Source organism: Mytilus trossulus, chromosome 8 (genome assembly GCF_036588685.1).
Source record: "Mytilus trossulus isolate FHL-02 chromosome 8, PNRI_Mtr1.1.1.hap1, whole genome shotgun sequence".
Lineage (NCBI taxonomy): Eukaryota > Metazoa > Mollusca > Bivalvia > Mytilida > Mytilidae > Mytilus > Mytilus trossulus.
In genome coordinates, this window is record NC_086380.1 from 42,550,227 (window position 1) to 42,611,174 (window position 60,948).

A 60,948-nucleotide genomic window follows, 5' to 3' on the forward strand; every position below is an offset into this window, starting at 1 on the left:
CCTTTGTATGACAGTCGCATTAAATTCCATGATCTTGACAACGATGAATAAATAAAACAAACAGACACAATAGGTAGCCTCATCATTACGTTCCAAATTGATTAATCAATGACACTGAATTGCATATTATCATCTATTTAATCATTAAAGTTTATATATCAATAGCTATAACCTGAGGCCGAAGTGCTGAATTATTTCAAATGAATTGCATTTGTTCTAAAATCTGTTGATATTTCGGGAATTTCGCTTGTACTCTTTGACTTTGTTTTCATTTCCTTATCAGATAATATAGAAGAATTAGTGTCGGAGCAATGAAACACATCTAGTTGTGTATCGTATGGCAGATTGGAGGAGATTCGTCTTTCTTTGATAATTTAGGGAGAAAAATGTCTTGTTCATCCTTTACTATTTGAGACTCATTACTTTCCGTTCCTTTGGGCTCACTATCCGTCAGGAAAGGTAATGTTTTACTTTTTTGACATTGATGAACCGTCACAGGAGCTTCGTAACTGTGTGAAAAGTGTTTCCATCCATCTTTTAGAGGTTGATATGGATGTAAGTATCCATCAGATATCATTTGCGTACTAGAATCAGATGAATCGTCACTTTCCTTGCACTGAACATGTGCTACTTCATATTGGTGAGTTTTCTCTTTCCAATCTTCATCAATTGTATGATAAGGATGAAGATAACTAGTTGTGTCGTCATCACATTGAGACTGATCAGAGTGGCTGAGTTGGTCCGATTCATGTAAAGATAAATAGCTGTTACTTACACTTTTGACTGAAACAGACGTGTTGCTGTTTTTGTCCTCTGAATGAATAGGATGCAGATAGCTTGTGTTGTCAGTATCTTTTTGTGTCTCATCATCATTACTTCTATCATTGATATGCACCATATTTATATTTAAATTTTCTACAATCATATTATCGTCAATTTCGTCGTATATACTTTGGTTGAAATTGTTCAAAGAATTTCTTCTATTTGAATGTATGTTCTGCGTGGTATTTGAAATATCCAACTTTATTTTAGTCTTAAGTCTGTATTTAAAAACCAAATAAGACAGCCCTAATATAATTAGAATGCAGGCAGCAACCACTGAATAAATAACTATTTCCCTGTCTAATAACCCTGAAAACATATCATAAATGAAATAAAAAGTAAAACAGGCGAATAACAATTATCATGATTATGGTGTATCAATGGTTTACAAAAATTAACAGTGTTCGATTACAATGACGGTACAAACATAAAAGCATCAGACTCATATTATCAGTGATACTCGGGACATAATCATTTTAATATCCGAAACCTATTACAGACATTGAAGAGCTGTTTCAACCGATTAGTATCAAAGATAAAGCATAACCCCTCCACAAATCAGAGTCTTGCATGAAGTAGATGTATTCTTTGACTATAAAAATGTCCCAGCTTTATAATGAGTATGCATTGCCATTGATATTGTTATAAAAACATTTAAACTGTTTCATCAGTGTTTTCTACACTAGTTACATACTAATGTTGTTCCTCTCAATGAATAGATTGCCTTCGTTTGATTTGAAAAAAACAACTTGCAAAATTGTGTGTCCTCAATGCTCCTCATCTTCGTATTTTTTTTCCATTGTATTTGTATTTATTCGAGCGTCTTTTTGGAAACGACACTGCTGATAACAGTTAAAAATTAAAAAGATATCCCCTAAATCATGAATATATCGTATAATATGTTGTTCCTTTGCAAAAATGAAATATATAAGCATGGTATCACATTATTTATATAACTTCGTTATCAAAAGAAACACATGATCTTAACCTTAAAAAAGAAAGCTAGCCAATAAAAAAACGTTGTCTTGAAAAGTCAAATAGTTTTAGCTTTGTAGTTACTATAAAGCCTCTTTTACATTATTTAAAGTTACAAGAGTTATCATTGTTGAGACATGGTGTGCTGTTGCACAGAAAAGACACGTTCAAAATGATGCGTTTCTAGATGTGTATAGCCAGTCAAGGTCGTTAAAAACTTCCATTCGTTGCGTTTCTAGATACAAACCATATTTGTCATTTCTCGTCGTAGTTGGGTTTGTAAATTTCTGTTCGTCTACAGTTTCGAGTAGTGTAATTCTTGTTTGTGTTACATCTTCTGCAATAAGAAAACATTTATATTATGCTCCAATTTCAATGCGTCACTTCTATAGTCGATGTGTTTCACCTAGTGTAAGCTTGTGTATTGTCCCTGAATGCACGATTAGTGAGACGTAAACTGTCTAGAGCTGTGGTTAAAAATGTCAGGCTTCTATCACCAAACACTACATTCGAACAGTTGTCTCATCTGTTTATCATGAAGATATCATTTAACTGTTACCAAAACTTTGAAATTTTGAAAAACTAAGGCTTTTCTACATCAGGAATAGATTACCTTAGCTGTATTTGGCAAAACCTTTTATAAACTTTTGGTCGTCAATGCTCTTCAACTTCGTTCTTTATTTTGCATTTTAAACATTTTTTTATTCGAGCGTCACTGATGAGACTTTTGTAGATGAAACACGCGTCTGGCATTATAGGAAATTTTTAATCCTTGTATCTATAATGAGTATATTTTTACTCTAACCAATAAACAATTTTGAGACAAATAGCTTCATCTTTAGGACTTACAGCGTCAATGTACTATATAAAGATATCCTCATTACCCTCTTAAAAATATGTAATTTTTATATTTGTAATTTTATCTGAAATACGTATCAATGTATCACGATTTCTTTTTTGGAAATTTTACTGACATAATATAAATATTGTTTTACTGGTATTCGTTACCACTACATGAACATGATGAACGGATATCCATGATTGTCATTGTTATACCTTAAATTTAATATTTGAAATTAAACCATCATATTCTTTTACCTGTGCTGCTATTTGTAGATTGCGTAGAAGCATTTATACATCCTGAAACATGATGACACCTTATGCAAAAGGAAAAAAATGCATTATCAATTCTTTAACTATATACGTATCACATATTTTTTTAGTCAAAGCAGAAATCAATTTAGTAACAGTTGGACAAAAAGCAGCTAAGTTGGCACTTGCTATTGTACAATTGCAAATATTAAGCCTTCTTTTCATCACTGTAAGGTTTAAATATGGCAAAACCTTCAGAGAATGGCGGTCTTTAATGCTCTTTAACTTCGTTCTATATTTGGCCTTTTCAACTTTTTTCAACTATAAAAATAATAATTGAAACTGACTATCATATCTTTGAATTGGCAAAAACATTTTCCGACCAAAATAATGGATTAAATCTGATTTTATAGCTACTTATTCTCCTATTGATTGAAACACCTTGAGTAAGCAACACATCAGACATAAAAGGTTTATGCTACAAAAATTGGGACCCAGTAGCCAAAATTGCGTAAACATACATCTCATACGTTAGTGAATAAAAATGTTGTATAGTTAATTTGCCGCAGATGGCAATTAAAAATGTTTGATTTTGATAATAAATTTGAGAAAGAATGAATTCGATAGTACATGTAGAAAAAAGTGCACACTGGTTCGGTAAAGTACACACATGAATACAAGCTTAAGGCGAACAAATTGAAAATTCAAACTGTAAAAGCCTCTAGCGTCTTATTACATCTCTGAACCCATCTGCCCCAAGAAAACAAAAATGCCGAGTCACATGACCGAAAGATACAGTACAGAGTCAAATAATAATGAAAACTGTATAGTTAGTACAAAGTAACACAACCTCAGAACATATAAACTTGAACTCAAGACCATTTAGTAGTAATAGTGAAACAGATACTGAACATTTATCTGTAAATGTTGGATTCGTCCGATGATCGAATTTTTCGAGGAAAAAACTTTTACCGTTTTAATACTCACAGAAGAATGCATATACCAAGATACCACATTATTATGGGATCTTTCAAAACCTGTTTATCGTTAAGGTCAAGATGTTGTTTTTAAATAAAATCTATAGTTTTGGAATTGATATTTGTAAATAATCGAACACAATTGGTCCTGTTCATTCACTTAATTGAATGAGAGTTTCCACTATCTTTAACACTCCCAGTAATTGTGTTTGAATGAAGAATAGTCAGCATCGCAATCATAAGTAAATTAAATGATATCTGGAAGTTTAACAAGGGAGAACCTAGTAAATTCTTAGTCTCCCTGCAATAACATCATTCAATAACACACACATAAATGTTTATTTTTCCATGTTGTCAAAGGCAAAGTTTGTGCAATTAAATTTAACGTAAATTTCGCTCAACACATTGTTTTCTATGATATCTTCACTAAATCCGTTGCATATGTTCGGAATACAGTATGACGGATAATTTTCGCGGGGTGCAAGTTTTCGCGGATAGCACAAAATCGCCAAAATAAATTCCGCAAGATAAAAAGTGTACATACAAAGGTATTATTAAAATTTAAGTTTTTAATCCGCCACAATAATAACCGCCAAAATATTTCGTATACCTTATTTAGTGAAAATTATACACCCGCGAAAATAACCCGCTATACGGTAATATGTTCGTCTAAAAGACCATCAAAGAACATGATTAGATTGTTGGTTTTCCCGTTTGGATGGGTTTACACTAGTACTTGTGGGGCCTTTTATAGCTTTTTGTTCGGTGTGAGCCAAGGCTCCGTGTTGAAAGCCGTATTTTGACTCATAATGGTTTACTTTTGTAAATTGTTATTTGGATGGAGAGTTGTCTCATTGGCACTCATATCACATCTTCCTATATCTATGATTATTTATCAGGTCTTTATGTTAAGTAATTAATGTGCTACAAGATATTCTAGCTAGTGAGTCAAATCATTTGCTGAATAATTATGTACAGTATGCTTTTATCTGTGCTATTAAACCGGTGTCTAAAGTAAGGGAAGGATAAAGCGCATACAAACACGTATAACTCCGCCGTCTGTCATGTGTCATTTTGGTTTATTGTGCAGTCATCAATCAGGTCGGTTTTTTTTGTATGAATTGTTCCTCATTTCATCATGACGGCCAGGGATGGGGTCAATTACTTTAAAATGTAATCGATTAAATTACAATTACTTTGCTAATAAAATGTAATCAATTACATTACAATTACACTCTTTTTCATATGTAATCCATTACATTAGATTACTTTTCTTTAAAGTAATCGTGATTACTTTAGATTACTTATGATTATATTGTATATTGTATATTATTTATCCTCACAAAAAAGCTAATTTTGGTGATTTTTTTTTAAAAGTTTTAATTTATCTTATTTAAAAGAATGTATAGACAAGTACAGTGTAACATGTGTAATTTGATTAAATATCTATAGACAAGTGTCCTTTCTCCATGTCATGTATATAAAAGATATAACTTTATTTTTTCTATAAATTTTAACCAACTGCCTTATTAACAAAAAACTGGAATGAATAAGGAAAAATCAATTAAGTATATATAGTTTAATTGTCTGTTGGGACATAATTGATACATTCAATAATGTTTTTCCAGGTATTAATCACTACTTCCATTTTATAAACAAACAATAGGTGAGATTGGGAATTAAAATGTTATTGTCTTAATTACAATATCTATAAAGTTAAAAGTGGTTGATCATGTTGATTTTCACTATTTCTTTAGAAGTTTTTAATACTTGATCTTATCAATTAATAATTAATAATTAATAAAACAGATAAAAACACAAAACAGCTTTGTAACTTGGAAAGTATAAACATTTCTCTATATTAAGTTTAGAAACAGTTTATTGTTATAAAATATATTTGTATTGATGAAACTTCTGACATCACATATTGTTCACTATGCATATTGTTTGTAATATATTGCCACATGTATACACTGTACATGTAATTGTGTATACTGATGAGCCGTATTTAAAGGCTCAAAGTTAATAAAAAATAAAAAATAGTATCCACATATTATGTTCAAATTTATGGAAAACTAAATTTATTCAATTTATCAATAAATGAAATCTGGTTTTAACTTCCTTTTTGAATTCAGTGAGCTCATATATTTATGTCGTCCATTAAAGTCAAATTGGATCTAAACGTTTACTGCATTTGACTTTCAATGTAGTTATGTAAAAATATTGGGTAAACTTATATGAAATTGTAGTTAATATCAGAGTTTTTCAATCAAGGAAAAAAATGCTTTCAACGCATATTCTTATCATAAGAGCTCAATCTCACAACAAAATATTGGAGAGACAATTTCCTTTAGTAAACTGTTAACAAAATAAAATACTTTGTATACATGTTATACAAATTTGTTATATAGATGATAAAATTTATCACATTAAACAAGGTTGTGAATACTAGTTTTATGATTTTTCATTCAAACTTTACATTTTCTTATTTTTATCTTGTCTATCAAAAACTATTTTTATATAATTATATACAAGATTTGTAATCAGAAAGTAATCATATGAATGTAATCTTAAAGTAATCTAAAAGTAATCATGATTCATTTACACCTGTTTTTTACTAAGTAATCGATTACATTGCGATTACTTGTAATCAGAAATGACATGATTACTGATTACATAGGATTACACTGCAAAATATAATCGATTACAGCTGATTACGATTACTGATTACGATTACCCCATGCCTGATGACGGCATCCCTAACAGCTATATATAAGGAGTTTTGCTCATTGTAGAAGATCATAAAATGAGCTATATTTGCTTAAATCCGCTACATTTGAACAGTTGTCTCATTTGCTATTATACCACATTGCGTTATCATTATTTCTAATTATTCACATTTGGCATTATTAAGTGTAACTGAATATTAATAGTATATTAATTTTCTTCCTGTATGTGATTTCGCCGAAGTCTAGTTTTCACTGAGTGTTTGTGCTGACATGTGTTACATGTGAAGCAAAATATGCCTAAATCTGACAAGTTTCTGGTAGGATTTGTTTTGCTCAGTGTTTTTTTTTTCTATGTTGTGTTTTCTATAATGGTGTTTGTCCTTTGGTCAGTATCTTGACTTACATCTAGAAATTGACAATGAGGGTCGGTTGAAGACAAAACTTTACGACACAAGAGATGATTTCAGCTTTCCAATTGTGAACTTTCCATTTCTAAGTAGCAACATTCCAGCAGCACCTGCATACGGGGTATATATCTCCCAATTGATACGATATTCCCGTGCTTGCATTTCCTATCATGATTTTCTTGATAGAGGGTTACTGCTCACAAGGAAGCTATTAAACCAAGAGTTCCAAATGGTGAAGTTGAAATCATCCCTTCGTAAATTTTACGGACGCCATCACGAGTTGGTTGACCGTTATGGAGTAACCGTTTCACAAATGATATCGGATATGTTCCTTACGTCGTAACTACAATCCCCTTCCCTTTCATGAATTTGACCTACCGAATTAGACTATTTACCGGATTTGTAATCACATAAGCAACACGACGGGTGCCGCATGTGGAGCAGGATCTGCTTACCCTTCCGGAGCACCTGAGATCACCCCTAGTTTTTGGTGGGGTTCGTGTTGTTTATTCTTTAGTTTTCTATGTTGTGTCATGTGTACTATTGTTTTTCTGTTTGTTTTTTTCATTTTTAGCCATGGCGTTGTCAGTTTGTTTTAGATTTACGAGTTTGACTGTCCCTTTGGTGTCTTTCGTCCCTCTTTTATGTTTGATTTGCCACATGAGCCATGCATTCTAATCAACCTGGTAAAAAAAACAGGTTGCATCTGTCAATGCATATACTTGGAAAGGACCAAACAAGCATATCACAACTTCTCCATTTCAGATATTTAAAAAACCGGAATAATAATTATTTTCAATTGATGATTCCAGACTTATTTTCATATTTACCTGGAGATATTTGCTTTTGGCTTTATGTACTTTTTTTAACATACGGCCTTATTACATGTTACATGTACATGTGGTAAAATATAACTTATATCATACTTCTAATTATAAAAGATTTTCCTCGTTGTATTATAATAATACAATAATGATAAATTTACAAGTCATGGCTGGACCGAAAATATACGCCTTTATAACAATAAGATCGCTTAGCTTTATCATGTATATATAAAGGTAACAATTTATGTTCAATGTTATCATCCTAGGTTCATCACATAATACTGTTATTGGAATTCGATGAAATACTAAACTCACTTAATTGATACATGTATAACGACAACTTATGTGTCGTACATGTATTATCCAGTGAAAGAAATTTTCATGTTAGTTACTGACATGTAGATAATATACTAATTTAAAACAAAAGACCAACACAAAAATAACATATATCTAATAATTAAAATATTCAATTAATTTACCTTTGATATATAATACAGGTACACCTCAATAGACATTGATCGCCGTATGTATCCAAATTACAAGGCACACACATGTCGTCTACCACTTTATACCCAATAGAGCATGCTGTTAAACGATATCAGTTGAATGATAAGTAACATAAAGACTTAATTTGGTTTAACTGAAAAAAATCGTAGTTTCGTGTAAACTGACCTGCTTTATAATTATTTTAAGTAATATTATTTTTGTAGCGTTTAGTTTCATTTTGAGCGAATGTATTGATAGTGGAAAATAAACGTCATAAACTGTACCCAATTGGGATATAATAGTATATAGATATAGGAAGATGTGGTATGAGTGGCAATGCGACAACTCACAATGCAGGTCACAATTTATAAATTGGAAGTTATTCATAACTGAGTAAGGTACGGTCTCAACACGGAGCCTAGGCTCAGTATATTTCTATATATAATTATTTATTTGTTTTTATGATGATAAATAATTTATTCTTGCTTAAGGAAAATATTTCTTACCTTCGGCATAAACAGATCAAAGGATTGAAACACATTGGTTTCCACAAAGTCATTTTGCTTTTCGTTTCAAACGTATTTGCACATAATTCTGTTATAAATATGAAAAGGAGCTTTACAAAGGATACTGCAAATAGACATGAACAATTACCTAAAATTCATGTCAAATTTATAATCTTTTAATTCTAGGGACACAATTTATATATAAGTACAGTTTAGAAATACTGAGGTAAAGATGCCAATTCATACATTTGAACTGCTAAACGGTTATTACTTACATTTTGTTCTATATCAGATAATTGAAATACTTTGGTTTTTTTTCATTTTATCTGTTGAAATTATGAACAATATGTTAAACTTTAGATATGAACATGATACATACCAACGCAGTTATCATTATGTAGCCTATAGTTAAAGCAACATGAAAGTTTTCTGAAAAATATAACGTTGAAAGTATAAAAAAAGTACACATATTTATTAAAGTATGTATATTTCAAAGAATATTGAACAAATGTATATCAACATAATTCTCGGATCACTTTAAGTATACTCACTCATTACTCAAAGATGTAACTATAGACAATAATCGAACTTAACGGTTTCATAATGCTGATCCACCGGTTGTTATCATATTGATCTAATATCCCACAATATCTAAAATGGCCCCATAACAAATTGGTTATGAAATACCTAAACGTATAAGATGTCTGCATGTTGAATTATATTTACGAATGATGTCAAAATACTGATGATAAAATATAGTAAATGTTTTGACTAGTTTGCGATATCGAAAACCCTGGTGTAATTATTTCTCTTGATATAAATACTGAAGTCGTCAGTATTGAGAGCCAATATCTCATCCAAGTATCTAAAAGTAATGTCAAATTTTGTATCATATGTTGTTTGGATGTGTCTTTGCTGATTTTAGTCATAAATTGTAACTCATAGTAATACGGAAACAGTTCCGCAATGAGTGGTGCACAGTAAGTCCCCATTGGAATTCCGATAACTTGACAATAAACGGAATCTCCAAAGCGAACAAAAATGTTATCTAAAAAAAATCAAGGGCAGTTATAGTATCATAGCATATCCAATTGATATAGTTTTTTTTATGTTACTTAAAATAACATAAAAGAGTTTGAACATGTATATTCGCATTCTGATTTTTTTTTATGCCCATTTAATCAGGTATTCGATTTTTTCTTTAAAAATCCTCCGTTAGTATTCTCGTTGTTTATAGGGTAGAAAAATCAAACTTTGAACAGATTCAAAATCACCAATATAAGCAAAACCAAATATTTTTTGACACTCTAAAAGTAATTAATTCACGTGTTTTCAAGACCATATTTGAACAATTTATTATTAGGATTTTGATTATACCAAGTGTACTAGTAAGTAGAATAGACATTTTAGTAGTATAACAATGGCTTGAAGACAAAATGAATGTATATTTGTAAGATGTGTAGCTTCGGAAGCTAGCCATAGTTGGAACTTTGATTGTAGTTGGTTCTGCTTGTAAAGAAGACGCTAAAAGTTTATGTTTGTTTCAGATGTTGTTTTTCCGAAAATGAAGTCAATTTGAATGTTGGTAGATTCGTATTTTCCTTTTGCAAAACCTCAACGTAAAATTTACGTCAAACAATAACGTTTATATTAGCAGCTTTATAAGCAGGGACAAAAACAGTTCCTTTGCGAATTCTTTAAGTTTATATTTGATACGAGAAAAAGGTTTTTGTGGTTGTTTTTACAGATTAAGTGTTCTTTAAAATGCTGTACATGTATATCAACTATGTTCATTACTGAATTGAAAAAAAAATACAAAGATTTCTTATCAGATTTTTCTCATTTTGTCCACTTCGAACAGTATGTACGGAGTGAGTAGTGGATGATATTACGACACTCATTATCATATCGGGGAACGATATTTAGGTCCTTTACTGAGACATGGTTTCAACTCTCGGTCACGAATGATGTTATTCGCGTGATTCGTCTAGATAAGACAGTGACTTATAACCTACACTCCATTATTACATATTAGATGTCCTAATCAAACTTGAAGTTGAAATGCATTACAGGTTTAAAACTCTGAAAACCTTAGTGTCATGTAAGCTTAGTCAATAATGCTAACCAGTGATAATTTACACATATTCTTTTATAAAAGTGAATAAATCACGTATATTATACTGCCTGTTAAATGATTGACCACACATTTAAAATAACCCGCACAAAAAAAACCGTGTAATGGATCACAAAATTGTGGTAGCCTGATTTTTGAAATGCAACATCTGTTAAAATCTTGACTCTCCATGAATGTCAAAACGAACACATTGTGTAAAATGTTGTCCGTATAGGCAGCATATACTACTAGTAGTAGTTTGTTTGTTGTCTTTAAAACAGTTAGAAGATCTGGTATAATTGCCAATTACACAACACTCAGTTACCAAATGTCACAGATCGTATCAACTAAAGGTCACCTTACGGCATTCAACAATGAACAAAACCTCTACAACAGTCAGTTATAAAAGGGCTCGAAATGACAAATGTAAACAATCAAAACGAGAATACTAACGGAGGATTTATATAGAAAAAACAAAGAACGAACTACAAAATATGATATACTGGTACAGCAAAAAACGACAACCACTAAACTACAGGCTCCTGACTTGGGACATGCAGCTACATTACTTTGTATAGATGTGCTAGGTGTCTATAGAACACAAAATTTGACAAACTTATTTCCATAAATAAAACCAATTGCATTACATATCATATGTGAATAATTTTTTATAGAATAAAAATTACAATAACAATGGTTAAACATTATCAATAATACTGTGTAATGCTACAGATTAAAAGAAGTAAAACTCATCCAAAGATTCCATGAAAGTATGATTCGCCACATCAATATATAAAAATATCTTATTACATACTTGTTATCATCTGCACAAACACCATCATCATGAAGTTGTAAGGTCATTATGATGCTACAAATGTGACACAAAATAGTACCAAAAAAAATACATTTTGACATTTTGAATTTACACTGTTTAGTTTATCAGGAAATATTTGATATGATATTTATTTTATATTTAAAAAAAAAAAACCGGATAGAATACAGGATAGCGTTCAATTTGATAAGGAAGTTTAGTATAGTGGACCTATACGTAGCATTGTTCAATACATACATTGTTTTGTTTATTACAGTCTAACAAATACAAGAAATATGTCAACAATTTGTAAACATATTGAAAGATAAAAAGATAAAACAATAACATGGATGTGTACAGCTTATATCACGTGCTGGTTATATATTATCATATTGTATATCAAAATTAATATGTAACTTATCTTTCTTAACACATTAATTTAGAAAAATGATATATACATGGTTTTGTATTTATCTATAGACAGGAGATACTCCAGAAACAAAGACGGGACCCCGGTGTACTTCATATGAAAAAGTCTGGTAATTCAACATTTAAATTCCTCAAAATCGATTTATTTTTGTTCTAATTTTAAAAAGATTTATGAAATAAATCACAATTAAATTGAATGAAAAAACAACGCATTTCATAGTTGCAGGTCTATATTTGATAACAAATGTGTGCATAATAAAATAAAACTGTTTTTCTAGTTCTTCTTCAATGTATTCCTTCCTGCATATACTGCACCCATTGTATCAACAAAAAATTTAATCAACGTGTGGTTAGTTTGATCTCAATTCTTTATTGGTTAAAATTCGATTTTGACGTCAAATTCTATTGCTTTCCTCAGCACGCTTTAATACGAAGCAGGAGATCCTGGTAAACCACAAATCGGTTCTCATCTTCTTTGGTGTTACTCCAAAGGATGAAGACCAGGATCTTCCATCCTTATATTGGATTACTAAGCTTCACAAGAATCCTTATAGGGAAAGGTATATTACAGGTTCTTCCAAGTGTTCCACTAAACCCCTTTTTAAAGTTCTAACTGCCATACTCACTGCAGTGGCATGAAAATACGGATTTTTTTGTGTTATTAAAATTTGCTGTTACAAAATATTAGAAATTATTATAGATTAAGGAATGTATCTCCCTCATGCAAAGCTCTGATTCCTTTCACGAATTTAGCTATACTTTTTGGACCTTTTGGATTATAGCTCTTGAACTTTTATATATGCTTTGGATTTCAAATATTTTGGCCATGAGCATCACTGAAGAGACATGTATTGTCGAAATGCGTATCTGGTGCAACAAAATTGATACCGTTGATTTTATTACTACCACTGGGTCGATACCTCTGCTGGTGGACTATTAGTCCCCGAGGGTATCACCAGCCCAGTAGCCAGTACTTCGGTATTGGCATGAAAATACGGATTTTTTGTGTTATTAAAATTTGCTGTTACAAAATATTAGAAATTATTATAAATTAAGGAATGTATCTCCCTCATGCAAAGCTCTGATTCCTTTAACGAATTTGGCAATACTTTTTGGACCTTTTGGATTATAGCTCTTCATCTTTTATATATGCTTTGGATTTCAAATATTTTGGCCATGAGCATCACTGAAGAGACATGTATTGTCGAAATGCGCATCTGGTGCAACAAAATTGGTACCGTTGATTTTATTAAAGAAGAACTTCAGAAATATTCCGAAACGGTATATTCAAGAAGTGGTGTTAATCAGATGTGGATATTCAAACCTTCAAAAAAGTTGTTGGTAAATGTACAATCTCAATCATTAATGCATTCCACCAACAATAAAACCTTTGATTTTATAACTCATAATACCACTATTCCACATACTAAACTTAATGCTTGACTGAAAGAACTCGTCAGGTTATGTTTCTTTAACAAAAATGGCACTAGACGTTTTAAATATCTAGTTTTGGGCAGGAATTCAGCTTACTCTGTGAAAAAATATACAGAGTCAAGCAAACAATACACCGAAGAAGATATCACTGCCATGATGGGTTTTTAAATTGACAACATATTTGTTGAATTTGGAGGTTGGTTTTCCAACAGACTATTGGAATCTCAATGGGTACCAATTGCACTCCTCTACTTGCAGATTTGTTTTTGTATTCCTATGAGGCAGAATTTATCAAAAGGATTGTACAGAAAGTAGAAAAGAAATAAGCCCAGTCTTTTAATCTCACCTTTCGGTATATTGATGATGTACTGTATCTTAATAATAAAAGATTCAGTGATCACTTACATTTAATGTATCCAGGTGAACTTGAAATTAAAGATACTACCGACACAGATAAATCTGCTTAATATTTAAGAGCTTTTTCTCGAAATGACTACTGATAGTAGGTCAAATACCAAAATTTACAACAAACGCGATGATTTTAAATTCGTATATCAATTTTCTATTTCTGGGTAGCAACACCCTAACGGCACCAGCATATGGAGTATATGTGTCTCAATTGATACGTTTCTCTATAGCTAGCTCAAAGTACGTTGATTTTGTTGAACGAGGAATAATGCTAAGACAGGTAAGGTTGGCAAAAAAGTGGTCAATACAAGTATTGACCATGCCAGTGGTAAATACCGGTAAATACCGGGAAATACTGGCAAATACTGGTCGATTGAAATTTTAAGTGGTCATTACTATAAAAACCACTCTCTACCTGGTCAATTACTGTTAGTAATGAAATAATGAGTGTTCAAGTCATATTAAATGCATTCATTTCTATTTTTATTTTAAATTCATATATATATATACATATAATAAACAGTGATTTAAATTGATTTATTAGTCATGTTAGTACATAATATTAAAGTAAAAGATAAAAACTGTTTCGTCCCTGCCAAGGGTACTCATCAGTTGGCTATTAAAAGGCTATCACTACAGGTTTTTTCTTTTCCTTTTTCTTTCTTTTGTTTTTTCTTTTTTTTTTTTTTTTTTTTTTTCTTTTTTTTTTCTTTTTTTCTTTTTTTCTTTTTTTTCTTTTTTTATTCTTTCTTTTTTTTCTGATTCAAATATATTACTCTATGATGGAAACAATATTTAAACAATATATAATGTCAACAAATATGACAGCATAACAATCATTTCAATTAATAATTTACAATAGAGAGTTCCTTGGTTCACCAGTCAATTTCTTCTTTGCCTCCGAGGTAACGATAACAGAAAACTAGTTTAGCTGCTTTATGAATTCCCAACCGGTTCCTCAGTTTAGTCTGAAGCCAAAGTTGAAGAATACTCTTTCAATAGCTGCAGAACTTGAAGGCATCTTTAGTTACTTCTGTGCTATGCTACATAACTCTGTCCTGACTGCACTTGACCTTTGAAGGCATGACCACCATACAGTTGGCTTGGTCTTGGTTATAACAGACTCGTGTAGAAGAGTGGTTGGAAGCTGAAGTGAATCTGTTAAGAAGTTGAGGAAGTCTGGTATGAATTCTGGATTGGAACTGAGTAGTAGCTCTTGTGCAGAAGAAACATGGTCTGGTTGTAGCTTTTTACCCCTGTACACTGGATGAAGTGCATTTGCTAAGAAATGAGCTGGCGTCATGGCTTGCTTGAATCTGTTGTTAACCTTGCTTCGATAAGGCTCCAAGTCTGGATGTTGTAACAAGTCTAACCACACCTCACAGGCATCTGCAATAGTTGAGCTGTCTGATTGTAGTTTATCTAAGGAAATGGGTATAGGTTTAAGTTGCTGCTGTAGATTCTTGACTTCATTGTACAACCCAACATTGTGTATTATATTACGGATTCGTGAGTCTATAATGTCTTCATTCTGGGCAATTATCATCAGCATGAATGGTCTGTTTCTGCAGTAGGTGTCTATACAGATTAATTGGCTGTTCCATCTGGTCTCTGCAGGTAACTGTGGTTTTACTGACTCAGGAATCTCAGATAACAAAGCACCTTGGATATGATGATTTCTGAAGTATTTGTTGATCTCAACAACTTGATTGATTACTTGGGCTGGTGTGGTGTCTTGTCCCAGAAGGTTTAGCCAGTGTGCAGAACAGCCATAGACAGTAAGATCAGGATAACTTTCAACAAGGTTCTGTTTCATTGCAACCATCTTCTTTTCATTGTCTGTAACTACACCAGTAACTATACTTTGGTACTGCTCAGTAGCTTTGTCAATGGCATCTTGGGCAACAGTAGTACAATAGGCTGCTGTCTTCTTGTTGGTCCCTGCATCTACAGCAGATAGGAAATATGCAGTCCCCTCACACTGCAAACTAGAGGCTATCACGGGTGTGTTGTAGATATCACTCCAACCATCTTGTATTAGGACGACTTCTTTTCCTTTTAACTCTGCCATGACTTTTGTGGAGATCTTGTCATGAACCTGGTCAAGAAGATGGCCCCCAATTTCTTTACGGTTAGGTGGACTGTACCCAGGTCTTAACATCTGTATAGTCTCTTTGAAAACTGGATTGTCAGCAATGTTAAATGGAAGGTTGCAGGCATAGAACAGCTTGGCAATTTGCTCATCTAGTTGCTTTGACATGATGTGGTCAGTTGTGATGCTTAATGAATTCATATTGGTTTGTTGGAATTTCAACTTCTTTGATACAGGCGTAGGTGTTGATGGTTTAACAGGAGACTCATTTACAGCAAGATTGTCTTCATCAAGTTCAGCAAATGGTCTCTTCTGGCTTGGTTTTGGGGATTTTGTTGACAAACATTTTTCTCTATGGCTTCGAAGTCTTGGTGCTTTTGCACTGACTATTACATTGCAGTCATTACATTTTGCACTTGTCTTATTGTTTTCTTCTAATATGGTATAGAAGCTCCAAATTGGGTCTTTTGGTTTCATTATGGTAGTTAATGTCGAGGTGGTTGTACTATGTGTATGTAAAAATCTATTATGAATAGGTAAAATTTATGCTACCTTTTATATTTTTTTTGTTTTAAAACCATAAATTACAGAAGCCATAGAGTAAATGTCCCTAAAACTTTCCATTTCTAGCATGAAGAAGATTTTTGTCTCACAGCTGAATAGACAGGAAGTATTTTATTGTTTTAGGGACTCTTCAAATATCACTTTTATTACTTTCAACCTAAGTTTTGTCAACATTTATTGGGGTCTGTTGTTTTAGGAATTAAATTTTCACACCTTAGGCAATGCCAGGTGGTATGTAGCAACACACCTGTGACTTCATTTACCTGTAGTTTTATCTACCTGTAATTTTATTTACCTGTAAAAATCTTATATTTTGAATAAAACATTATTTTAATTTATAATATTAAATATGTTGAAATATGTTAATTTTTTAATATATATACATCTAAAAGTATGCAATATCATAACTAATAACAAAGAAAAAGTGTTAAATATGAATAAAACATTAAAAATGCATTCATTTATATGAACTGACCCATGACTAAAGATAGAAATTAAAATATATTTGACTTTTTATCAACTTTTTACTTCAATAAATAGCAAAAACAACCATGAAAATTTCAATTGACCAGTATTGACCACTTGGGGAGTATTGTCCGGGGCGGTAAATACCACTGGTAAATACCGGGGGCGGTATTTACCGCTCAACCTTGAAGACAGGGCTATGAATGAATCAAAATTAAGGTCATCATTCAAGAAATTTTACGGTCGCCATCATGAGCTGATTAGCCATTATGACAAAAATGTCAGAAATCATTTCTGATATTTTTCCTCAGTCATAATAACTTCCTATCAACAACAAAGAAATAACACGACGGGTGCCGTATACGGTGCAGGAAATGCTTACCCATCTGGAGCACCTGATTTCCCTCCCGGTTTTTAGTGGAGTTCGTGTTGATTCTTATTTATTTTTTTATAACTGTTGATGTAAATGTCCTTTGGTATTGTGAGTCTTTGTTTACTCCTTGGTTTTGATTGTTATTGTCTCTGACTTTCCTTATTTATTTTTGAAATGTGGGTCCTAGATGCTCCTCAACTTTGTACTTGTTTGGCTTTGATACTATTTTGATCCGAGCGTCACTGATGAGTCTTTTGAAGACAAAACGTGCGTCTGGCGTATAAAATTTCATCTTTGCCAAACAGTATATCATACATGTCATACTGAAAATCTTTTTTTTTTTATTCTTTAATTTCCAAAATCAAACTCGTCATCCGTGAAAGCAAAGACATTTAACAGGTTTTATGCTGTGGAAAGTTCACTCGAATAACGCAAAACAATTCATGTGATGTGTTTGAGCTTGTGATTTTGCCATTTGATTATCATGTAAAAAAAAAAGAAGATGTGGTATGATTGCCAATCAGACAACTGTCCACAAGAGACCAAAATGATCTGTCCGCTTGGATTTTCCTTGGATTTCGGCATTTTGTTAAGCCCCCATGAATTGTTTCGATTCTAATAGGACAAATACGGTAGTTGTTTTAGATCGAAGCGTTCTAGGTGATGGCATTTTTTGCCGTTCCCGTAAATAAACTCACTATTAAATTTACGTTAAATAAAGGAGCAAACTAAGTAAATGATGATGCTTTAACTATTTACAATAACATATTTAGATAAATTTGGATTAATCTAAATGATTAGTGTACGTATATGTCTCATATGTATACAAATGCTATCATAACACATTTTAGAATCATTTGTTTACATTTTCTTATTGTGATGATTTTCAGTTTCACAAGCGTGTATTTTCCCGTAAAATTATAACGTCGTTGTTCTATGACATCTGGTAGCTCATTCTTTAAAAAACATATCACGTGGAAATACAATAGGAACAGCCTTAACAATATATTCATATTTTACCACGGGTGTGTACTCATAGCATTTGAATGATGTCATGTTAGAATTGTCTTTTGATCTTTATCTATTTGAAATGGCATTGTCAGGGTTTTTTTCAACTTATGAGTGTGTATGTCCCTTTCGGTATCTTTCGCCTCTCTTTAACACATGTCAAGGCTATGCAAATTGCTACAAAGTTAAGCCTACAGACAAATTACAAATGTTAAAAGAAACAAACAAAGCAGTATACTTGTTTTCTTTTCCATAATTTAATAACTACTATGTTTCAATGTTTCAAAACATGATGGGAAATTTAACAAACATTACAAAACAACAATATTGCACTGTTCATATTTGAGAATAACATACACATTTAAACAAATAATATTTCTGTAACTACTCTGTAAACCTATTAAATAAAGGGTTTTATCAGTAATTCGTATATTTTCCCCTTGATCTTACTGCCTAATATTTTCGAGTATCAGCGTACTGGCTGTATCACTGAAAATATTAGGCAATACATTGTGTGACGTCATAATTACCGATAAACAGAATAATAGGTAGTTTCGTTTTTGATACTGACTATATCATGTGGAATATGTCTAAAAACAGGCTCGTCTAGATATTCCACATGATATAGTCAGTATCAAAAACGAAACTCCCTATTATTCTATATTGAGTCATCCTTACATCATACAATTAGATCTGCTCATCTAACTGTGATCCTACATTTGAATTGTCTATTTTTTTCCTTTTTCTGTATTTATCATTAACATGACAACCACAAAGAAAATATATAGTGTAAAGTAACCATCTTTTTTACAAGTTGTCACATACATTACAATAATGACTTCGTAAAAAAATTCTGTATGAAATTGTAGTTATTTAACAATTAATTTTATTATACTTCACGTTAAAATGCCATATTTTAATTGGCTAAGACGAGGGTGTCAATTTACTCTATCACATGGCTGAGCGGGTGACAATTTTTTTTAATGTTACCCTCTCGTCTAGACCAATCAGAAATCGATTATTCAAAGAACAATGAAGTTGTTTTTTTCTAATACCCGTAACGTTAGAAAATACTTTTAAAATAAAATTAATCTGTAAAAGCCAAAATTTATAGGACATTCAGTATAATAAATTAAATAACACATAGCTGAGAGGGTGATAGAGCAGATTGGAACCCCTTGAAAAGGTATTGTCAACCTTGGCTTCGCCGCGGTTGACAATGTTTTCTCGGGGTACCAATCTGCTCTATCACCCTCTCAGCTATGTGTTATTTATATAATGGTAAATACAGAAATAATATGTTTCATTCCACTTCTAAAAATAGAGTTAATTATAGAATAAATAGAACATTTATACAGTTGCTAAATACAAAGATATTTTCTTATAAATAGTGGTTAAGTGTTTTTACTCTTCCTCTTCAATCTTTGTTTTGTCCTTGAAAGAATTTATCATTTTTAACAGGTACTTTTACAAAACTGAATTAGTTGATTAATCAAAGCTCTTTTTTGCCATTTACGTTTAGATCAAGATGAAATTTGCTCTAAATCCATAAGGATCAAATGATATTAAATAAAAATTGTCATTAAGTTGATCAGAGCCAATGGAAACTAAACTAATATATCAGTGTTTGATGGGTTCCCTTTTGTACATAAAACCTGCATCTAAATTGAAATATGTGCTCAGCAACAGAAGGAACTGGCGATTAATTAATGCAAATAGTTAATTATACTATAGTCATCAACTATAAAAACAAATAATTGGAATGTTACAAATAACCTAAAATTAATAGATTAATTTTAACAAAAAGGCACACAATTTACAAACTTAATGCAAGACAGATGCTTAAAAATGTAAGTCACAGAGACCTTAGTGTTGGTAATCAGTTGTCTATCATAAATGAGTACTGCAATAACAAAATGTCTAGGATTAACATAAAGTTAGAGACAAAAGATGAAACAAAAAGCATAACTTTACAAAAGTCACTCATGAATAAAATGTAGGTTACATAGACACAAGTTTAAATAAATTAAATTTATTGTTCTCAACATTTTGATACCAAAGATTCTGAAATATTGACCTAATAACAAAAACTAACTAACTTAGTAGGCACAGTGTTACAGATTATTTTTCTTTATGAAATAAATGCTTCATTACAAAATAAATAGTTTATTGGAAACAAATATATCTATAATATCATACAGGATAAACCACCTGTTGTACAACTCAACGTTAATGATTATATCTTCCACAATTCATACATTAATTCATGATTATCTATTTTTCAAAGAAATATTGTTTTATTAATTCCAATCTAATAATTCTTAAGAAAAAGATTATCTTGTTTTCTGCACTTAATTTTTTGAAAAATTAAAAAATAAATTTACTGATGACAATAAAAATGCTTTTCAACTTTTACAAAAGATCTTATTATATAATAATTTAAGGTGGCACCTAACACTATAGGGAGATGACTCTGTAAAATTAGCTTAACGTTTTAATTAAGTTGTATAGATAGTTAAGGAAATATCAAGCTTCTCAAACATCAAAATTAGTGTTTTTCAAACTGCTATATATCCAACCAAGTTCTCTGAGAAAGTGATGGGTTCAAGTTTTTGGAAATTTTTATGTTTTTGTCAAAGGATCATAGTAAATATTTTGTCAAAATTTTATAAAAATTAAACAAGTCAAATTAATTTTAGTCATTGTGTAAGGTACCACCTTAAAGCCAAAAAATGAAGAAAAACAAAATTTCATGAAGTCAATTATCCTTTAAAATGTCTGTAAGCATCATGTTTTTAAGGGCATATTTGTTAAATAGGTGTGGAAGGTTAGGAAAGGACTTCCAAAATCCCCTTACAACGAAAATATTTTCTTTGGGTAAATCTAATACATCAAATGGACACCCAACCATGAATGATTCACGACCCATATTCAAAAATAGAATTTCCCTTCCTACCACATCACATCTATTTTAATGGAATAACCCTCAATCTAATATGACATTAATGGCAGGATTCGATCATATTCAATTTTTTTAACAAAATACATATTAAATTTTACATCATAATAATTCTGGTAATTTCAGGGCAGGTAACATTGAATCAACACAGTTCACCCAAAAGTTAGCACATGTAGCGTGATACTGTCTACCCCCATATGTCAACTTGGAAGCTTCCTCCTCTGTGTTAAAATCTTTACTCTTGACATCCACGTCTAACAGACATACTCCACAAGATCTCATCTGGGATGCTGCATCATCAGACTTCAGAAGGCAGTTCTTAAAACTTAACTCATTGTCATCAGGCTAAAAAAAGAAAATAAATATAATGATTACATTTGTTTACAATGAAAAACTGTGATTTCTCTCAATAAAAACTGATAATTCACATGTGAAATAATGTAAAATCATGTTAATTTATAGGTGTTGTTTAGGAGCCTAAAGTAAAAGATTAGTTCCTTAAATATTTTTTACTTTTGCTTTATTTGAAACTTCATTGACATAACATTATCAGTGATCGGGAAGGACGTGCGCCCTGCGCCTATAGCGCATATTCACCAGAAATGGCGCATAGAGTGACAAATGTAAGCGCCCACGTGGCGCACGATATTTTTCACATCGTTTCGAAACGTTTAGATATCGTCAAATAGTTTTCCGATCGTGTTCCGTGCCGCCATGTGTGTGTACACAACTGTATAATGTTCCTCCAATCATAGGAGCACCTATATATTTTTAGGACGTCTCAGGTGTTTTCCTATGGTAAATTAATAGAACCATGCGGTTTAATGTCTCTGGTGTTTTCCTATGGTAATAATAGAACCATGCGGTTTATCTGATAACCCAAAAAACGCAATTAACCATCATTCATGATATAATTTTTTATAAACAACTTTACATTTGTGAAATTTGGCTATTACAGACGAGATTTAACTCTAATAATAATCTTTTAATTTAGTTTAGCTTGCTATTATTTCGATTGAAAACCCCTGAAGCCTTTTTATGAATATAGTTTTTGTCCCCATAAAAGGCGCTTAACTGTCCTTGTAATTTTTTGGTCTTTGGCTCGTTTTGACATTTTGTAAACATGACTTCAGCGCATTATTGTTTTGTTCTATCAATTAATGGTACTCTCTACTGTTATTCTTGTCATCTTGATGAAGTAATAATAATAATACAAGAAGTGCAGAGGACGTTCCTGAAATGTCCTCTAATACGGAACGTCTGGGATGAGTATGGTATCGACGAAGACCCAAATTTAATGTTAAAAAAACATGAACATGAACAAGCCAAGGCAACAGTAACAGTTTAAACATTGTAAATAAGGGTTTATCTTTAATATTGTCCGTTTTGGAAGAAGTTATTGTATATTCATTGAAATTACAGAATCACAGGAACAATATTATTTAAAATCATAAAGGTAAACTTGTACCAACACCTCTTTTCCAAAACATGAGAAAATAATGATACTTTTTATTTTTTTACAGAAGTCAATTCGAATGGCCCACTCATTTGACAACATGGCCCATTATTTTTGAAAATGGCCCATTGAATTTATTTTTGAGGGGCCCTGGGCCCATAGTGAAAAAAACCTTCCAGATCACTGCATTATATAAACAAACTTTTATCTGCTAACCTATAACTTAGTCTTTTGGTCCCTGTTGGATAATTTTCTCATTGGTAATCATACCATATCTCATTTTTTTGTATATGTTAAAAGTGTGGTGCTTTTATTGCTGTTCTTGGTCTTTACAGTCAGAAATTATTCAGAATTTTTCTTAACTAAAAAAATCAAGATGCCAGTATTCATGTACATGTATGTTCATTTCAGTTGTGCTCCTTTGGTGAAAAAAAAAACTTGTTAGAAAAAACATAACTATTTCATACACATAGATATTTTCTAAACCCTTTTTAAAAATATCTTACTAGTTATAACAAACAATATATAACAATGATAATAACAATTTCAATGATATATTTAATGGCTAAAACTAAAAGTTTCAGACTGTATGCACAAATACATTATAAACTAAATACAATTTGAAAAAAAATTGCACTTCAAAAATTAAATGATTAAACATACCATAATATTACCCCCTACTAAAAAGGCAGCAAGGTTGTTCCATACTAGATCAACATCCTTCAATACCTGACCTAGCTTGTCAGTACTTAAAGCTGAAAATATATATAACAAAATTAATGTTAATTTAGAAAGCCATCTATAGCCAAGATTGACAGAAAAACAGAAAAATCCAGTAGTATCAGATGAAACTGTTTTAATTTGGAATACCTACAAATTGTTTACATAGTTTGCAAGAGTTACTTCCCTTTAAATGATCATGTATTTATTCTTGAAAGTCAATTTCTCATTACATTTTATATAATGTTATGTCAATGATAAATACTTTTACCAGGAAACTTACAACATTAAAACAACAGTGTTAAACAAGATGATATTTGTGTTGGTTTCAATATTTCAAAATGTATAGTTCAGCATTTCTTTTTTTAGTAATAAAATACAATGGACTCATTTATTTTTCTTGTTAGGATTCATTGCACATTTGGTAAAAACACGAAATCAAATATCTATAATAAAATACAAATTTTTATCCATGAAAATTTGTACCAATCATGTTTATTTTCAGTTGTCTTAAGCTTACTATTGGAAATCTATAGATTTTCAAAAATTTATCACAAGCTCATATCTATATATATCAATTTAAATTATTAAAATATTCTCTATATCAATTAACTATCCTTTACTTACCTGCTGACTTCATGGCAACTGTTATTCTACATACAATCCTGTATATTTCCACTATACCTGTAATCATATTAAAAGTTTAAGCAATAGGTATGTACATAGAATTTTATTTTTCTATATTCAAAAATAACAATAAAATAACAGTGCCATATATTTGTACATTATTTTTGAATTTAAATACTTTTTTTTTTACCATGCTTTAATTTATGTGACTTTTTTATTTTGTTATTGGTCTGACCATCTTTAAAAAATGATTTTTTGTGTTTGTTAGTATGTTTTTTTAGGTAAGTTGTATATATATATGTTACAAGTTGATGTTTGACATCATGTTTGATGTTGATGTTGATGTCTTCATCTTTTTATATAAGCTTTGGATTTCAAATATTTTGGTCACGAGCATCACTGAAGAGACATGTGTTGTCGAAATGCGCATCTGGTGCAAGAAAATTGGTACCTTTAATGTTATTGATGCAGTCTATTGTATTTTCTTTTATGTACCCTGTATCATACATAATATTTATTCATACTTTTAAATTTAGTATTAACTTAAAAAATATTAACACATCTAGAACCAGAGGTCATACATGTCATATGAGCACTACAATAATATCAATTTAATACTGTATGCAATATCAGACTTAATTAACCATTATGCAACTGTGAAAGTATATATCTTCCATGCAATATTTGTTGTTCTTTTTCTGGTCCATTTATCATAATGATATAAAAAAATCTGAAGGTCTCAATGCTACTACTTACTGGCCTCTAACAAATACGGCAGATTTCAGTTCAATTTTTTATGTTAAAACCTGTATTATTTCTATTTTGTTCTCCAATGTAGCAGAATTCAGACAACAGCTAATGCTACCTTTGCTAGATTCCTTTAGAAGCAAGCACATTTGGCCATGCTTTCTAAATTATGTGGCATTTTGACTATATATATACATTCTTATTATAGTTTTTTATTCATATTTAAAATGAATACTGTGGATTCATTAATATTCGATGGATACCAATTTCGTGGATTTCATGGGTACAGGAGAACCATGAATTCAAATATTCAAGGAATAACAAATTTTCTAAAGGAATAAGTGTAGACTTTGCCAAAACCACGAAATTGAATATCCACGAATATGTAAGTTTTCTTCAAACCACGAAAATTGGTACCCACGAAAATAAATGAATCCACAGTAATATACATGACCTACTTACCTTGTACATATTCTGTTCCTTGATCTGACCTTATGACCTCATTACAGACACCAGAACTGCTGATAGAGTTAAATATGTTATTAGCTTCTTTAATGTTGCTGTGACAATTCTCTAAACATCTCTGCCATTCATATGCATATTTGTCAGAACCCTGCAAATAACGTTTTCACATCTCTCATTAATTTATAATATATATATAACTTCAATAATGGCTTTAAAGTCATAAGAAACGAGTGACCAGTGAAAAATAATTTTCTTTCAATTCTTGAACCAATGCATACAAACATTATAAACTTAGTCTTCTGTGCACGAATAATTAATTTATCATTTTTTTCGTGTAAATTTCGTATAATCATCAATTTTTTTTTCAATTGGTCAGTGTTGTGAAAATATGGCAGGTAATTAAAGTTTGTGTTTTGAAGCCGAAGTAAATCGATTGTCACCTGTTTGTCAACAATCGACAAAAAATCAACAACAAAGCATGGAAATCGAGCACGTGTTTAACAGCTAAATTAAGATAATAGTTTATTTTAAGGACATCCATGCGTATTGTGATTACCGGATTTTTACAAGATGGGTCACACTGAGGTCACTTTGCATATTACGGAAAAATATGTTGGGGAAATTGCTTCCTGGAAGGAAGCAATTAAAATAAAGTAAACTTCTTCTAAATATGAATAAATTAAAGAATTTTCTTCAGAAGAAAAGTATATGTACATAAGTTTTATAATGAAAACTATCCATTGAGTTATAAAAAAAACTTATGCATTATTTTTTTTTTATTTGAGGTTTCTTATGACTTTAAATGGGAAATACAGATGTACAAGGTTATGTTGATTATTTAAGTCAGAATAAATGTATGTATTTTTATTTACTGACATTTCATTATAACCTTTAAACTCATGTTTTTTTAAGGCTTGTTAAGTATGTGTGAGTTGCGTGTGATTTTTTTTCCTTTTTTTCAGATATTATATAATTTCTAATTTAGAATTCATATGACCATATGCATACTGTATGTACTCTGGTTCCATTTTCATTCATGGGGTGCAAATTTGTTGTGAATTTTGTAGTTATACGTGAACCACAAATCTAAGCATTTCACAAAGTACAAACATCCAATTTCCTGTTATGGAAACTGTGGCAAACCCATTAAATGAATCATCCACAAATCATGTCTCAAACCATAAAATTTGGTACCAACATTAGCAATCAAGCAAGATTGACAACATGTCACTCGAGGACAAGAGAAATGTTGATAATTTTACAATGGAAACAAATAGAAAACAAGTGAAACTGCGAGCTACTGCTCACTGATGTTACCCCCGCCGCAAGTGGATAATATAAATAGTGTAAAAATATGCAAGTGTTCGGTAAATAGGAAGTTGTCAAGTGATGAATCTGAAAACGCTTCACACAGTATAGCTTACTTATATAAATCCTGAAACAAATTTCAGAAATCCTTGTATTGTAGTTCCTGAGAAAAATGTGACGAAAATTTTCAACTTGGTTATCATGTGTAAAATCATACAAGTGTTCGGTAAACAGGAAGTTGTCAAGTGATCAATCTGAAAGTGCATCACACGGTATAGCTGACTTAGATAAACCCTGAAACCAAATTTCAGAAATTTTCGTAGTTCCTGAGAAAAATGTGACAAAAAATATTCATGGGACGGATGGACCTACAGACTGACAGAAGGATAGACAGAGGTAAAACAGTATACCCCCCTTTTTTAAAGTGGGGGTATAAAAACTAGAACTAAAAAGCCGACCTTTTTAGATCATGAACTTTCAATGGAGATTTTCAGCACAGCTATAATTGAAGGTTCCACTGTACACTTACTGTTATGTCCCCTATAATGCCACTGTATCTGTCTCCAAACAATGGAACAGGCGTAGTGGTAGGTCCTCCAAAACTAGTTACATCTGAAATGATTAAAAATTTGAAATGGTGGTTTTGAATATTCCAAAAGCATTTTATGTCAGGATCTTACATCAAAGTGTTAGAGCTTTAAATGCCAAGCAATAACTAAGTACCTTAGTTCACAGCAAAACAGGGAAGAGGGAATTTAGACTGAAAGAAGTGTTTGTGTTTTAAACTTTTAATAGCTAGAATACCATCTAGAATAGAACTGGTACTGCCTAATTTATGCATACTCCACAGCACTTGTGATTCATGATTTTAAAATTTTGTGATTTTCTATAGTGTATTTTAATATAAAGTAGGTTGTCCCAATGGGTTGAAGAAATCAGATAAGTTTAACAGTCATACTACATGTATCAAAAGAATATCAAACTCATATCAGTCTTTTTAAAAAGAAAGATAAAAAAAATTATCAAATTGTCTCCCTTACTCAGGAGCAACTAAGAATCAGTTGTGCTTCATATTACCTGGTTTGCTAGTTATTTCTTCTGTAACTTTTTCTGCATCCATTTCTTCTTTCTGTTCATCATTTTCTGATTTCTCTTCCATGTCAGAACTATCAGCAGATTTACTTTCACCAGACTTTGGTTCAGAAATCTTCAAATCTAAACTGTCAATAGATTTGGAGTCTGGTAAACTCTTTATTTGAGGGAAATCTGCAGCAAATTCATTGCTGGAAATAGACACTGAGTCACTGTCCTTCACATTAAGAATGTTTTTAGAAAATGGCAGTTCTAAACTTGAAACTGAGTTTGTATCCTCTTGTTTAAGTCCTTTGTTTAATTTAGTGTCAAATTGTAAACTGTCAGTGGCAAAATTAAATTGATTTGAGGAATCAGAGTCTGTTTTTTTGTGAGTTTTCTCAATCGTAGATTTGGACTGTGTTGTGAATTCCATGCCGTACATGGAGTAAATTTTCTTCTTTTCTTGCAATTGTTGGGGAGGTGTGTGTGTAACATCATCAATGTCATATCCTCGACTAAAATCACCATATTCATCTTCATCATCTACGCCCTCATCCATGGGTGGCGGAACTCTGAAAAGGTCATCATCATCATCAACGGATAACTTTGGAATGTTTTGTGGTGGGTTATTGTCTACCTTTGCAGTGGGAAAGTTTTGTTGAAAAGGTGCTGGATGGTCTATGGATGTTTCAAGATATCCTGATTTGTCCTGTTTAGCTGTGCCTTCACTATCATCTTGAGATATGTCTGGAAGTTTATATGAAGTCAAAACAGATGGGTCATCTCTGGGTTTAAAAAGTCCCAAGATTTCATTATGTTGTAAATTCTTCTTTTTCACAGTGACCAAGTCTGACTGACTTACAGAAATTATTGGTGCAGGTGTTTCATCCATGGATGATGTCACTGTTAATGTACTGTCAACACTATTTTTAGAAGGCCCTTGAAAATCTGCCCAATCATCACCTTCACTTTTCTGATTTGCTGTTGAGAAATTTGACCAATCATCATTGGCTGTTATATTCACTGCTGGATTATTTATCAAATCTCCTTCCAGTTGTTGACCTGCTGAACCACTGAAACCTGACCAATCATTATTTGAATCTGAATTTGCTGCGGAATCAAACAAATTATCTGACAAACTCTGATCACCTGCAACAATTGTTTCTGTACTTTGAAAATCTGCCCATTCTCCTTCATCCTCAGCCTCATTGCCTTCATCATCCTGCTCAGTACCAAAAATAGACGGACCAGATGTATCTATTGTCTCCAATGACCTAAATGCTGCATACTTGTCCTCATCTCCAATAAGGTCAGTAGCACTTTTAGAAGCTGACAAATTATCATCCTTGGGAACAACCTGAGGAGCCTGCTGAAAGTCAGCAAACTCAGAATCTGATGACTGTGGTGAAAATGTAGTTGTTTTAGTTAACGTAACAGCCTTTGGGGTGGGTGTTGCTTTTTTCTTGTCGTCTGGTTTAGGCCAAAGACTTTTGATAGCTGGTATAGGTTTAACACTGTTGTTATATGCTGTTGGTGGTAAATTTGTAGTTTTTGATATCGGCTTATGCAATGGACTCTCCTGTTTTTCAACATCCTTCTTTTTATTACTAAAGTCGTCCAGGTAAGACTCTAAAACTTTGAAGTCTTCATTCTCCGACTGTTCTGATGATGTAAACTGACTACTGTCACTAGGTCTGCCTGCAGATTTAAAATCATCAAAATCATCATCCATACTGTTTGGTGTTGAGGCCCCTACAAGTAAAAAGGTGGATTCTCTTTTAAACTTTGAATTAAAGCATAATAATGTTTTATCCTGGCATTTACTTCTATTTACATGTAATGTCCTCCATGTATGCTAGACAAGTGGCATTTTTTTTCTTTCTTTGTATAATTTGCTTTGTTTTGATGTTTGTTTCACAGTATTTACATACATGATAGTGATCCAATCTGATTAAAATTAATAAAGCTTATATTAACAGGTAATAGTTGTAACAGGTATATCACAAGTTTTATGCAGGCAGTTAATGTGATATGAATAACAATATAAAAAAGAAAATATGGTATGATTGCCAATGAGACAGCTATCCACAAAAGACCAACATGACACAGAGATTAACAACTATAGGTCACTGTAAGGCCTGCTTTTTACTGGACTGACAAGCTGTGCCAGACGGCTCTTCTTTTTTGGGGGGGACTATTTATTAAGTAATCAAAGAATAAAATTTAAAAAAAAAATATATATCATAAAAAATTACATTTAAATACACTAGTGACTACTAAATGCTTATTAGAACTGAGTAATTAGTTCTACAAAGGTGTGTTCTGATCATGCATTACCTACTGAAGAGGAATAGAAGCAAAATATCTTTAAAATTCAATATACAGTCAGTCTATTGTAGTGATGGTTAATAAGGAAAATCACATAAGAACAAATTATAACTTCCTTTTTTCTTAAATTTTTTTCTTTTATCTTTCAGTATGACCATTTTTCCATCACAATCTACTCATTGAGGACTACCCTGCATCTCCATGTGATTATTAAAAAAATCTTTTAAAATATGGTCAGTAAAATTTTCAACTTGAAGTGTGAAACAGCAATTCAGGTTTTACATTGATCATCATAAATCATTTCAAGATTGAAAATAATATTTGAAAAGGGTTTGCAACATTATTGACCACTATCAAGAAAATTGATAAAAATGGTTAAATAATCAGGGTTTTGTGCAAGCGGTCTTGTGTACTGCTTTGCATTATATTACTGCTTGCCATAAACAATATACAGATAAAACTTTTAAACAATGCAATGCATATCAAATATCATGTTAAACTGTTCATAAATCATATAAAATTCTAATAATAAAACCAATGCTAAAGGTTTAAAGTTCTTTTGCCAAAGCTTGATGGACCCCAAAAATACTATAAAAATGGTATTAAAAGTATTCATCAAATATTATTCTTAATATTCAATGAATTTCCTTAAGTTAATGTTTAAAGCTTTTCCATTTTTTCTTCAAATTCTCAACCTGGCATTCAGATTGTTTTGTTTATTTTGTCATCAGCAACTTCTTCAACCAACTGTAAAGATGTCATTTAAAGCTGGGTATTATATTTTTCAAGCAAACATAGCATTCATGAAGGCAAAATTGTAAAAGGCTTTGTTTTGTTTATCATCATTTCATAAAGCTTCAACACAATTTGTCTATTAACATGTCCCTTCCTTTGCTTGTAGACTTATCCTTTTATTTCGTAAATACACAATGGACATTAAATTATCAAACCTTTTCCAATCAAGTCTAAAAGTTTAGTTCTACCTTAAAATAAATAACTATATGTTGATTTGACTGATATTAAAAATTTAAATCATCTTTGGGAAAAATTAGTGTGAACCAATCAAAAATATTTAGAAAAAACAATTCATGAAAAATGATAAAATGTTTTAAAGGAAAAAACTTGTATCAATTGACAAAAAACAGCAGCAAACAATGTCAGTCACCCCAATACTTTTTCTTTATCTATTTAAATCAAGGCATTATTAGACATTGCGGTATAAAGGGACCATAGGCATTGATAGGAGGCTGGGATAAGTCTGATTTCCTTAATGGTTCACATGCACAAAACAATCAAGATATATGTAAAAAAAAAAAAAAAAAACAAACAAACAACAACATAAAACCTCATTTTAACTTAGTAAAAGAAATTTATTATTGCATTATAGATTTTCATTTTTTACCAAATATTTTTATTTTCTTATCCACCTGAATCTGTTTAAGAAATTATTCTTTGATATCATGTGTATGCTCATTTTAACATGAGTAGGTATATGTTTTGGAGTGTTATAGTGTGATGTCCATTTTCACTGAACTAGTACACACTTTGTTTATTAATGGCCAGCTCAAGCCGCCTCCCAGTGTGTTGATTTTTTTACCCTGTGTTGAAGACTCATTTGGGGCCTTTTGCTGTTTTTTGGCAATCGGTCAGGTTGTTTGTTGTCTCTTTGACACATTCATTATTTCCATTCTGATTATATTATATATGTTAATACCTTTTAAAAACTGAGAGGGAACAAGATGTGAAATATTGAGTTATTATGCTTTCCATGTTAAAACGAGAATAGAGCATGACAGAATTATTTTCATTTTATCAGAAAAATTCAGAATTTTTATTTGAAAAAGATCAAATTCTTCTTTATAAAAACAAGTTTCACAATTTAAAGAGTAATAACACATATAGAAATACATTTTTGTTTTTTAAAACGATTGAACAAGTTTTAATATAAAGTGATCAATGCAACTTACACAAAAAATACAATTTTGATTCAAGACCTTGTTCAAAAGACATTTGATGTTGCAAAGTCAAGAATGTGTACATAAATATTTTTCAAGAAAAAGAACATGGCTTTGTTAACAAAGTGAAAGAAGAATATCATTCTAGAATAAGTGTACTACTGGACATTTGGTAGAAAAATGATTCAATATGTCATTTCAGTTTCAAAGTGAGTATTAAAATTATATTAAGTAATTATACAATTTCCACCACAAAAAGTTTTAGTAGATAAGATACACATCTATAAAAAGAAAATCAGACTAGATCCCAAAATCATGCAGGGTTTTAGCATCAGTACTACCTTTAGTTTGGCTTAGAACTTTCTTGGGAACTGCTGAAACTGTGTCGGAGCATTTGTCAGTAACGCATTCTGTCAGAGTTTATAAAACATATACATATTATTTACAAGTTTATAGTATTCTTTTGCTGTGTAATTACTGAATTTAACTCAGCTATTCTGCTAGTACAAATCCTTATATTTCAGGTTTTTGAGTAAGATTTTCATTGTTACATTTTTTACTTCTTTCTGGGGGGTTAAAATTTATCAAAATTACATGTACTGATTTTAAGTTGGCTATTCAGCCAGTATACATCCTTATATTTGAATTTTTAGAGTAAGATTTTCTCTGTTTACCTTTTCTTTCTTTAAGGGGGTTAAAATCTAGAAAAAAGCAAAAACATATAACAAAAAGGGAAAAGCAAAAATTTTCAAATGAATTTAAATATCAACAGGAAATTACAATAGAAAAAGATGCTCAATTTATAACTTGCGAATTACCTGAGGAATCATCACTTCCAAAGAAGTTACTGACATTAGAGTAATGTTGTTCTGTAGAGAGCTGGTGCTCAGGAAGGTCATCATCTGGCAGTGGTACAGAATAAAGGTAACTGTATTAGAAAAAAAAGTGCAAGTTAAAATATAGTAAAAAATTGTAAGTGTTCATACATAAAGAAAAAATGTACATGTAAAAAATAAAGTGAATGTTTAAGAAAGTTGTTCGAAATTAAAAAAAAAAATAAAACAGTTTTTTATATTACAAACTATACTTCTTATACTGCCAATTGTGGAGCAGAATCTGTATACCCTTTTGAAGCATCGGTGATCACACTTGTAATTTGATGGGTTTTGTGTTGCTCTGACTTTAGTTTTTAAAGACTTGCTAGTCTTTTTCGTTCATGTTTGGTTGTTTGCCATGGTATGGTTGTTTTTCTTCAACTTGTGTTATTTTTCCAACTCTTTTTTAGATATATTTTTTAGATTTATTTTTATACTTCATTTTTTCTACAAATCTTTATTATTGCTGAATACTGTATGGTGACGTCTAGATTAAATAGTTGCTTTCCTATAGATGCAAACAACACATCATTTACCTAACAAATAGGCTGCTAACCCAGAAATTAATTTTCAGAATAAATTATAATTCATAAATCAATTTTCCTGAAAATAACTCTTTTGTATAATTCAAAACAATATCTGAAATGACATTCTGATATCTAAATTTCCTACATGAGCACATGTGCATTCAACTATTTTTAGATAACTTCCCTAAAAAGAAATCATGATGCAAACTTAACTCAACTATTTATAGTTTAAAAGACATGATATAAGGTTGTTTCAAAAGACCAAACTTGAGCAAGAGTTACTTCTCCTTTGTCACATTCTGGAGGTGTTTATTAAGTGTGCATATAAATCATAAATCAGCAAAAATTCAACTTGATATCATGACAGTTAGACTTTTGAAAAAGAGTTTTCCAAACAATTTGTATCTTGTTTAGCACTGCTTATAATTACTTGCTTTAATCTAGTAAAGATCTCTTATCAGATAGTAAAACCCCTTTCATCTCTACAAAAAAGACAACCAAGAGAAATAGCTCTATTCAAATAATGTCATTCCAAATCCATGGATCTATAACTCACTCCTTCTTGTCTTCTTTAGCAGACACAGGTTTCACTTTCTTTTCTTTGGCTGCAATTGGTTTGGTAATTTTCACTTTAGCAATTTCTTAAAATGAATTATATACACTGTATCAGTTATTTTGTTTAAATATTAATCAAATATTAAAATCAATATTTCAGGTCACATTACTAAATATTTATCTTTTTCCATAGAAGAAATTTCGCATATCAACAATTCATATTTGTTATAACATCCATATGTACCAACGGACAAGAGGACCTATTATGCATCTTTTACACATATATTAAAAAAACAATAATAAATGATTGCAATAATTTCTGAATTTACAGTAAGCATTTGTTCACAAGTCAGAAAAAGGTGATTATTATAAAAGACTGGAGATGATATAATTTTACCATCAAAGCTTGTGTATAAGACTATACTTTTTTTCAAAGTGTTTTAAAAACTCACCATTTGTTATTTTTGGAGCCTCTTGAAAATCAGCAAAGTCATCGTCCTCACCCATGCTGAGATTACTGCCAATTGTTGTCTGATTAACAGCAGCTCCCTGGCTAATTACTGGAGCCCCTATATTATGTGAATGCCAACTATCCGTGTTGGGACCAGCTATAGGTCCGGGTAGACTAGGAATAGGAGTTATCTGCCCCTGACTACCACTAGTTGTCATGCCGACTGTCGTCTGCCCAGATGAAGTTACTGTTGATATTGGTGGTATCTGACTGATTACTGTATTTACACCTAATGGTATCCCTGCTGGCTGGCATGGTTGAGCATTTGACGTCTGACTGGTGGTAAGTTGATTATTTAGTGGAGCAGGAGATGGACTGAATTGGTTGGGTTGACTAGAATGCTGAGGTGGGGCTAAGAATGGACTGGGAGCATGAGGTATCCTATGCAGTAACTCAATACTAAGTAGTTGCTGGTTCTGTAAAAATAAAAACAAGTTTAAGGCACAAGAGACATTTGGGGACCACATGGCATTCATTTTAGAATTTCTAAAATTTGCAAAATTTAAATATTGCATTTCAAGTTTACTCAATAGTTTTTTTTCGATGTCGTTCAGTGAGAAAAACAAATGAAATGTTGATTTTACATCATGATTCCAAATATTGTGTTTTGTTTTCTATAAACTTTGTAGTTTTGATAAAATTTTAGTACTTATCAAATCAAATTTGTAAGTTTGGAAATTTATTGGGCATAAATTTTCCAGCTAATGCCCTTTAAATGCCAAAAAACAAAGTCCATTTATCAGTTAAATATTATCAAGAGATCTTACTCAATTACTGGTACCACTTTTTGCACTATATGCTATAGAAACTAAATAGATATTCATGCAACATGTCTTACCTGTGCCAGAAAAATAAATCCTAGGATTAGATACAACTCTTCTTTGATCAGCTGACCAGGGGTCATTTTATTACTCATTGACCAGATCTGACCTAGAACCTCCTTAGGTAAACCACTCAGTATAAGAATAGGATATAAACGGTCTGTCTGTATTAAATCTTCACTGTAAATAAACGAAAGTAAAATTTATTTTACAAAAGTAACTTGTGATAAAATTCATTACTTACTAAATCCATCATCGCCTTTACAAACAAATAAGTTAGGATCCTTCTTGAAAAAGTCATTAGAACTGAGGGCAGGGGACTCTTAACAACTTGTTTGTTGTTATAAATTTTAATGCCGTTCATATTTTGTATGTTTAATATGTATGTATATATGTTTATTGTGTTTATTGTGTTAATATATGTTGGTCACAAACTGTAAAGTTTATATGACAATAAAATATTTGATTTGATTTGATTTGATAAAATTGTATTTTCAGGTCTTTATTGACTCTAAGCATACATGCCATAGGGAACACAATAAAATGGTGTGTATTGAATATTTGGCAAACACATTCGTCTTACCAATGACAATTTTGCTACTTTTTGTGAATATCAAATATCCATTGATTTGAATTAAATATACTTTTGATATCTTTTATTTTCAATAGACTATAAGCATGCAAAGCTTTTATCTGTTTATTTGTTTGTTGGTGTTAAGTACCACTTCATCAACCTTGGCTATAACATGGCAGAGAAATTTTATTGGTAGAAAGAGCTTGAGTATCCTGTGAGAACATCACATTCTTTGGCAGGAAAACTGGCATTTCTGAGTGAAAAACTGCTCACCAAGGGGGTCTCACTGGGGGGTTCCAATCCCGGATCACACTTATTGTTATGTCAGACTCCTGTATCCCACTTACACTGTGTATGTAAGCAATTCTCCTTTTTTTGTCATTTCCCAGGTCCTGCAAGACCTCATTTCCCGTTTTCACGCCACAATAATTTTACTTTTATGTGTCACGCTTACATAAAATCGTCAATCCCGCGTCACAAATAGTGGAGGTCCAACTCACAAACTCAAAGTTGACAGTTGAAGGTAATGAGGCACTTTTTATGCATTCAATTATGATTCTATTTGAAATTGTTAAATCTATCCTTTAAAATAATAGCCAACCCTAACACTTAAACAGAAGTGCCTCTCAATCCCTATCTCCCTTCTGAAAATTCATCCTGGTACAGTACAGCCATCAAACTTTCTGTGAAAAAAAATCATAAAAATCTTACACAACACTGGCCTCCAGTACATGTTTATATAGCTCGGGTATCTTTGTCTCATCTTTACACCAGTGAGGTAGTCCTAAATCTTTCTTATCAGGTGTTGTCTTATCAGGTGTCTGCTCTTCTGGTATCATTGCTGGTCCTGGCATAAACAGAAATAAAAAATACAACAACCTTGAAAACATAGCATGATATAAATAAATCCTTTTTTCTCTGTGATATAACTTGTATATATAACTGTGATTTTCAACAATTTTCAAAGTTGTAAACCCTTAATTTGGGCAAAAATCAATGGAAAGGAACAAAACTTTATCTTGATCTGTAATTCATCATGAGTAACTCACATACAAAAAATCAGCCCAATATCTGAAACTGTTTAGAAAAAAAGTCTGTATAACTGTTATTTTCAACAACTTATCAAAGTCCAAAGCCTGTAATTTCAGAAAAAATTATTGGAGCGGAACGAAACTTAAACTTGATCTGTAACTCATCATGGTGAACTCACAAACCAAAACTCAGCCAAATATCTAAAGGCGTTTAGAAAAAAACTCTGTATAATGGTTTGTTGCGGAATGACAGAATTTCGGAATGATGGAATTTCGAAAAGACAGAATTTCCGAATTTCGGACAAGGGTAAAACTATATGGCACCGAAAACTTCGTTGCGGGGCCATAAAAAGAGTTATCTAGTGATTCAATTAAAATAGAAGGAGCAATACAACAGGTGCCAACAGAAAAGCAATTACTTATCCTTCCAGCACAACAGAGACCCTCCCCTTTTAGACCTAAATTTTTGGTAGAGTTCATATTATTTTATCTTTAAGATTCTGTAGTCATGCAGTGCTTTGTGCACTGTTTTCTGATCTAATTCTGTCAAAATATACAACAGAATTGATAAAAAAAAATATTTATTCAACATTCTTGTAATTTGAAGGTATAGGTTTTAAAGCTGATCATACTAAATGGGTCTTGTTCTTTGTTGAAGGCCATATGGTGCCCTCTAGTTAAATAAATATATATCATTTGGAATTGGTGGATAGTTGTCTCATCAGCAATGTTACCATATCTCCTTATTTGACATCATTGGTTATATTTTTATACATTTGAAGATAACAAATAAAAAAATTGTGATTTAACATATTTTGTGTTGGACTAAGTTTTTTTATATAATATATTTGACCATACCTTCTACAACAAACATGTCTCCTAAATCTTCCATTTTCATCTGTTTCCATTGTTTAGCCTGTTTACTTTCATGTTGTGTTGCTGTATGACCATGATGTGATGGGTTAACTTCCTTCAGAGTTGGTTTATGGAAAGTTTTAGCCTTGACTGGGGCTGTCAGATCAGAACATTCCATCATCATCGTATTTATATCAACTGAAATTTATAAATATCAAATTTGTATGGTTATATGCCTTCTACAGCACATCAACGAATCTTTTTATTTGACTAGTAGTTTAAGGTACACTCATATATTTTCCTACTTAAATGCAATGTTTCTATGTCAAAGCATTTTTATAAACTTCATTCAAAGCCAATATTTTGTATGAAAACATGTTAAATTAAAGATAACTATTTTCATATATTTTACTCTGTTTTGTGTTTGTTTTACTGTAAGTGGCAGACCATAAATATTATAAAACTTTTTTTTTATTTGAAATCAATTTGGACTTAAATTTAAGTTGCTGCCTAATGGACAACACAATAAAAGTAATTCTGGTATGTTTACAATGTCTCTTCAAGTTTAATTTCATATTTTGAAAACTCTTTTATTATTCTTCCAGAGTCAATCATTAAATACCTTTCTTTTCAACCTTTTGTTGCTGATTAACTCCCCTTGGTGACTGGTTACCATTTGTTTCCACTGTGGGCTGGTCATCAGTAATTACAACTTCTTCCTTTGGAGGCTGAACTGGTTCTGGTTGAGTGGGCATACTTGCAGATGGTCCACCAATAAAATCACCAAAACTGTCACTAAAATCTTCTTCAGAAGCTAAAAAAAATGTATATAGTGAAAGTTAGAAGAAAACACTTTTCTGTTGACTTGAAGGAAATGAAACAGAATAGAAAATGGTCTTGCCTTTTCTTCATTACATTACATTACATTACTGTGAAATACATACATGTTTTGTAACTGAAAATTCAATGAAGGTCAATTGTTAATGTTATGAAATATAGGAATTGTGTAAAACTATAAGGTGTAGTTATTGTAAATTTGAAAGAAGAAAGTTCGATTGATTTCTTCCATTTTTTCATGGACTTGATTCTGAAAGATTACAAATCATAGCTTGTTATAAGTATTAGTTTTGCACATTGTTCAAAATCCAAACTATAGCTACTAATCTCTACATCATTTCAACTTTTGGTCTCAGGAAGGGAGTTGTCTCATTTGCAATCATACCATGTTTTCTTATTTGTATCATTACAGTATTAAAGAGTAAATACAAGCTCTTAAAAAAAAATAAAAAAAAATAAAAAAAATACAACTAAGAATTAATTAAAATCTGAAAATATTTTACAGACAAATGCCATACAACATAATCTTATAAAGTTTTGCAGTTTAGGAGAAGTTTCAGCTCATAAAACCAGTTAATAAATTAAGTAGTATTAATTTCAATAGAATTTTTAGATGCAGTGCACTTCTAAACAAACCGTGAATGTTCTGTTTGACTTTTTGTTTCTCTGTTTTACCAAACATGTTTTCTATCAATTTGTTCGCATCAACAGACTGTGTATGAAACTGCTTCAGCTTCTGTTTTTGTTCTAAATAAAACTTTTCCTTCTCCATTTTCTTCATACTCTCTGGTGACATGGGTTGTCTTGGAAGATTACTGAAAAAATAATAATTCAAGAAAATATAAAGTTGCACATGAAGTCTTTCTTTTTGACACATTCTCCTATCTCTATTCTAACCTAAAACATAATGGAGAATTTGCCTTTTCAGAATCTAAAGGATTATTGGTATTCTTATTGTTTGTACACCAAAATGAAAATAATTGGTTGAATTTCCATTGTACATTGTTGTATAGAATGTTTTAAACCAATCACAACATTTTGGTGTACATTTTAGAATGCAATAGATTCTGATGAATTAGGCGAATTGAGTGATAATTCAAAGTCCATTTAAAATATATATCAAAATACTTAAAGTATTAGCAAACAGGAAGTTTGTGTCTCACAGATCCAAAAATAACACTGACATTTAAACTCATCACAGTAAAAAGCCTTTTGACAAATGTGAAGACATGTTTTTCAGCAGGCCTGGAGAAATGTGTAACAAATCTATATTTTTAACAAACAAAAGAACAAGATGGTTGCCCAAACTCCTATAGGAGGAATTAGATTATCAAAAGATGAATATTTTCTTTCAAAATTTAACATAATATTAAAAATAACTTAAAAGTCTGTAACTATATAATTATGTACCATCAGTCTCTTTCCTTCAACAAAATACTTACTTTGCCCTGTATTGCTGCCCTAAAGCTGTTGGTCTGTAAGGAGGTGGGGCCATACCAGGTCCTCTCATCCCCATCTGAAAATTCAAATGTATGATCAAATAAAATAGAAAAGAAAGGATATTGGGTATCCCTTCATTATACAGTCAGTATATTTGCACAACAAAAAACACAAAAGGCAAAAAAAAACCATGATTTTCTTGTTGTTCTGCTCAAAGTCACAGAGTAACCCCTTCAACACGGAGCAATCAAACTCTCATTTTGCTACAGGTTTAAGACAGCCCCTAGCACCAACTTGTGTGGAATTGTTTGCAATCTGACAATCACACCACAACTATGGATTGAAAAACAAAGACATGGAGTAATATCAATAAAAATAAATCTGGTAAGAAATCAAACTGTCAGAATTTAGTCCAGCAATCACACTAAGGCATGCAAAAAAACAATAAAAACCTTGAAGTTTCAGCTTGATTCCTCTGTGGTAAGGCATTATTGTATCTCTATATTATTTTCAAACTGCCTATTCTATCATGTATATACATGCAAACATGTCACTAGCATTCTTCCTCATTTTCTGGTTTTTGATGTGTGTTTTTATACTAGTGATGATCAGTTTGATTAATAAGACTTGTAAAATAGTTTTAAGACTAAAATTTGCATCAAATCAACGGACAACTTTCGAGTTTGATGCATTTCCATCAAAATCTTTGGTTTTAGTGAACATCATTTGTGTGTTTATGGGCATCCGTTCCCATGTTGAGCAAGTGGTTGGAAAACCATGATGCTATAATGCATGAATTATTCGACAAATTGAATTCTCATAATTGACAATCAGCCTTGATATTGTAATTAAGTACATACGGAACAAACATTATTTCTAGTTTATCCTGCACAATGACGATCACTAAGAGGCTCGATGAATGTTAATAAGTGCACTGATACAGGCAATACCCTATATCTGATAAATGATGTCAAAGTGGATCCAGGGGGGCCCCCCCTTTTGTGGGAAAAATTTGGTCGATTAATGGGGAATCACTGAAGCATGACTGGAGAGGGCCCCCTAAGGTCAGTCAGCCCCCCCCCCCCCCCCCCCTTAGGAAAAGTTCTGGATCCGCCACTGGATGTTATTAAGACATGCATAATTGACTATTTTTTTCTGGTGAAGGACAAACTTGCAAGTGGTCTATTATATTAATCTAGCATAAATTTTTTTTTGAAATATTTAATTTGGTGAAGGAAGTTTATTTAAATTGCTTTAACGTCATCACCTGTCCAGGAAACATCATATTTGGAGCTCTCTGAGCATGTTGCATCTGCCCATGTGGTTGCATCTGGCCATGTGACTGCATCTGCCCATGTGGTTGCATCTGACCATGTGACTGCATCTGACCGTGTGACTGCATCTGACCATGTGACTGCATCATGTGACCTGTATTCTGCATCATGGGATATCTAACCATTCCTTGCTGAACAAATTGTTGCTGTGGAAACTGTTGCATTCCAAAGTTACCTGCAGAAAAACAACAGTCATGTGTATTGGTGTTCAAAAAGTAAAATTGTTTTATTTTTGTGTATACAAATATCAATGAAAATATATATACATGTAGCACAAAATCCAGAAGAATCTTTGTTTTTTGTTTGTTGTGTGTTGTTTGGTTGTTGTCTAATTGACATTTTAATCAAACTACAAGGACAGGCCTTTCTGACATGCCTGAGTAAATATACAACATTTAGGGAGTACATGTAATTTCTTTACATCAATTATTTATACTATAAGTAGCATTTTGTTACATGTAAGAGTTGTTATTCTTGCATGATCACCTATCAAGTTAGTTCAAATTAATCACTAAACTTGGCGATTTGATTAAATACATGTATTAGCTGTAAATTTTAGTTTGTGAACCTGTAGAGGTTTCTGTTTGTTATGTGTTGTTGGGTTGTTGTCTAATTGACATTTTATTCATACTTGCAAGGACAACCCTTTCTGACATGTATGCCTGAGTAAAAATACAACATTTAGGGGAAATACCTAAATGAGTAATTTCTTAAATCACTTATTTCAAGTAGCATTTTGTTGCAAGTACCGTACATGAAGTAAGAATTGCTTTTTCTTTAATGATTATCTATCAGGTGGTTCAAATTAATCACTAAACTTGGTATTTTGATCATATACTGTATGCCTATGGTCTCCATTTTCTTGCAAAAGGTCTTTTCTTTTACATGTTTTATTTAGCATCTTTAGTATTATTTTATTTATAACCCCACACTGTTTTCAACAGCCATCAACACTGAAATGTTGGTCATGAACATCAAAACTTTATTACATAAACATTTATAACTGAAAACCAAATTAATCAAAAGCTATAAACTGCTTAAAAATTGGATTAAACTACAAAATCACAGAATTTCTATCTTGCTTTACATAAACCTTCTTTCAGAAGTTCCCTGGACTAACAAATGTAGCTCACTAACCTGTGGGATGGTTCATAGGCATTCTTGTATTCCTGAAAATTAAAGATATACAATTAAAATGGTTAAACTTTTCATAATATAATGAAAATATTCGTCAAAGGCCAACTTTTTTTTACGGTTCAGTTTTTACATTATCATGATTATTACATACTGATATACATCATGTACATCTTCCTTTTTATTCATTATATGGGAACGAAGTCCCAAATTACGGTAAAAAATCAATAATAAAAAAAAATAGGGAAAATTTCCCATATTTTTCATTCTACTAATGAACTCAAAATCGTTAACTTTTCTTTTCAGATCTATTTCCTGTTATGGTTTTCCCCCCATTTGTGCAGAAAACTGTCTTGTTTGCATGAGGCTTTGATTTTTTTTTTGATTTTTCAGTCTAGTATAAAATGCAAGATTGGAACTCAATACAAATTTATTTTTAATAATTGTTTGATATGAAAAAAAACGTTACCTGATGAAAAGCGTTTCTTTTGTTTACATTGAGCAGTCAGGGGACTTACTGAAATAAGTGATTATTAAATCACTTATTTGAGTAGCAAATTCGAGGTTTGGACACAAATTGGGATTTTGTAGTTTTTTTTAATTTTAAACACATAGATTTAAATAACATCTTTTAATTAGTAAAATTAAAAAATATGAACTTTTTGTTTCTTTTAAGTAGCAAGGTTTACAATGGTTTATGCCTTTGATGCTATCATTTACCTGAAAATTCTATTTTAGTTGAAAAAATGCTATAATAATGGCTTGACATAATGAACTGATACTTTCTTAAAAGATTTTTCACAGCAGTGGGAGTATTTTTCCTGTGAAGTTCATGGTTTCATCTTTCAGATTATGAAATAAAATTCTACTGTTCGCCATAAAACTTTCACTGTTTGGGGGTGTTGAAATTAGTGGAGGTTATTAAAAGCATGAATGATACATATACTTAAAGAAGTGATTTTGGGGAAGGAAATTGAGGTCTGATACGTAAACAAGTGATTTTTATATCATTATCCTAGATTCAGTACACGGTCATCACCTGAAATGACCTGGTCATCCTAGACAACACAGATGTTGGTTCTGATAAGTTTAGAAACATAATTAGTCTCTGGATCATTAGTATTCTATATTTAAAGCTACATTAATATTAAATCACTTTTTCTAGTGATTAATCTGTACTACTTGAATAGGTGATTATTAAAGAAAGACAACTGTAACTTCCAACCTTTATGGAAATAATCATGATAATGTTACTTGAATCAGTGATTTAGAAAATCACTTGTTAAAGGAAGTCCCCTGATTGTTGAGTATGACGTCATAACTTAAAGAACGTCACAGCTAAATCCCTAACAACAGAACCAAAATCGGGAACGTTACTGTATTTCCGCCTCTTTAATTACAAGTAACATGTTTCAATTAAAAAAATAATACATACAGACTTCGTCCCCATTCACAGGTTATGCCTGCCTCATATTAAATAAAAATTCTTATTGGGGCCGGATCTACTTTAAATATGGGGCTGGATCGACATGAAAGCTTTTGGCAGAGCTTGTTGAAATAAAATTAGTATTAGATTATGTTAGTAGAATTGAAAATAAAACCATAAAAGAAGAAGTAAAAATATTATCGGACAGTCAGTCAGCCATCTGAATTTTAACATTAAACTGGAAAATTGTAAATCATAGATCCACTTCACATGAAATTATCTCCCTTATTAAATCTATACAAAAACACCATGGAATAAAAATTTATTTTGATTGGACCCCAAGACATGCAGATGTTAGACAATGTTAGATGAAATGAAATATCTGATAAACTAGCTAAAGAGGCAGCCAAAGAAGCAAATCAAATTCAAAATGAAGCTCATATTACAGTAACTAAACAAGATATTAAAACAGCAGCAAGAATTTTAGTAAATAAAAAGTGGCAACATAGATGGGATAATAGTGATTCAGGAAGATTTTATTACAATTTTCATCAGACTGTCAGCAATAAATCAACATTTGATTATCCAGATCATAAAACAGCAAAAATTATTAGAAATGTCAGATCCGGATACTATTTAAAAAATTACCTAAACAAAATCAATCAAAATATTGACCCCAAGTGTGAATGTGGTCAATTAGAAACTGTGGAACATTATTTACTTTTTTGTGAAAACTATGAAGAGGCAAGACAAAAACTTATACATGAGATGTACTTTAACGCGGGATCGTTGCATATTGATTTGGAACTTTTATTGTCAATGAAAAAAAACGACAATGTATCAGTCTCTAAATGTCTAATGAAACACTAATGCGTTTGTTGGGTGACTTTATTTGCGAGTCGCACCGGTTTGATTAATGAAATATTAATTTATTTTTTTATTTTCTTAAAATATTTTTTTTCCCCTTAATTAATAATGTAATAAATGTGTATATTTTTAATTTTTGTCAAAATATGTTAAGCACAGTTGCCACCTATAAGTATATATTTTAAAGTACAAGTGAGTTGTTTACCAGAGTGAAATATATACACACGAGATTTCAATAATTACAAGGGAGACAATCCAGTGTCAACAGCGACACCTACAGAATACAGAGTACAGAATGAAAGCTATACACTCATGATCATTCACCATACATTGGCCATATAATGGGCAAAGTCAAAATAAATGGTTCCTTGCATATATAGCAATATTTATCAACCATGTTGATAATTTAATTGGATAATTTGATTTCAAAGTATGTGGCTAAATGTGTAGAATATTCCTGCAAAATTTCTTTAGGAAATTTCAAGTATTAAAAAAGTTAGGTTAAAAGATGATGCCAAAATTGTCAGGAGTGCAACGCTTTTTTGTGACATTTTGAAAAAATACTTTTTTTCAAGACACAGCAAATTGTTTTATGGAGTGATATGCCATAAATTCTTATTTCTTTGAAAACTGTTATATCTTAGTTATGATTTTAGCTCAAAATGAAGCTTTTCCATTGAACCGTTTTGATACAGATGTGTTTGGAAAAAAAGTTGTGCCATGTCAGGAGTGCAACACAAAAATTAGTATTACAGAGGAATAGAATGAATTTTGCTCAAATGACAGTCAGAGCTCAGACATAAATAAGTCTGAATCTGCTTTTGACTCATAGAGGTCTAAATTTTGAAAGTTTTAGGATTTGTCTCCCTTTAATGTTAGACAAAATACGACTTGAATAAGTCCAATTTTGTTAAACAAGAAATAATTGACCACAATCAAAAAGTTGCAAATATTGACTCCTACAAGTCGATGAGTGATCAAAATTGGTTAACTTCAAGACCCACGCATATTTATAAGGAGGTTATGCATCTAAATCAAATAATGACAACATTGAAAGCCAATGCTTTGTCTTCTAGAGAAAAATATGAATGAGAGTCTAAAAAATCGGAGATAATATTAATTAACCTTACAATGCAACCACCTGGAATAAAACTTAATGAGGTAAAACATCTGTGTTTAGTAAGGATGTTCAATTAGATAATTAAATATAGATAGCTCAAGTCCTTGTGAACTCTCATACAGGTTTTTGCTGTGATAGGTGGTGTAGTTTGGCCACAAAGTAACATTAAGTTTTTTCACCAACACAAATAGACCTAAACAAGTCTGTCATTTTCTGACTTAGACAAGTCTTAAATTGAAACTACATTTTTATAATAAATACATGTTTCGACTTATTTAAGTCAAAAACAAAAATCGACTTGTTTATGTCTGAGCTCTGACTGAATGACATACACCTCAACACAAACAAAAGTCAATACTGCTAAACAAATATGTCCTTTCTAGAATAAATAGTTTATTTACCTGATTATTGATATAAATTATGTGTGAGAGTCAAGTAAATAAGGCCTCCCTATGAGTGTCAGGAGTGCAACTTTGAAGTTTAAAGACCCACACTTAAAAAATGCAAAAGCAAATATATGGTTCTGTTTTATTTTTCAAAAGATACTATACTAGATACAAGATTGCACCCAAAGAGTAGTCTGATAGACGAGGAACTTTTCTTTTAGAACCATTTCTTTGATGTCAGGAGTGCTACACTTTTAAAATTACATTTTCTAGGACTTACATTTTTAGATACATGTAATCTCACCTCCTAGTGACTTATTCATGTTATTTGAATCTACACATGTTTATAACTATTTAGATTACATGTACATGTATGAGGTATAATAAATTCTTAAAGGTAGGTTTCAAAGTAGGACTTAGATCCAAGCATTGTTTTTTTGTCACAGGCAAACATATTTTAATGCTAAATTTCTGTGTCTTTCAAATAAAACTCTTTATCAAGAAAAAGTGTTGCACTCCTGACAATATTGGAATCTTTTTAAATGTAATCTTTCTAATGCTTGAAATTTTCAAAAGATATTTAGCAGCATTATTCCACACATTAAGCCACAACTTTCAGCCTATTTTAACATTGCAATGACTGCCATTTAAAAAATATAGTAGCCAAATGTGATGAGATGTGAATTTATGTATACAATAAGTGATATATGTACAATGTATGATATAGCTTAAAAAAATATTGTTTAAATGAAAATAAAATGTCATATCTGAAAGGCATAAATGTATATTAAAACACTTAATTTAGAAATCATGAAATGTTTTGATGATATTTAAACTTTTTTGTTATGATATATATTGAATGTCAGGAGTGCAACAAGATCAGGGAAATAAAGTACCTTAAATAGGTAATAATATTTTTTAAAAAGAAGAGTTCAGAAAAATTTTGAAGATTGCAGATCTCTTTTTAAGCTGTCAAACAACAATTCTGATGAATTTTTAATTGAATTTAGTTCATAGTTTGGTAATTTACCCTCAATTGTTTAAGAATGTGTCAGAAAAATCAATTTAAATATGGTCTGAAGTACATAAGATGCATAAGGTAAAACAGAAATTACATTCAAATGACAGATTTAGGTCTTCATAAACCAGCAATGATTAAAAAATTAAAAAAAATCATGACCATTTTGTTCTAGTTTCTGTATTTAAGTTTGGTGTAAAATATGTTAGGAGTGCAACATAAACAGGGGAAATTGGATGTATTTTCTGTTAGATACATCTTTTTTATTAAAAGATTTATCTATCTTTTTTTTCGTCTGTGAATTCATAAAAGGGTTAATTTTGATAAGGAGAAGGTTTTTTTATCAACTTATTGATGAATTCATTTTTAATTATAACTTTTTCAATCAACTTTAAATGAATTGATACAAAAAATAGCCAAAAACATTAAAAAAAATTATAATCAAAGATGAGACTATTAATCTTTGCATTAAAAGTCATGTTTGGATTTCTGAAATCAAATAGGGCGAAACAAATATTAATATTTGATAGCATTTGTTTGAAATCCTATTCCTAAAACATGTACATGTAAAAGGTATACTTGATTTTTTTGTTTTCAATTGGTTTATAATGTCATGAATGTGAATGTCAATAAAGTTTCAGAACTTTTTTGTTTCTTAATACTTTTTTATATCTTTTTGGATTTATTAACTTAAATGTATATGTATCAACATACTTTAAAAGAAAATGGACTAAAACATTGTTGAAATTTGACAAAAAAAATTAATTCTGGACCATTTTTTTTTACTTTGCCTTTTATCAGTTATTACTTATATTTGTTTCCAACCCGTTCAACATATTATACATATGTGTGCCGAAATATCTTCTCAACAAGGATCCATACGGTTAGTCGACTTTATTATTAACAGTATTTTATTGATAAAATTTCCCAAAAAATCCCTGTGGTTTTATAGACCCTCATTACCATGTTCAAGATATTGACCAGTACAACAGCAAGCCTATATGAACATTTCAATTTTTCATTTAAGAAGAAATAAGTACCTATTGTCGCCCATACTCTATCAGTTATGATGTACCGGGCTATAATCAGCTACATTTAAAATGTAAGTGACGTTAGATGTTGACAGAAATTATTTTTGTTTCCTGTAAACATTGTTGTGACCAAGAATTATGAGTCCTCCATCAGTTGGTTACTTCAAAGGATTATTTTGAAAGAAGCCACATCAACACAAAACAATTATCAACAACAACGCAGCACCATTTTATAAATGAAACGGCCAAGCTTATCTTATTATATCTTTACTTAGTTTTATTGTACAGTGTTGAGAGATGAAACATAAACATACTTAATCAAATGTAATGATACCGGTATTAGTTTATTTCTGTTAATTAGCACGTGATTGTAGTCGTCTGTTGTTGCACCAGTTTACGTTGGTGAACTGGTTGCCCCTATTTTAATTTTGATGTGAAACAATCTGGCCATATCTTTAAATATTTGTAAAAGGAAAAGACAAGTCAGGATTTTTTGGATTCCGGTCGTACATGCAATCATGACTTCCACATGGAACGAAATTAGTGTTGCAATCAAAGAAAATAGACATGAACTTAAATTACAAGGGCCCACCATATCAGGTTATCTTGAGGCAAATGGTGTAGACTCAAGGCTGTACCAATTAACAAACCTAAACTACCTTGATTTTTCAAATACATGCCTAACAGAACTTTCTGATGACATAGGTTCTCTTGTAAATTTGACCAATTTAGTTTTAGACCACAACAAGCTAAATCGACTTCCAGAAACCATTTCAAACTTGAAGAAATTGAAATGTTTCGATGTTTCAAATAACCAGTTGGAATCAATTCCGGAGAGTATCTCTGGATTAACTGCGATTCACACTTTGAATTGTAGTATGAATAAAATAGAGATATTTCCATCAATTGAGAAGATGACATCCGTCCATATTCTTATCATTTCAAACAATAGTTTAACATCACTACCTGAGGGAATATATAGTGAAGAGTTGTCTCATCTTAGTCAAATACAGGCAAGCGACAACCAGATTGAAGAAATTCAGTCCGAAATTTCTGACTTGCCTCACCTGAACTTGTTGGATTTATCTAACAATAAGTTATCCTCAGTACCTGCTGAATTAAGTGCCTGTCCAAAGATGAAAGAATTGAATTTGAAAGGAAATAAATTCAAAGACAGACGATTTGGCAAATTGGTCGAACAGTGTCCAACAAAATCTGTTTTAGATTATCTGGCAAATGTTCTAAAGAAAGAGCAGGAAGCATCTGGCAAAAAAGATAAAAAGCAAAAGGACAAAAAGAAGAAAGGGAAGAAAGCTAATAAAGATGTTGAAGAGGTTGTTAAAGATATGATAAATATCTTGCATTTCCAAGAAGATGAAGGTTACACTGTACAAGTGACGCCAGCAGTCCTGTCAGTCCGTCAATATGTATTATGTTGTATAGTAAGGCAGCTGTACCTCAAAAAGTCTAATATGATCTACAAACATTTCATTACACTTCAGGTACATGTATATTTACATTGTCATGCATGCATGAGTGATAATCATGATAATTTGAAATAAAAAATTATATATATGTATAAAATTGAGAATGGAAATGGGGAATGTGTCAAAGAGACAACAACCCGACCATAGAAAAAAACAACAACAGAAGGTCATCAACAGGTCTTCAATGTAGCGAGAAATTCCTGCACCTGGAGGCGTCCTACAGCTGGCCCCTGAACAAATATATACTAGTTTAGTGATAATGAACACCATACTAATTTTCAAATTGTACACAAGAAACTAAAATTTAAAAAATACAAGACTAACAAAGGCCAGAGGCTCCTGACTTGGGACAGGCGCAAAGATGGGACGGGGTTAAACATGTTTATGAGATCTCAACCCTCCGCTATACCTCTACTAAGCCAATGGGAAAAGTAAATGCATTACATGTATTTAAAAAATACAATATGTAGAGTAATTATGCTTTAGTCAAGTGTGTTTTTTTAAAATAAATAAACATATAGCTTATTCTGTAAAATATTAGAAAAACTCAAAGTACCATACTCTTAACATGCTGAATTTGACTCAGTTTAAAATCACTCCTTCATTAACAAATGATTAAGAACTGGTGATTTTGATTCAGAGGGTTAATTCTGAAATATCTTTTTCCATCATGCATGTCATGTCTTTATTCTAAATACACATGTATATCATGTATATATATGATGTAACTGTGTCCTATAAACATGATAAATCCATGGTGGCTTGACCCTCAATCATGAATTATATGTTTCATCCTGTTTCAAAGTGAACCACTGAATATAGAAAAGAGTGAATTTTTCAATAAATCAGGCCACACTTAAAAATATTTTGGTTTGCCCAAACCCTACCCACAGGTTGAGACAGCGGGTAGGTAGGTAGGCATTTTCTTTTCTTTTTTTCAAAACAAGAAATTTTAGTATCAGATGTTTATTAGTCTTCATGCCTATTTGATTAAAAAAAAACTTCTTCAAATCAGGACAATAAAAGAATTTGAGTAGGCAGCTTTTTTCTGGGTAGGTAGCGTTTGGGCAAACATACCTATTATTTATTATGGCCTCAACCAGAAAACACTGCACTGATACTGTAAAAAAAATTCTGTAAAATAAATTGAAAAGGAATACAGAATAAACATGATAAAACATGATTAATATAATGAATATACACCTTTATGATTTATATGCTCTATGGTCGTGTTGTTGTCTCTCTGACACATTCCCCATTTCCATGATTTCCATTCTCAATTTTACTTTTAGCAAAGCACAAAAACTGACAAAATCATTGATAGTTCAAAAATTTCAACTTCAACAAGTTTTGAAATTATCTGACACATGTAAAATAAAATACATCAAGATAGAATAATAAATATAATATTCTTTTTTTACAGACAAAACTTCATGATGAGATATGTCAGAAGAGACAAGCAGCTACTATTGCTACACATGATTTGAAGTCCATCAAGAAACCAGTAGTTTATGATGCCAAATCTCCACATGCTCTAATGGTAAGAAACAGAGATTTTCAGTACACCAATGGCATGCATCTGTGTATATTATTTTAAAATGAAGCTTCATTTTAATAGAACCATGCACACTAAACATGCTAAAGCAAGATGCTTGTTGATTGAAGCTGTACATCTTGCCATTCACAGATCAACAAATGTTTAATTACTACATGTATTATTTGTTTCAATTACTTTTTGGAGGTGGTGTCGATTGTATCATTATTAAATGTAATCATTGATACAAGAAAAATAAAACAAATTGTAAGTTCTTGAAAAGTGATCATCCAAAGGTTCTGGCCACCCAAATTTTGCAAAGAACCTGTTGAACTTAATTTTGAAATTTGGGAATCAAAGTTTGAAGTGGGGACCAACCACCAAGAAATCTGTTTTTAATGATAATAGTAATTTCTTCCATGTCTTTATGTAATCATTTTTTTGTACATATGATTCATTAATTGCAATAAATGTTTTACTTGTGTGCACTGTGATTAGCATAATAAAGTATCTGTATAACAGTTATCGGCAATACTAAACGACCTTCACATTTTACACTCGAGTGATCTTTGTACTCAACACGAAATTGACAAAGTTGTTGATAGTATTGGCGAAATACTCGTATCATCTGCGAACGAAACTTTTGTTAAAAACCCACGTTCTACAACACAAAGAACTAACCAGAAACCATGGTATACAAAACAGTGTTACGATGCTAGAAAAAAATTTCACAAAGCAAGAAAACAATACAACTTACACAAAAATGAAACAAATCATAAAAAATTACTTGACTTTAGCAAACAATATAAGCAGATTACAAATAAAGCTTACAATGACTATCAATTTAATCTTGAAAGCAAGATTAGAAATACGGCACAAACAAATGGCAAGGAATTCTGGAAAATCTTGAATAACTTTAATAAAAAGAGTAAAGATGATCCAAACATTATATCTATGGAATCTTTGTACAATTATTTTAAGGACTTAAATATGAATGATATGGATGATTGTAGTAATGATATAGATGTTAACCTTAATGATATGTCACCAGAATTAAATGAATTATTGAATAATCCTATGACTGTTGATGAAATAAAAAATGTTGTAAAGAAGTTAAAAAATGGCAAATCTGCCGGTCAAGATGGTATACTAAATGAATATATTAAAAACACATTAGATGATATGATGCCTATATATATTTCGCTATTTAATATCATTTTAGACACGGGTCTTGTACCTGAGAGCTGGGGTATGGGAATAATGATTCCTATTTTCAAAAATAAAGGATCTAAATTAGATCCTAGTGCATACAGGGGTATAACTCTTAACTCCTGTCTTAGTAAAACATTTACAGCCGTATTGAATTGTAGACTAAACACATTATCAGAGGAAATTGAATTAATTTCTGAGGCCCAAGCAGGGTTTAGAAAAGGCTTCTCAACTGTAGACAATATATTCATTTTACATGCCCTTATATCACTATATTTTTCTGCAGGAAAAAAACTGTTTTGTTCGTTTGTAGATTTTAAAAGTGCCTTTGACACAGTCTGGCGAATGGGACTGTGGCAAAAAATGCAAAAATCAAATATTCAGGGTAAAATTTTTAAAGTTATATATAATATGTATCAAAATATTAAAACATGCATAAGGAAAGGAGACGAAGTCTCAGCGTTTTTCAGTTGTGATGTAGGAGTAAAACAGGGAGAGAATTTGTCTCCTTTCCTGTTCTCATTATTTTTAAATGACCTTGAAAGTTTCTTGTTGGACAACAATGTCGATTGTTTAGAAAAGGTTTATGCAAAATGTGAAGAAGAATTGTCTTGTCTTCTTAAACTCCTAATTATCTTGTATGCAGACGATACTGTACTACTGTCTGAAACAGAAGAAGGTCTTCAACAGGCCTTGTTAGCGTTTGAGCAATATTGTAATTTATGGAAACTTCGTATTAATACAAACAAGACAAAAATTGTAATATTCAGCAAGAGAAAATTTAAACCAAAAATTGTATTTAATATTTATGGTGAAAATATTGATGTACAAGATTCATATTCATATCTTGGTGTTATGTTCAATTATAATGGTAGTTTTTGTACTGCTAAAAAGAAATTATTGGATCAGGCAAATAAAGCATTGTATGCTTTACTGCAGAAAATAAGAAATTTGTCAATTCCATTAGATTTGCAATTAAAGTTGTTTGATTCACTTATAACTCCAATTCTTGTTTACTCAAGTGAAGTATGGGGATTTGAAAATAAACAGGGTATAGAAAAAATACACTTGCAGTTTTGTAAGAGAATTCTCAATTTAAGAAACAATACTCCTAGCTATATGGTATATGGAGAACTTGGACGTTCTCCAATGGAAATTGTCATTAAATTGAGAATGGCGTTATTTTGGAACAACCTTTTATCCAGTAGTAACAAAATATCTAGTATTTTGTATAGACTTATGTTTAAACTTCACGAGAGTAAGCAAGGACATTTTAAATGGATTTCTTATGTTAAATCTATTTTTGATGAAACAGGGCTTAGTTTTATATGGAATGATCAAATGTATATGGATAACAATATTCTCAAGTCTATACTAAAACAGAATTTGACTGACCAATTTATTCAAAATTGGTTCTCGCAAATTAATAGCTCATCTCGGGGGGAATTTTATGGACTTTTTAAACATGAATTTAAACTGGAACCATATTTACTTAGATTGACTGTAGCTGATAGATTATATATGTGTAAGCTAAGATGCTCAAATTTAAAATTTCCTATAGAGACAGGAAGATGGGCAAAGATCCCTAAACAAAATAGAATTTGTCATTTATGTAACCTTAATATTGGTAACGAATATCATTATATGTTTACTTGTACATATCCACAAATTGTGGACCTACGCAAAAAATTTATCCCACATTATTACAATACAAATCCATCAGAGATCAAAATGATTGGAATGCTGTCATATTGCAATGTAAAATTATATCGTAATATTTGTAGATTCTTAAAAAACATTATTAAATATCTATAATTATTCACTTTTGAATACATATGCAAAAACTTACATAATCGTGACATTGTGTTAAATCCAAATGATAGAGACTGACTGTATATACACATGAATGTGTCACGAGAATCACGTGCATGATTGTTTATTGTGTGTTAGCTCCTGTTGTCGTATATTATATATACATGCTTATCATAATTGTATTGTAATTACTGTATAGATATATCGTCTATTTATGTATGAATGTATATTGACCTCTTGTACACTGTTGTGTCTGAGGATAATAAAAACTTTGAATCTTGAAAATATAAAAAAAATACTGTGCATTTTTTATTTCAAAATGTATTTGAATCTAATATTTTACACAATATAATCATGAAAATGCTTAAAAATCATTTGACCTATATGTTTATTCCAAAAACGAATTTACATGATCACAATAGTCCATTTTCATATTACCAACTTTTAACTCTGGTCAATTAATATTTTTAGACAGGTTACCTTCTCTGTGGTAGAACATTCTGGTACTGAGTTACGCAAGAGCAACATGAAATTGAATAAGTAAATTGAAGTTTAATCAGTACAATTTTGAGGGAAAGTTAATTGTGTAAATGCTTTCTATGCATGAATAAATCATTGGAAATTAGTAAATTTTCCCCAAAATTGCACCAATCATATATTTGATTTTATCTTAGTTTTTGGCTGCTCGTAATTGACTGAGTACCAGGATGAACTACCGTAGAGTAGGTAAGCTGTCGAATTATTGTAGAACCTGCAGTCAAAAGTCTGAATATGATAATGGTCTATTACCATGGTTACCATAGTATACTGTTTTTGATGGTTTTTTCTTTTATAGATTACTCCATTATTTAAACAAAAAGAAGTGTCTGGTGAAAAGCTAGTGACAGATCTAAACAGAGAAGCAGAAGAGCAGAGGAAAGAAAAGAAGAGAAGCACAGTGTCAGGCATACATAAGTAAGGGCTTGTTCATTGTTATGAAAGATGATTGAAAATTATGACTATTAGTCATGTTAGTAGTAAGAATATGATAAATTAAAAGTGCATACCTATAAAAATGTGACTTTGTGATGTAACATTTACATGCCATAATTTAGATTTTATCTTTTGTATTGGCAGGTTGTAAAACATAACATAGTGCTACATGTAATTATAAGTAATCAACATGACACTGTATAGCTATAGTCTGCAAAAGTAAACCTTAAAATGGTAGGGCAATTTTATTTCCATTTTTCTATAATAAAAAAAAGACTAATGTTATTCTTGATATTAACCTCTATATAGCATAAAGATGTCAGAAATTAAACTTTCTTTTATCCAGGATGATTTAAGATACTGTAGAAGAATTTCAAGAATCTAAATTCTAAAATATTTTAACAGAGGAAAATTTTTATTTCCAAATAATGCCAAAAGCAATGAATTTAAATTTCTGATCTTCTTTTATGATATATACTGCTACTTTTATTCAAATTCCATTACAAAAATATGTTTTTGTTTTATTTTCAACAGGTACTTAGATTTACTAAAGGATAAAGTACAGTATCCATGTTTGGTTGATGGTGAAGGTCATGTGATATCATTTCCACCAATCACAAATAGTGACAAAACAAAGGTAAGACCTTAAAAAAGGCAGATCCTGGGGGGCCCTTTTGTTGGAAAAGATTGGTTTATTATATAGGGAATCGTTGAAGCATGACTGGACACCCCACCCCCAGATTAGTCAGTGGGCCCCCTTACAAAATGTTCTGAATCAGCCACAGCTCAAATTTGATTATTTTAATCTAAGTATTCATCTGACAACAATTTTACAAATGTGTATGAATTAAACTTTCCAACCCTGCCTTGCTCCATTCAGTTATGACTCCCTTAGTTGTTTCCTTGATTCATTTGTAACTATTTATTTCAAGTTGAGTTATAAGATTTGAACATCAATTTACTATAAAATTCCATGATATTTCCAAGAGTTACTGTCCATTATCTGAGTTAACGGTTACTTTAAAGCTGGAGGAAAACCATTACTTGCTTGAAAACACAAGTTTCAATTGTGAAAGCTATCATAACATCACTGCCTTAACCCAAAAGGATTTTTAATTCAGAGTTTTGAGTTTTAAAGGTTCTAAATTTCTGAAGTCATAAAAGTGAAAGGTGTTAGAAAATTAAAAAAAAAAATGTATTTTATTTGACTTAAAATTAATAATTATTAATTATATTTGCCCGTTTTAAAATATGCATTATTTTATATGACAGTAAATAAAATATGCAATATTTTATTTGCCTGTTTTTAAATTATATGCAATATTTTATTTGCTTGATTTTAAAATATGCATTATTTTATTTGACATGTTTACGTAATGCTATAAAAAATGATGCATAAAGGAAATATCAGTTAATCCATAAATTTAATTAATTATACAAAGATTTATGTACATTGACGAATTATCTCCCTTAGCATGCTTAGGAAACTGCATGTATAGAAAATCTTTTTACGAACTGTGTAAATTCAGAAATTAATGCGAGGTTTTTATTAAATTGGGAAAAATCAGACTGAGTTGTAAAGTTAACGCAATAATTTAAACTCGTATTTTGAAATATTTTATATGAATTTACAGTATTTACATGATTTATAATACTAGTTATATCACTTAGCCTAATGCTTTGAATGAGTTTCACTATATATTTAGATATTAATGGCAAGAAATTTAAATCTGAAACAACTAACATTCATAATAGATTATGAGATATGGACTGCAGTGAAATTACAAATTAGATTAACACAAATACATATTCTGAGTTATGTCCCCTTCTTGAAAAGATCTATTTAAGGAATAACAGTACTGTAGTTGAAGAGTTACCACCGTCAATTGTAGATTTGAGGGTCGCAAATGCAGTTTTACTGGCGACGCGTAGTGGAGACAGTAAAACGGAGATTTGCGACCGTCAAATCAAAATTGACGGTGGCAACTCTTCAACTACAGTACTGTTATTCCGATTCTAATACATTTCAAGAAGAAATAATACGATGAAACTTGGGAAAATGTCTAAAATTTGACAAATAAACAAAAATCCGCAAAACGTCATGAATAATTTTGGCACAAAGATGTCATGGCTAAACGTGATGTCATACAAATGAAAACTTACAAACTGGACGTTATTCCAGTACCTGTACGCTTCAAATTAGGATAAAATTACATTAAAACGGCAATTTCTAGGTAGGTGTTGTTTTATTTTTGATTATTTAGTAGTAATCGAACATTTGTTGATTCACCAATTCAAAATGGCAGGTCCCTCCTTAGTTACGCCTGGTCAACTGTGGATTTGACGGCAACTTTTAGCCAATGAAAAAAATGGTTACATCCAAATTGCATTAGAATTACATATTGAAAGTCAGCAAAAGGATTATGTTGATTAGTTCATGTTTATATACAAACATTATGTAACTCATAGATAAGTAAAATATCTGACTTTCTAAAAGAATTTATCTGATTCTCCATATTTTTATATTGATTATGAAGTTGTGATTTAAATGCCCTACATAACTGCATGTTAAGGATGTTTGCTTGTCATGTTTTGGAATTTTTGTCAGATTTTCGAAATCCTCTGGTTTTATCCATTTGAATGCCTTAAAAAAAATTGCCCATGAACCCCCATTTTTCTTTCTATAAATCTTTTACATGTATAATTATAAGCCATTTGTAAAAGTCTTATAAAATCTTTTTTATTTTATAATAGTTTTTGAGAACTTTATCTGGTCAATGATAAAGCTATGAAAAGTCAAGAGAGAATATTTTCCCGCCAAAATTCCAATGGCTAATATCTCTAAAACGAGCACATTGACACCAATATTTTTTTGCTTTTATGATTCCTCAATTAATCCCCTATTAATATATACTAGTTTTACGGAAAGCTATTTATTTTTTAAACTGAGCAGCAAACATCCTTAATGGAAAAAAAAAATTCAAAAGAAACAACAATCATACTTTTTTCAATCATTTCAGATAACCAAAGATACAACAGATTTGTTTATAGAGGTGACCAGCCATTTAAACCTTGACACATGTAAGAAGGTCATGGATGAATTGTTGTACAGGATGTTAGATATGGGTCTTGGTACACCTAAACCAGAAGAGGAAGGTGCTGAAGGGGGCGCTGGTGACACTGAAACTCAAAATGAGGCTTCAAAAAGAGTTCAGAAGACATTGATTGTAGAACAAGTGCAAATTTTAGATACTGAAGGGAATATGAAAGCTGTTTACCCATCGAGGGCTGATTTACCAAATGAAGCTATCAAAATCATAAGGAACAAATGAAGCTATTAAAATTATAAAAAAAACTATGACTTACTGAAAAGAATGGTGAAATTTTATCATGTTTCTTATGAATTTATAATTAGTACAAATTGATATTTTTTTTAAATAACATAAATTCGAATTCTCTGTTAAAAAGATATTTGGATTATGACTATAAATGTATTATATAAAAGCATTGAAAATTCTGTAATGGATTAATATAAAGGCCCAAAATTTGTTCACAGTTTTAAACGTGCCCTCACATGAATTAGACAATAGGTGTTCATGAAATAAAAACCAAATTTTCAATTTGAATATATATTCCATTGCAACACATCACGAAAACACTTAATCTAGTTGATTTTGTAAAATTATTTTATTTTGCTAGTTGTGTATCAAATTTTAGACTGAAATAGTATGAATGCATCAGAATCACAATTAATATTTGGTGAAATTTGTTGAAATGATGTAAATAGCTGTTAAAATCACTAATAAAAGAATTTTTTATAAATTAATGTTGATGCAGCCAATGTTACCAATGAGGAAATTTGGATAGATAACTGAATAAAATTGACATTGCTTCCTTTTTGTGCATACTATGTATAAACAAAAATTGTGAATCTTGTCTTATTTATTTATTTTACTTATCTCCCAATATTGCTAATACAATGTAAATAAAAAGCAGTTCCCAAAAATTCGCATTTTTTAGGCCACATGCAATATGTGTCTAAATGCTCTTAATTTTACAATGTATTTTTTTTTTATAAAATTAATATTTCTTTGTCTTCTATTCGTTAGCTTCAGGTATTTTTCTTACCATGCATTTTAGCTCGTAACATAACATTTTATCAAATAAGCCTCACATACAACAATCTTAGCAGAAAAGGGGGGGGGGGCATTTTTCTTACTTTTATTGCTTAAAGCGCTGAATATAAATTATCTTTATCTTAGAAACAGAATATTTTAAATATTTGGCAGAGGCGGATTTAAGGGGGGGGTGCAGGAGGCCCCGGGGCCCCCTTTTGAGAAAAAAATTGGTTGTTTATATAGGGAATCACTAACACGTGATGAAATCAGGCCCCTCTTAGTCTTAGATAGCAAGTGGTCCCCCACTTATGAAAATTTATGGATCCGCCATTGTTTGGTATAACAAGTTAAATGAGCATCCGGATCCTTGTTTGAAGCAATATTTGTGAACACTTTATCCATCCTCCAATCATGCTTCAAAAACATTAATTTTAGAAAATGTGGAAGTAATGAATAAAATTTCTATATACTACATGTTTATAAGCCTCTTTCCAGTAATTTGTTCAATTTAATGAGTTTGAGAAGTGTAAGTAAATAAAAGTGATATGAACTCCCATATACAACCAACTGAAATAGCATGTCTCCTGTACATTTACTCTTGAATTATGCAGTTGGAGGTATTCTTTGAGTAAAAAGATAAATGTACAGACAGAGAGTTGAAAACAAGTTGAATGTATAGTATTACATTAATTATACATTGACGTGTTCTTAAAAAAAATGCTTCCATAAAATGCCTCAAGCTCAGATGATATATATGAAATACAGTCAGTTCTCACCATGTTATATTCCATCAACACAAAAAGATAGCCTCTACAATATAACCAAGTGGGCTGAAAGTGGCATTTAATACCAGAATTCATTCAGATCATATATTTTTGAGTATCTGATGAGTACACACAAAGTGAAATGAAGCTGAACTGATTATAACTTCAAGTGTGTTTTTTTTTTTCTGAGAATATAAAATTGTTTGCAAAATTTAATAGATATAATTGAATCTATTTTCCTTCCCACCTGGTACTGATTTACTATACCTCAACCATGTGCATATATATTGGGAAAAGAACTTATATTTCTCTGAGTTGTATTCAAAACCACATGTCCATTGTCTATTACCTTTAGTATAAACATGAATGTATCTAAATGTAGTTCACATGAGATAAAAGCTACTTCTAAATTAATAAAATAAGCACCAATGATTACAGTAACACGCTTAAAGTAAAAAATGGTTACTTTATCTTGTACATTAAATACCAAGTACATTAGAATGGCTACTTTATCAAGCACATTTTATTCAGTATTTTTAAATGGTTACTGAATCTA

The 60,948-nt window shown here is 31.1% G+C and overlaps 2 protein-coding genes across 2 annotated transcripts; one reads left to right on the forward strand and one right to left on the reverse strand.

The window, feature by feature from the left end:
* Positions 1 to 19,736: 19,736 nt before the first annotated feature.
* On the reverse strand, positions 19,737 to 48,615 carry LOC134727680 (synergin gamma-like). The gene is made up of 19 exons (XM_063592061.1): positions 48,506 to 48,615; positions 42,652 to 42,683; positions 41,448 to 41,689; positions 40,183 to 40,256; positions 39,377 to 39,555; positions 38,526 to 38,717; positions 37,907 to 38,101; positions 36,729 to 36,864; positions 35,461 to 35,623; positions 34,564 to 35,038; positions 34,113 to 34,197; positions 32,973 to 33,082; positions 32,496 to 32,564; positions 27,875 to 29,623; positions 27,327 to 27,409; positions 25,487 to 25,637; positions 24,278 to 24,334; positions 23,594 to 23,685; positions 19,737 to 21,819 (listed from the first exon to the last, which is right to left on the reverse strand). Exons 1-19 carry the CDS (start codon positions 48,517 to 48,519, stop codon positions 21,577 to 21,579), a joined length of 4,341 nt encoding a protein of 1,446 aa, XP_063448131.1. The 5' UTR covers positions 48,520 to 48,615; the 3' UTR covers positions 19,737 to 21,576.
* Positions 48,616 to 48,966: 351 nt separating this feature from the next.
* Positions 48,967 to 58,911, forward strand: LOC134680966 (leucine-rich repeat-containing protein 47-like). The gene is made up of 5 exons (XM_063540288.1): positions 48,967 to 49,998; positions 51,407 to 51,523; positions 55,374 to 55,492; positions 56,045 to 56,147; positions 58,531 to 58,911. The coding sequence occupies exons 1-5, from the start codon at positions 49,015 to 49,017 to the stop codon at positions 58,840 to 58,842; spliced, it is 1,635 nt and encodes a 544-aa protein (XP_063396358.1). The 5' UTR covers positions 48,967 to 49,014; the 3' UTR covers positions 58,843 to 58,911.
* Positions 58,912 to 60,948: the final 2,037 nt, after the last annotated feature.

Coding starts and splice junctions, on each gene's coding strand:
- LOC134680966 (XM_063540288.1), top strand. CDS start 49,015: ATGACTTCCACATGGAACGAAATTAGTGTTGCAATCAAAGAAAATAGA. Junction 49,999..51,406: donor AACATTTCATTACACTTCAG/GTACATGTATAT, acceptor CTTTTTTTACAG/ACAAAACTTCATGATGAGAT. Junction 56,148..58,530: donor CAAATAGTGACAAAACAAAG/GTAAGACCTTAA, acceptor CAATCATTTCAG/ATAACCAAAGATACAACAGA.
- LOC134727680 (XM_063592061.1), bottom strand. Junction 38,102..38,525: donor ACAAAAGGTTGAAAAGAAAG/GTATTTAATGAT, acceptor TATAAATTTCAG/TTGATATAAATACGATGATG. Junction 36,865..37,906: donor AGACATGTTTGTTGTAGAAG/GTATGGTCAAAT, acceptor TGTTTATGCCAG/GACCAGCAATGATACCAGAA.